The sequence below is a fragment of the Rhamphochromis sp. 'chilingali' genome, assembly GCF_963969265.1.
Source record: "Rhamphochromis sp. 'chilingali' genome assembly, chromosome: 22".
Classification (NCBI taxonomy): domain Eukaryota; kingdom Metazoa; phylum Chordata; class Actinopteri; order Cichliformes; family Cichlidae; genus Rhamphochromis; species Rhamphochromis sp. 'chilingali'.
In genome coordinates this window covers 12,663,399-12,733,767 of record NC_137950.1, presented here as the reverse complement: position 1 = coordinate 12,733,767, position 70,369 = coordinate 12,663,399, and the positions used below count along the sequence as shown (strand labels likewise).

At 40.4% G+C, this 70,369-nt stretch overlaps 5 protein-coding genes across 9 annotated transcripts in view; 4 read left to right on the top strand and 1 right to left on the bottom strand.

The window, feature by feature from the left end:
* The window catches only part of LOC308390791 (G2/M phase-specific E3 ubiquitin-protein ligase-like), a 9,167-nt gene extending 1,600 nt beyond the window's left edge, over positions 1-7,567 (top strand). Inside the window, exons 5-10 of one of the 2 annotated variants that reach the window (XM_080873074.1) lie at positions 264-359; positions 892-1,202; positions 2,330-2,511; positions 2,917-3,086; positions 3,652-3,866; positions 7,429-7,567. In XM_080873074.1, the coding sequence (XP_080729200.1) occupies positions 264-359; positions 892-1,202; positions 2,330-2,511; positions 2,917-3,086; positions 3,652-3,796 (904 nt within the window). In that variant the 3' untranslated portion in view covers positions 3,797-3,866; positions 7,429-7,567. Of the gene's footprint in view, positions 1-263; positions 360-891; positions 1,203-2,329; positions 2,512-2,916; positions 3,087-3,651; positions 3,867-4,376; positions 5,727-7,428 lie in introns of those variants that run through there. The other variant, XM_080873073.1, reaches the window with a different exon arrangement.
* A 10,704-nt stretch (positions 7,568-18,271) lies between these two features.
* Positions 18,272-25,775, top strand: LOC308390690 (glucagon receptor-like). The gene is made up of 13 exons (XM_080872932.1): positions 18,272-19,205; positions 19,491-19,593; positions 19,713-19,823; positions 20,438-20,559; positions 21,729-21,835; positions 22,133-22,289; positions 22,549-22,708; positions 23,030-23,090; positions 23,170-23,239; positions 23,359-23,450; positions 23,554-23,692; positions 24,667-24,708; positions 25,059-25,775. The coding sequence occupies exons 1-13, from the start codon at positions 19,146-19,148 to the stop codon at positions 25,128-25,130; spliced, it is 1,296 nt and encodes a 431-aa protein (XP_080729058.1). The 5' UTR covers positions 18,272-19,145; the 3' UTR covers positions 25,131-25,775.
* Positions 25,776-26,760: 985 nt separating this feature from the next.
* On the top strand, positions 26,761-45,760 carry wdr90 (WD repeat domain 90). Of its 4 annotated transcripts, none has more exons than XM_080873313.1 (43): positions 26,761-27,052; positions 27,195-27,286; positions 27,437-27,613; positions 27,717-27,855; positions 28,199-28,369; positions 28,652-28,778; positions 29,113-29,180; positions 29,442-29,515; positions 30,109-30,309; positions 30,471-30,533; positions 30,623-30,691; positions 30,782-30,892; positions 30,987-31,132; positions 31,235-31,292; positions 31,521-31,639; positions 32,174-32,335; positions 32,438-32,568; positions 32,724-32,840; positions 33,348-33,583; positions 33,680-33,816; positions 33,897-34,027; positions 34,521-34,651; positions 34,754-34,915; positions 35,168-35,296; positions 36,568-36,701; positions 36,785-36,819; positions 36,943-37,059; positions 37,312-37,446; positions 37,585-37,667; positions 37,740-37,842; positions 38,098-38,219; positions 39,031-39,184; positions 39,324-39,514; positions 39,667-39,835; positions 39,994-40,117; positions 41,183-41,354; positions 42,451-42,573; positions 42,762-42,930; positions 43,140-43,270; positions 43,952-44,095; positions 45,076-45,192; positions 45,339-45,423; positions 45,566-45,760. In XM_080873313.1, the coding sequence occupies exons 1-43, from the start codon at positions 27,040-27,042 to the stop codon at positions 45,721-45,723; spliced, it is 5,430 nt and encodes a 1,809-aa protein (XP_080729439.1). In that variant the 5' UTR covers positions 26,761-27,039; the 3' UTR covers positions 45,724-45,760. The 4 variants fall into 4 exon arrangements, with proteins under 4 accessions (XP_080729439.1, XP_080729438.1, XP_080729437.1 ...); XM_080873312.1 differs by having other exon boundaries at positions 37,312-37,479; XM_080873311.1 differs by having other exon boundaries at positions 37,312-37,506.
* A 965-nt stretch (positions 45,761-46,725) lies between these two features.
* Positions 46,726-56,663, top strand: rhot2 (ras homolog family member T2). Its single transcript, XM_080873071.1, has 19 exons — positions 46,726-46,908; positions 47,579-47,637; positions 48,533-48,614; positions 48,748-48,791; positions 49,109-49,162; positions 49,250-49,302; positions 49,651-49,759; positions 49,937-50,038; positions 50,178-50,276; positions 50,367-50,475; positions 50,592-50,712; positions 50,930-51,014; positions 51,693-51,838; positions 51,945-52,045; positions 53,387-53,517; positions 53,642-53,722; positions 53,813-53,935; positions 54,452-54,654; positions 55,315-56,663. Exons 1-19 carry the CDS (start codon positions 46,872-46,874, stop codon positions 55,430-55,432), a joined length of 1,857 nt encoding a protein of 618 aa, XP_080729197.1. The 5' UTR covers positions 46,726-46,871; the 3' UTR covers positions 55,433-56,663.
* A 1,223-nt stretch (positions 56,664-57,886) lies between these two features.
* h1-0 (H1.0 linker histone) lies at positions 57,887-59,310 on the bottom strand. Its single transcript, XM_080873072.1, has one exon. It carries the CDS (start codon positions 59,052-59,054, stop codon positions 58,461-58,463), a length of 594 nt encoding a protein of 197 aa, XP_080729198.1. The 5' UTR covers positions 59,055-59,310; the 3' UTR covers positions 57,887-58,460.
* Between the last annotated feature and the right edge of the window lie 11,059 nt (positions 59,311-70,369).

Sequence of the window (70,369 nt, the reverse complement as noted above, 5' to 3'; positions counted from 1 at the left end):
GTGATATGAGCTACTTTAGTCTTCAACATAGCTTGAACTCTCTTAACCAAGCTTTCTTGATGGTGATGTCTTCTTTTTATTGAATTTCTTTAAGCATGGTTCAGGAATAGTTTTCCAGGCTTTTTGTTCTGTTCTCTGTCAAGATGATCCCACACAACTTTAATAATGCTGAGGCCAATCTATGTATTGTGATAATGTAATTATGTCAACATCATTTATATGTAATTTAACTAAATAATTTACAAAACATTCTGGCTTTGCAGTACATATCTTGGCCTGTTTGAGGAAGAATACCTGTCAGATGACCCCGACCTCCAAGAAGCCATTTCAAGGTCTTTAGACTCAAGTGCAAGTGAAAGGTCAGTACAACACAAACTTTTACATGTCATGTTGAAAGGTCAACATATTAACCATTATTTTATGTTTGTTGCGGAAAAGGAGTCACCTACTGTCTAGTTTTGGATCAGTTTGAATAAGCAAACTACAAACTGCAACGTGCGATTTCTGTTGTCATTTGAAGATTACCAAGGCTATCAGATTACTTATATTTTACTTGATATATGTTTTGGTTTATTTTTACTTTTTTGAATGGAGGTTGGTTGTCAGTGTTGGATCTTGTTGTTTTTCTTGTTCTGCTTGTATTTATATAGTGTATTTATACTATTTATAAATACTAGTGTATTTATGACAAGATAAAAATGTAAACTTAATTTAACTTAAACTTAATCTTTTTTCCATTATCACAAACATTCTTGATTTGTATCTCTTTTTTTGTTAAATATCAATTACAGTCTTAAGGATGGTACATCATTATTCTGTTGGTGGGTTATTGCCATTGAGACTAGTATATTTCTTTACTGTTTTTTTTTTTTGTGTGTGTGTATGTTTCAGTGACGTCCAGAGCTTAGAGAGAATCTTGGAGCAGATTGTTACTAGAGTAAATAATGACAGCACTGTACGCTTCAACATCATAAGGCGAAATGTGTGGGATGGAGCATCCAGAGCCATGGGCAGATCCAATTTTTCACCAGAGAAAAAAATAGATGTGAAGTTTACTGATGACTATGGAATATCTGAGGGTGCTGTTGACAATGGAGGACCTACTCGGGAGTTCTTCCGACTTTGCCTCTGTGAAGTCAAGGACAAACTTGGCATCTTTGAAGGTCCACCCAATGCTAAAGTTCTTACGTGCAATTCTAAAGGTACTTATGATTTAATTAATTGTTGCCATTTGATTTATTTTACATCAATACATTACACATCAATTGGTTTGTGATTACATGTACGAGTTTAGTATCTCATACAGTTAACTAAACACATTTTTTTGGCAATGACAGAATTTTTGTACCACCACAGAGGATTTAAAAAAATTAAACCTAGATTGACTGAAGGGAAGATTGTCTGCTTTAGTTGAAAGGTTTGAAACAGTACTACATATTTAGAAATTCTGGACATTTTTATACATGCTCTCTCATTTCTCAAAAGTAATTATTCAAATGACTGATATGGTGTAATTCAACAATCAAGAGATGCACTTATGAATGGAAACACAGATGTTTTACAACAAGGTGCAATAGTAAATAACTGGAAGGACTTTGCCAGAAAACATCTAAAAGAACTATGCTATACTACTATGAAGATATGGACAGATGACACCAAGATTAACCAAAATGATGGAAGGAGAAAAGCATAGTAAAGAAAAGAATAGCTTAAGTCACACATAGTGGAAGCAGTGTTATGACACGAGCATGAGTAGCTGCCATAGAACCAAGCCACTACTGTTGTCAATGATATCACCGGTGATTTGTGAAGTGTAAAGGGCAATCTGTTCAGATTCAGCCAAATGCAAATGCTAAATTGATTGGACAGTGTAAATTGATAATAACCCAAAGCATAACAAGCCAGCTCAGTTACCTGATCTGACTGTAAGGCTGTAAAGAATTGTAAAGAATTTTAATCCTTGTATTAAAAATAATACATAAAATGGTGTTAGCTTTCAATCACTTGTCTAAAGCAACCATCTTTAAAGATGGTGGATAATGTATAAAATTGACTGTAATTCCTAATCAGCTGGTGCCATTTTTTAATAAAATACCTCGAAGGAATTGCACTTTAGTATCATCTTGATTGTTTGGTATTAAAATCCAAGGTGGTGGTGCACAGCAAAATTAAGATGATTTTGTCATTATCCAAACTATTATGGGTACAACTGTATGGGCAATATTTTTTTCAGAAATAACATTTGGTAACTTGTACTATAAAAAATGCCACAGTAACAAAAATAATGATGCAAGCTTTTGAGATGATGTTTTATTTTATTTGTTAACAGCAATGAAAGATAATGGATACTACTATGCTGGCCAGATCATGGCAATGTCAATTGCCCACGGGGGACAGAGTCCATGTTTCTTGTCTGAACTCTTGTATGAGTGTCTTCAAAAGGGTCCAGACAATGTAAAAGTCAGCACTGATCATATTACTGATGAGGAAACAAGGTCACAAGTGCAGTCGGTGAGCATATTTTCCTTTGGTTCTTTCAATTTCATTGTACCGGTAGGTCTTTTTTTGCTTGTCCAACATTTTTACTAACACTTTCCTAATTTTTCTTGCCCGAGTCCTGCACCTTTCTAGTAAAAGATCGAACATTTTAATGGCTACAAGAAGGAAGAACTAAAAATGTGTGTGGCAGGTTATGGTTCTGTTGGTTACTGCCCAAGAAACTCCAAGTTTCAGTTTTCAGAATTGAATGATTGGACTTGTTTTCCAGCTTAATAACTTATACCTCAGCCTCCTGATCGGTTATGGGGTTTCATAGGGTTAATGTACTAATTAAACACTGAAGCTATTAGTTTTGTATGTTCTACTAAATAGTAGAGTCAAATAATTCATTTTATAATTTCCTCATATTGTTTTTAGATCATACAGGCCGAGAATGATCTACAGCTGCAAGATGCAGTTGCACAGGCAGCCAGCTTGATCAGTCTTGCTGGTCACAATGTTTGCATAACACTTCAAAACAAACAAGAAACTGCTTTGGATCTGGCTCACTGGTATGTCCTTCAACGGACCTGTGCACCTTTTGAAAGGTATGTCTAAACACATACTGTAATGGTAAAAAATTAAGCCTGTCAAACTAAAGTCACTGTGTTGTGAAACAATGGTATTACCCTATTTGGGTGGTACAGGTCTGTAGCGCTCCATTCTAGTACAGTTCATAACAAAACAGATATCTTTCATTCATGAAATTAAAATTCACATAAAACGTTGTATCTGTGCCGATGTAGGCATGTGTTTAAATATGTAAATAAAAATAGATTCAAATTGAGTAGCATTTGGGTTGACTGTAGACTGACAGAAATTTGTCACTTTTACTCCAATTAATGACAGGTCCCTGTGTATCATATTTCAGCTCAGTTGTTCCATGTATAGGCATTCTTTATCTGTGTCTAAGACAGTCTGGCCCTGTAAGGGGAAAAATGTTCTTCACCTCTGATACAGCAGTCCACAGGAAAGTAAAATGTAATTAGTTCAGAAATGTCTCTTGATAAAACCTCAAAACCTCTTGTTATGATACAGGTTCCAAATCCCATCAAATACAAATATAATAATAGTAATATAAAATACAATTTGATTTTGTTTTATTTTGGCTAGGTTCAGAGATGGCTTGAGGTCTCTAGGTGTCCTAGATGCTCTACAGACATACCCTCTTCAGATGAAGTGCCTTTTCGTGAAAGCTGGAATGACTCTCAGAGCAACTGATATGGAGAATCTATTCCAGATCATTCACTCCGAATGAGGGAGTAATGCATTTCAAGATGAGTGCCGGACCCTGGCTTTCTGGCAAGACTATCTTCAGGAGGCAGAATGTGAGTTTACTACTTGGCACATTGTTTGACCATAAATCAAAATTCTCACTTTTGTGCAGCAGCATCATGAAATTACAGACATAGATGCCATAACAAAAAAGGTAGATAGATAGTACTGATGCAAGTGCTGGGTTTACAAAGAACATTGTATCCAAATGTGATTTCAGTTTGACTTCAGTGTATTAACAGGATAAATAAATAACAGGATAAATAGGAGGATAACTAAATAAATAAATTATTACCAATCCTGTATACTGAGTACAAATAACAGGCTATTGCTGCATCCACGTACATTTAATATGTTGTGGTCTCCACTAACTTATTTTTTTGACATTGTGGTTTCATTGTATAGCCTAAATAAGCTTCATGTGTGTCTTTCAAATTACAGCTTACTTTTAAAAAAATATACATGTTTCACTTTTGATTTAATCTTTTGGTAATTTAATGTATCTGTACATCAGTAGTCTTAGTCAGAATCTCATTATCATTTTGTATTTTTCTATCTTATAGTTGAAAATGATGTCTCTTTGGAAGATATTCTTGTTTTCTGCACTGGATGTGACAGCATACCAGCCCTGGGTTTTTCTCCAAAGCCAAGCCTTGAGTTCGTCACTAACTGCAGATTTCCAGTGGCCAATACTTGTGAAAATATCCTTCGTATACCAGTTCATGCAGTCTACACTACTTTCAAATCAGACATGGATTTTGCAATACGGAATTCACCAGGATTTGGAAGAGCATGATGTGTTTTCTTAAGGATTGGTGACATGATGAGGATTTGGGTTTTTTTCTATTTTGCATATGCATTTTTTATTTTCTTGTTTTTTATTAATGTTGTTAACCCCGCATCAGAGTACACCCTGGACAGCAGTAGGACTGTATAGCCTAAATAAGCTTCATGTGTGTCTTTCAAATTACAGCTTAAATACCAGTTCATGCAGTGCACACTACTTTCAAATCAGACATGGATTTGATAAGCCGAAGAGAATGGATGGAATAATTTTGTTTCAGTTTATACATGTGAGGCATTTTTTTTGTTTTTTGATTGTAGTTAATTTGTTTTCCTGCTTATATGGCATGTTTTGTCTCTGGTATGACCCATAGTAACATTACATTATTTAGCACCCCTGCAGTGAGCAAAATAATATGCCACAATCTCATTGTTATATAGAATTAAGTTTTCTCAAATGCTTCCTGTGTTCAACTATTCCACAGATGTGAATTTTCAAATGAGATGAGTTAAGCTTTATTTCAGTGTCCCATTTGAACATTTATGCTTTACACAGAACTTTGTATTAATATCATTTAACTTTTAGCTTAACTCACAGGTTTAAAAAATGTTTTTGTTAGGTTTTGGTAAAGTTTTGAAAAGTATTACAGTAACCCTACATACTAAAAGGTAGAAAGACAGTATCTCCAACACTGGCAGCAAAGTTGTCTATAAATGTGACAGACATTGGTTAGGTCAAACCTGGTTATGTTACAGGTTGAAATATGAACATTATATCACACTATATGACGTTACAATCTTATCAAATTATTATATGTTATCAAAGTATTATAAACAATAATAATAATAATGATAATAAACATAACCTGGTTTGCAGGGAGTGTTTTAAGGATTTTGTTTGCATATTTTACTATACTACTTGATAACACAGGCCCATTGTAGATTGTTTGTTTGTTTTTTTCCTCTTTCATTTTGTTTTTTTAAGACCAGCCCTATTAGTGCAGAATATTATTTCCTTCCTATGGGTACTGGAAATACACAAATAAAGTGTTCTGTGTTTCTACTTTTTATGTAATTTGTGTCTTTAAAAAAAAAGTTTAAAGAGTTTAAAATGTATAACATTTTATTTAATGAATGAATCATAATTCCTGTTTATTAACAGATACATTAGTACATCATACAATCATATGTAACATATACTGTAACATTTTGTACTGTGACAAGTATGGTTTGTCATGAAAGAAAAGTGTAGTCTAAACACTTTATTTGTCTACTTTTATGATTTAAATGGCACAAGTGAATATGAAGATAAAACCAGTCTTTTTATCTTACCTTACTTTTACCTAAATAATAGTCTTGGACCCTTTTCAGTATCATGATATTTCACAATTTTTAGTGTCTGGCACTCAATTACATTTTTTAATTAACACAAACAAATTTACTAATAACTTAACTGAAGCATGCGGCATGCTGTCAAAAAAACTTCTATCCCATGATTTCCATCGTCACTCAAGGGGTCGATCTGCCTCAAGTCAGCCGTCAACTGCTGGTGATGGTAAGAACGACGTCTGAAGTGCACTTGACTGAGCGGTCTGTGATGCTGAGGAAGTTGCAACATTCCAACAGTCCACAGCTGCAGCGGGGAGTGATTTTCCATTGTCCTTAAGCTGTGATGGTTCCACTGATTTACAAATTCATCCACAGATCTGTTAATTCTTGGAAGATATACATGGTGAAGAGCCCTAATATGAAATGGATCAGTGCTATCTAAAATCCCAACATTTTCCATAAAGAGGAAAAGGTCTTTAAAGTATGCTGACACAACTCTGTTTAGTTCACCCCACAATCTTTCAATTCTTTGATTATGCACACTTCGTCCAACCATAAAGCTTCCTCTGTTTGGCCCTCGATGTTCAATCATAAACCGTGCAATATCAATATTCTCGCAAGTTCGATTCCTGCCTGGAGCGTCTGTATCCAGTAAGGGTCCTAAGGCTAGACCCCCTATGCTAAGCAAGCCTACCGCAGACATGAGCGAGACAGATAAATATGAAGGCATGCCGGCTCGGACGTCGCCCGGATCAACAAGGTCCGCGTCAGGTGTTGAGGAACCAGGGCACCCTGACGAAAAGTGGGCTACTGGAACAAGAAGGCATCGGTGGGCAAGGGACGAAAACAGGGCGTTGTTGGAATGCTACTACGCAAGTAACCCCGGCGGAAGGGGCTACATGAATAGGATGAGGGACCTATGGATTCTTCGATACCCAACATCCACAATGACGGCGAAACAACTAGTAGCTCAGTGTTCCAACATTCGAAAGAAGGGACTGCTCTCACAGCTAGAGATTGACGAGGTACAACACAAATGCTACGGCAAGGAGGAGTCAGGACGCCAGGTCAGGGGGGAGATATCATCACCCCCACCCGAGATTGGGTACATAGCCCCAAGTATGATAGGAGAAGGATCGTTGAGTGCGAGAGGAACTGACCTGAAAAATAGGATCATGGCCAAGCTTGAAACCTGGATCCCCCGTAGCCGGTTACCAAGATTACGTGAAGTACCCTCAGAAGGTCTGCTAATAATAATAATAATAATAATAATAATGGATACTTTATTGATCCCCATGGGGAAATTACTTGTTTTTCTCTGCATTTGACCCATTCACTCAGTGAAGCAGTGGGCAGCCCACTAAGCAGGCGCCCGGGGAGCAGTGTGTAGGGACGGTACCTTGCTCAGGGGTACCTCAGGGTAGCCGTTAAGTGGATTCGAACCGCCGACCTTCCGATCATGGGGCGACCACTTTACCTACTGAGCTATCCCTGCCCCAGCAGGGATAACATCCAACTAGATGATGTTAATGCAGCACTACGGGCAATACCTACAACCACGATTACCGACACTAACAAGCTGATCTACAATACGGCAGCAGTGATCAGTGAGATGCTTGGCTACAAGTTGAACAGCCACAAGGGGCAGTACCCTCCATGGAGAAGGAGGCTAGAGGGCAAGATCAAAGTAGCACGGAGAGAGGTTAGCCAACTAACGGAGTTGCAGAAAGGTGCGACGAATAAGGTGCCTAAGAAATACAGCAAGCTGTCCATACCTGAGGCCTTGGAAACTGCCAAGCAAAGACTCACAGCCTTGGCCAGCCGCTTGAGGAGGTACACCAGAGAGATAGAAGGCAGGAGAATAAACCAGCTGTTCTCCACAGAACCAGCAAAGGTGTACTCTCAGTGGCAAGGGAACAATAAGAGAACAGCACCACCAAGGCTGGAGACGGAGCAATACTGGAAGGGCATATGGGAGAAGGATGCAACCCATAACGGCAATGCTCAGTGGCTAGAGGATCTGAGGGCAGACCACAGCGACCTCCCTGAACAGGGTCCAGTAACCATCACAGTGGCAGATATCCAAGAAAGGGTCTCCAGTATGAAGAGTTGGACAGCACCAGGGCCCGACATGGTTCACGCCTACTGGCTGAAGAAGCTAACTGCACTCCACGAGCGTCTGGCAGCACAAATGAACCAGCTGCTAGTTAACGAGAGACACCCGGAATGGCTAACTGAAGGCCGGACGGTCCTGATCCCCAAGGACCCCAAGAAGGGACCGGTCCCCTCCAACTACCGACCAATAACCTGCCTCAGTACTACATGGAAGCTCCTGTCAGGCATCATATCGGCTAAGATGAACAGGCACATGGGTCAATACATGAGCGGGACACAGAAAGGAATTGGCAAGAATACCAGAGGCGCAAAACACCAGCTACTGGTAGACAGAACAATCAGCCGAGACTGCAAGACCAGACTGACCAACCTGTGCACTGCCTGGATTGATTACAAGAAGGCCTATGACTCAATGCCCCACAGCTGGATACTGGAATGCCTAGAATTGTACAAGATCAATGGGACCCTAAGAGCCTTCATCAGGAACTCAATGGGGATGTGGCGTACAACACTAGAGGCCAACTCCAAGCCCATAGCACAAGTCACCATCAAGTGCGGGATCTACCAAGGAGATGCTCTGTCCCCACTGCTGTTCTGCATAGGCCTGAACCCCCTCAGTGAGATCATTAACAAGACTGGCTACGGATACCGACTACGGAACGGAGCAGTTGTCAGCCACCTCCTGTACATGGATGACATCAAGCTGTATGCCAAGAGTGAACGAGACATCGATTCACTGATCCACACTACCAGGCTATACAGCAATGACATTGGAATGTCGTTCGGACTGGAGAAGTGTAGTCGGATGGTAACAAAGAGAGGGAAGGTAGTCAGAACTGAGGGGATTGAACTACCAGAAGGCAACATTGCAGACATAGAGGACAGTTACAAGTACTTGGGGATCCCGCAGGCGAATGGGAACCATGAAGAGGCCGCTAGAAAAGCTGCAACCACCAAGTACCTGCAGAGGGTCAGGCAAGTCCTGAGGAGTCAGCTGAATGGTAAGAACAAGATCCGGGCCATCAACACGTACGCCCTGCCCGTGATCAGGTACCCTGCTGGGGTAATAGGCTGGCCAAAGGAGGAGATAGAAGCCACTGACATAAAGACAAGAAAGCTCCTTACCATGCATGGAGGGTTTCACCCCAAGTCCAGCACCCTGAGGCTGTACGCTAAGTGGAAGGAAGGGGGCCGGGGACTGGTGAGTGTCAGCACCACAGTCCAGGATGAGACAACGAACATCCAAGAATACATTGGGAAGATGGCCCCAACTGACCGAGTGCTCAGTGAATACCTCAGGCAGCAGAAACCCAAGAAAGAGGAGGGAGACGAGGAACCATCATGGAAGGACAGAGCCCTGCACGGTATGTACCACCGGCAGATAGAGGAGGTGGCTGATATCCAGAAATCCTACCAGTGGCTGGACAAAGCTGGACTGAAAGACAGCACAGAGGCACTAATCATGGCAGCACAAGAACAAGCTCTGAGCACAAGATCCATAGAGGCTGGGGTCTATCACACCAGGCAAGACCCCAGGTGCAGGCTGTGTAAAGATGCCCCAGAGACAATCCAGCACATAACAGCAGGGTGCAAGATGCTAGCAGGCAAGGCATACATGGAACGCCATAACCAAGTGGCCGGCATAGTGTACAGGAACATCTGTGCCGAGTATAACCTGGAAGTCCCGAGGTCAAAATGGGAGATGCCCCCAAGGGTGGTGGAGAATGACCGAGCTAAGATCCTGTGGGACTTCCAGATACAGACGGACAAGATGGTGGTGGCTAACCAACCGGACATAGTGGTGGTAGACAAACAGAAGAAGACGGCCGTAGTGATCGATGTAGCGGTTCCGAATGACAGCAATATCAGGAAGAAGGAACACGAGAAGCTGGAGAAATACCAAGGGCTCAGAGAAGAGCTCGAGAGGATGTGGAGGGTGAAGGTAACGGTGGTCCCCGTGGTAATCGGAGCACTAGGTGCGGTGACTCCCAAGCTAGGCGAGTGGCTCCAGCAGATCCTGGGAATAACATCGGAGATCTCTGTCCAGAAGAGCGCAGTCCTGGGAACAGTTAAGATACTGCGCAGGACCCTCAAGCTCCCAGGCCTCTGGTAGAGGACCCGAGCTTGAAGGATAAACCTCCCGCAGGGGCGTGCTGGGTGTGTATATATATATATATATATATATATATATATATATATATATATATATATATATATATATATATATACACACACACATATATATATATATACATATGTTTCTGCTCCCATTCCCCATGGGATGGACGTAGAGACCTAAAATTCATTCCAGATACACAATATAACCATCCCTCCCAAACAGTGGTCACAAATCAGTCCAAATGTGTGGTAGTGGGCACATCTGCTATATTGAGATAATCCATCCCACCTCACAGGTGTGGCCACATCAGGATGCTGATCTGACATCATGAGTAGTGCACAGGTGTACCTCAGACTGCCCACAACAAAAGGCCACCCTGGAATGTGCAGTTTTTTGCACTATTGGGGGTCTGGGGACCCAGAACCGGTCAGTATCTGGTGTGACCACCATTTGCCTCATGCAGTGCAACACATCGTCGCATGGAGTCTATCAGATTGTCAATTGTGGCCTGTGGAATGTTGGTCCACTCCACTTCAATGGCTGTGCGAGGTTGTTGGATATTCGTGGGAACTGGTACACGCTGTCGTATACGCCGGTCAAGCACATCCCGAACATGCTCAATGGGTGACATGTCCGGTGAGTATGCTGGCCATGCAAGAACTGGGACATTCTCAGCTGCCATCTGCCCTGAACAATGTGAACCATGATTCATCCGTGAAGCGCACACCTCTCCAACGTGCCAGACGCCATCGAATGTGAGCATTTGCCCACACAAGTCTGTTACGGCGACGAGCTGGAGTCAGGTCAAGACCCCGATGAGGACGACGGGCATGCAGTTGAGCGTCCCTGAGACGGTTTCTGACAGTTTGTGCAGAAATTGTTTGGTTGTGCAAACCAATTGTTCCAGCAGCTGTCTGGGTGGCTGGTCTCAGACGATCTTGGAGGTGAACCTGCTGGATGTGGAGGTCCTGGGCTGGTGTGGTTACACGAGGTCTGCGGTTGTGAGGCCGGTTGGATGTGCTGCCATATTCTCTGAAACGCCTGTGGAGACGGCTTATGGTTGAGAAATGAACATTCAATGCACGGGCGACAGATCTGGTTGACATTCCTGCTGTCAGCATGCCAATTGCACGCTCCCTCATTGCTTGTGGCATCTGTGGCATTTTGCTGTGAGACAAAACTGCACATTCCAGGGTGGCCTTTTGTTGTGGGCAGTCTGAGGTACACCTGTGCACTACTCATGATGTCAGATCAGCATCCTGATGTGGCACACCTGTGAGGTGGGATGGATTATCTCAATATAGCGGATGTGCCCACTACCACACATTTGGACTGATTTGTGACCACTGTTTGGGAGGGATGGTTATATTGTGTATCTGGAATGAATTTTAGGTCTCTACGTCCACCCCATGGGGAATGGGAGCAAAAACAAAAGTGTTGCGTTTATATTTTTGTTCAGTGTATATATGTATATATATATGTGTATATATATATACACATATATATATACACACATATATATATACACACACATATATATATACATATATATATGTATATATATATATGTGTGTGTGTGTGTGTGTGTGTATATATATGTAATAGGACATGTAATTTGTACAGTTTTTGTGACATATGTGGAATGTAAATATATGGACTTAATTGAAACGGTACCTGTTAATAAATGTGTTATATACATGAAGAATAAACTTGACAGTCTGTGGTCATTTAAATGAAACAAAATACATATGTACGCCAGATTCTTATATCAACAATTGACAAACATGGGTTCCTTAGGGAGCTGCAGGTGGAGCTCTGACATCTCAGGTCTGATGTGATACTGAAGTGAGTATGTACTGTCATGGTGCCAAGATCTAAAGAGCCTTTGAAGAAAAAGCTGTGGATAGTGAATAAATGACTGTGTAGAAAAAGCAGGGGCAACAGTTTCCAACAGGAAGAAGAGTAAGAATTGACTGAAGTGTCCATTGCAGGAAAAACGGTATAACAGTGGGACAACACAACGAGTAAAAAGGCCAAAGTCTGTGTCAGTTTAAATACTGCCAAGTGTAAATGAGTGCAGATTTATCTAAACTGTGCTAGTCTCCCATTATCCAGACCTCCCACAGTGACAGGTGTGGAGTCAGTCAATACTTGAATATTTTCCAGTTACAGAAGTTGCCTTGTACACTGCAGGTGCAGTACAAAAGCATTTATCTGCACTGATCACAATTTCAAGCTGTTCGAATGTTCTTGTGAATTACACCCACTGCATCAACGGCATCCTAGTTGCAAAGCCAGCACAATGCCATCTAGCTCCATTAAAGAACTTGTTAGTCAAATTCTTGATTTTGAGTAAAGGATCAAGAGTTTTTTTAAAGGTCAGTGTTCGTCTTCTACTCAGATTATAAAGCTGAACCCCACAAGAGGCAACATTTTCCTTTTGTCGCCGGAGCTCCGCACGTGTTCGGCATTGAAAAGTGCAAAATTATTATCGGTATTCTAATTCAACAGCCTACTCTCTTTTCATCTTTCCTCAACACAGAGATAACAATTCAGACAGGCATTTCGAAATTACATCAAAAGGGGGAAAAACAGGCAGCAGAATCAAAGATATGAAAAGATGCCAAAATGCTCTCAGAGAGTTCGTGCTCAGGCAACCTTTAGTGTTGTTTATCTCTTGGGATCATATCAGTGTAATCATTTCTTCTTCTTCTTTTTAACAGAGAACAGTCATGAAAGCTCATAGCTGTCATGGTCTCATCATCGGTCTCGATAGAGTGGCTAGTTTGTTTTCTTCTTGTGCGTGTGTGGGAGTTTGTGTGCATCATGCACATTGCTATCCACCTGTGTTTCTAAAACTCTTACTTATGGCTATTTATGACTCAGTATGTGATTTAATATTTATTTTCATAATTAAAAGAGTGCATGTTTTGTACCATCATCAAAACTGTATCTTCATAACTCAGCAATACACAAGATGAGGCGTCTAAATAAGAATAAAAAAAACAAACAAAAAATCTCTCAACGCTTGTTAAGCCCAAATTTCAAAAAGACATAAACTGTAATGAATGTAGTTGTAAGGTAATGCTTTACTTTAAGGTGGACATTGGTGAGTTACACCAGTCAATCTAGCATTTCTGATCTGTTGGCACGTGGTGTTGAAGATAACATCTCCTGTAATGAAATATTCCTGCTTATGTATTCCTGCTTAATTAATCCATCCATCCATTCATTCTGGGATGACTGGATGGAGCCTATTCCAGCTGTCTTAGGGCGAGAGGCAGAGTACACCCTGGACAGGTCGGGCTGTGCCATCAATTACTGTAAATTTAAATGTTATGGTCATACAAAAGAGGGTTTATAGAGAATACTGTTAAATGTTCCATTTCTATGCCATATGTGGGAACAATTTCCAGAGTGTGATCACAGTGCTGTGTGGGCTCATTCACATTTTCAGAGAAACCAAGTGAGTCTAAAAATAGAATACATCCACTGTTAAGGCTCTTGCTTTCAGCATCTAGATGAATATTATAACTGTCCGCTGCTATTATTTTATCTAAACTGAGCACTAAACCAGATTTAAAAAAAAGACTGAGAAATCAGATGAAAACTCTGAGTAAGGGCAGGTGGATGATAGATAACAACAAACTACAACCCTTTGCCAGTGAGGGACAGGTCTAACAGTCAGGCTGTCAAATGAAGGCTTTCTATAGCTGACAATGTATTTATATAACACATAATACAATTAATATGCCCACACTTGAATGATTTGTGAAACTCATGATCTGATAAGAAAATAGAAGCCCTTATTTAAATGTTACTCTAACATTTAGAAGTACAAAGTGTAAAACTGATTATATATATTATATATAAGTTGTAAAGTTACTTACTCACTGATAAGTGACTACAGCTCAGAACACATGCTCATACAGAATTACTCATACCCTCACCAGGGATCTTACCACCCTTGGTGACCACAGAGCTTATCCATGCCTAAAAATAGCCCTGGTTCAATTTGTCAGAAACTTCAACATCTGCCAGCATTCAGAGTCCAATAAGGTACTGACCTTCACTGAAAGAGACAACCATCATGGCTACTGTGCAGCATGCTTTATGTGGGTTCAAAGTAAACTCTAAGGATAAGTATGTGTTGTTATACGGCAATAGAAAGCTTTGGTAAATTCATTATACATCCTGCACAATGATAATATAATAAGCAGTAATGTTAAAAGAACAACAAAAAGCTATAAAGTGTTAGCATTTCATTTGTCTTGTCACATTCTAGCATAGCTCTGCAAAGTATGTCAGTATTGTGATTACCAGAGCCCGCTGCCCACAGCAGGCAAGACTAATAATAAATGTCACAATAAACAATAAACCTCTCCATTGTGGCAGGGAGCACATGTCAGGCACACACACAGGTGAGGAAATTTATTATGAAACCATAGAGAAGCGTCCTGCAACAACAACATCTGTAAACGCACAAGTGTCAAGACAAACAATAACCCCAAGTACATACAGAAGACTAGAGCCTATTCAAATGCATATGCATATTTTTACCAGGTTTAAAAAAAACAAATTCACACAGCATTCAACAGTCAAGTACTGTTTTGTAGCAAAGATAGCACTGTGAAAGTTCTGCTTAATAATAATGTTAAACCGCTCAGCAGCAGCTCACAAAGGCCTGAAGGGTTACATTCATCTGGGTGCACAAATATAATACCCCAAATGTGACTCTGTGTTCAGAGGTTTAGGTAATAAATCAGTTCTCAATGAACGAGGTGCACTCAAAGTGCTCAAAATGTCTGTGAAGGTATTCATTAGAGGAAGATTTGTAAGTCTCTTCTGCTGGACTAAAACCATGTTTTTAATTACAAGGTTGAAACTAAACAATCTGATGAGGCTAACAAAGGGAAAATTATAACAGATTTTAGGGGGATGAAACTTATTAATACTAAGCAAACTGGTGGTTAACAAAGTAATGCTTTTTTACTATTGTGATAGTTAATCACATTAGCTAATAGCTCATTTTGAAAAAAAGCACCATTTATTTAAGTATTGGTTACTACTATGTAATGTGATTTGGCTTGTGTTAGAATTTAATTAAGTAACTAAAGCTTTTAAATAAATGGTTTGGCAAAAGCTCAATATTTGTTTGCAAAAATAAAGCAGAAAGCAGCATAACATGGCAATATTTCAACATTTCAAAATAAATAAAAAAAATCAAAATTTATTTATACAGCACATATTAAAACAACAGTGTTGACCGTAGTGCTTCACAGTCAGTAAAAGCATGAGACAATTAAAACAAACAATAGGTAACAACACAACAAGCTAGAACAGCCAACTAGTTAGAATCAAAAGCCAAAGTAAAAAGATAAGTTTTAAGACGTGATTTAAAAGACTGGATAGACTCGGCAGTACGAATATGAACAGGGAGGTTATTCCAGCGTCTAAGTGCCACGGTTGCAAAGGCCCGGTCACCTCTCGACTTCATTCGAGACCTAGGTTGTGCTAGGAGCCTGTGATTGGATCATCTAAGTGCTCTGTTGGGATTGTATAAGTGGAGTAGTTCAGAAAGATAGCTGGGCGCTAAATTATTCAGAATTTATAAGTGAACAAAAGAACATTTGTCCATCCAGTCCGAGACACGGTCAGTGACACCCTCAGCAGTTGTGAGTCACTATGGAAAAAATGTTTATTTTCTGACATCAACCAGTTGGAAAAAAATAAATCTCAGATTCTGGTTTGCTGGTGAGGGGCGGTATTGTACAAGTAGGGGAGGCATCATTGGGGCCACTGCCACCCCTGCCACTACTCTTGACACACCCCTGCTCCATGCTTCGATCTTAATCATCGAGCAAAATATGGACACAGAAATGTAATTACGTATGACTAAGACAATATACTACTCAAAAAGATTTGATAGTGTCACTTAATGTACATTTAATCAATGGATGCTTTGACAGCAAGAAAAGTAAAAAATTTCAAACAATTTGAGAAAAATAACATAGAGCTATATTCTAAAAATAACACCAAAGGAGAAATCGGTATTCAAAGGCAGATGGTGGGCAGGGCATCACGGATTACTCCGTGGAGCTTCAACTTGCAGTTTCTTCCACACACGCTCAGGACCAAACATCTCCACAGCCCACAGCGCATCTGAGAGCAGCGCAGTTCATTTCCAAAGGACGTAAAAGCTGTAAGTAAATACATGTTTTCTTTGTTTTCCATAACCTGTTAGAGCTGTTCCACAGATGTCCCCAAATACTGTTGTTATTTCTTTATATAAAAGGAAAGTGTTAGCACTCTGCAAAAATATGCTGCAGGACTCAATTAATTTATTTACTAACGTAGCGTCGCATTTTTAAGGGAATTTCCGAGGTTGAAAAATCGACAGATTTAAAAGAAAAAAAGAGAAAAAAACTAAAAAGTTAATTTTGCTTCAGTTTGCCTTGCCCTTTGTTTGTACCTTTTTTTCCAGCCATATTAAACGGCTCGCTTTTTGTTAACATTCAAGTTTTGTTCCCTGTTCCTTGGAGTCTGCATTTTGGGTCCTTTTTCAATTCATACAGTCTGCCCTCGCCAGACTGTGACACATTGTCTTTGCAAGTACAAAAAGTGTGATGTGCTTAAGACTTCACACCTTCATTCTCTTCTTGTTAAAATGCTTTGAGTTTCTTGCTCTTATAGTTTTATTCTATGTTAAAATGCATTAATCTTAATGGGAAGACCCCACAGCTACTGTGCATCCCTTCACAGCAGTCCTTTCAGTGAAACCACACAATATTAGAAGGTTAGTTTTCATCTGGTTTAATGAGCAGTTTAGGATAAACTTATTTTGGATTGGGGTTTAAAAAGCTGGAACAAGCATGTAGAGATCCCACACTTGGAAAGAAACATTTGTGAGGGAAATGCTGTGCAGTGTTTATCTTTGCAGTGCTGGAAGCAGACAGGTTTTTTTTAAAATAGTGGAGTCTGTCAGAGATGATTGCTGATATCAGGGCAGCGAGGATAGCTATGTCCCCTGAATGTTTTTTTTCTCCCTCCACTGTTTAGTTCAAATATTTTATTTTCTGTTAATCTTCTCAGATGCTCAGTTTGCCTAAGTTATACTTGATAAATAGCCAGCACATCTCACAGGATTATTACAGTTAAACTGCCATGCGTGGGAACAAACACCACTGAAAGATATTTTAACTAACCAAAGAAAGAAAGAAATACAACACTGCTATTTTACTACACATGACCCCAGTTCAATGAGTATGTGCCTTCACCACTGGTTGAGTGGGGTGGGGTGGGGGGGGGTGGGGGTGGGGGGGGGGGGGGGGCAAAGAGGTGTCGTGAGTCAAGCCTGAGGTAACCATGGCCACACTTAGCAAGTCCCTGGCTCCAGTTGTTTACAAGAATCGCATTTCTGTCTTTGGATTTTTTTTTTTATCACTACTTGAGTGACAGGCCAGAGGAAGCTCCACATGGGGCAGGTTAGAAAGAAACCAAGCCCCATGTGATGCTTCACGCTGCTGCAGGGAATGATTCAGAAATGCCGCCTGCCAGGAGACAGAAATCAGTGTTTTGGCAGCTTATTGGTACACAGTGGCAGGCTGCACTCAGCCTAAGGTGGACCTCCCACAGATGGTTGGGACATGGAGCCCCTGAGAGGCTTTTGCTAATAGTGGAGTTCCTGTGCAGTAGCACCAGTGGGTTAACCTTTAGCCATGTCACACAGCACAGAGGTAGAGAGGCGGGTATACTCTGGACAGGTCGCCAGTCAGCATTATTTTATTTAAGAAAGTCAAAAGAGGAAAAGCATTTTTTCCAAATTTTATTGTACAATTTAAACTGCTGTCTGGTCAAAGACTGATAATGAGATTTAAAAACAAAACAAAAAATACATACAGTATAAAAGTATATATATAAGTCTGATTTTAAATGACTATGTGCACGGTGTTAACAATGAAGTAATCTTGTGATTGAGATTTTTTTTCATTTTTATTACCTGCTAAAATGTTTGTTAGAGCTCTGATCTCTCTTAGTTTCAGCATTTTTCAGACTACCAGAACACATCTGCTCGACACATCTGTGAACAAGTATTTGTATTGGGAACAAAACCTCATTCTGCTGTAGGCAACTTCCGAGGACAAAAGTATTGACTGCTTTGAACTTCTGAGGTAGCTTCATTTCCCGGTGAAAAGGCCAAAATTAACTATCAAAGAACTACAACAAGATTGTTGAGCACTGATCCACAAACTATGAATCATGAGCTGACTGAGCTGCGAAAGGCCCTTAAAGCGAAACAGGCTGAGAATTTTCAGTTAAGCAGGACGCGTAAAGAGCTAAGCAAACCTTGCAAAGGCTGCTAGGTGAAAGAGCAAATATGTGCATCAACCTAGACAAGAACAAGGTGACAATCGGGAAACTCAGCAAGGTCTGAGGTCCCGAAAAGGAGGAACTCGATGAGCTGAGTGCAAAAAGGATGCGAATTATGCAAAAACACTTGAAATGAGCAAAATAGGAATTCATTAGACAAAGATGGAAATGTAAAAAATACAAAGAAGAAATTGTTGGAAGTCCAGAAAACACTTGAACACGAGAAGATCGAAGTGATGGAAGAGTGGGAGAGAGTGGAGATCTTGTTAGACCTCCCATGTGCAGCCCCATTTTTGTATTTTAGTACCATCAGAAACGATTAAACTTAAGAAAAATTGGTTGAATTAAACTGAATGAATTGAAAATGTCCAGGACTGCAGGACAAAGTCTGTGCTTTTAGAGCTGTAATAGCTCAGATCCATTTTGAGGTTACTGGAGAGCTTTAGAAAAGATATGGCCATTGAAGTTCAATTCATGAAAAATCACTCTCTCAAATGTTTTTACTCTGTGATCTTAACCACTTTCTAACAACTTCTAACAACTTCCATCCGTCACATATACTGTACTTCACTGCCTCCTCTCAATTTTGCAGATAAAGAAGAACAAGTCTGCAGCGATGGACCTTACTCACAACTTTATAGTGCTGACCTGCCTGCTGTTCCTCCACCCACTTAAGGTTAGCCAGTGAAAATAGACAAAGAGGATATCTACGGCTGTTTTTTTTATTATCTAACTTTGATACATCTCTTCAATTAATCCTCTTCATGAAACAAGCCGGTTTAGCTCTTCTGGTTTTAAGGTTATCCCCTGTTTTAGTAGTTTTCGTTCTGATTGGCTGCCCTTCATAAACAAAAGGTTTAAAGTGAAGGTCTGAGCCTGAGAGCGAGTAAATCATGATAGAGCCAGAGCTCTTCTTTGACATCATGTTCTGAATAGTGTTTTTATATGTATCTCATTATAGGTTGAAAAGGTGAGTGCTAAAGTTCTGGAGGAGACTTATCGAAAGTGGGTTCAGTACAAAGAAGACTGTTTCAACACGATAAGAAATGAGTCACTGCCTCAAAGTAAGCAACTGCGTGGTAGAGGAAATATGGCAATATGTGATGGAATAGCAAAGGAGTTATTGAAATGTTAAATCAAACCTGGGGTTTTCTCCTAAGTTTCTTTTTGTTTGGCCTTCCAGCGGGCTTGTTCTGTAACCGGACGTTTGACAGGTATGCCTGCTGGCCAGATACTCCTGCTGGTGTTATGATCAACATCTCATGCCCTTTCTACCTGCCCTGGTATGACAAAGGTAACAACAAAAAACTGTCTGTGTCTGTCAGTTTGTCCTTTTCCCCTTTCAGTAGCTGCCAGTCTCTTCTTATTACTGGTCAGTGAGATTTTGCTGTGGATAACCAATCTTACATTTAATTGTACATTTTGATCCTCACTGCTGACACTAAAATGAAAGTAAAGCATACACTAAGTGTTGGCAGTGAGAGCTTAACTAGAAAACAGGAGATGGTGCACATTCTGTCAGAGCTAAGCCAACTGCAAATAGAAGTTATGCTGATCATCTACAAACCAAATGTTTGGATGCTCTGTAAATAGTAAATATTTATGAGATATGCAAAATGATTTATATATCTCTGGATCATGTTCATATCTGGGTTCTTCTTCTTCTTCTTCTCCTTCTTCTTCTTCTTTCTGGAAGAGTTGCAGTGACTTCCAGGACAGAATGAACTATGGGTTTTTATATAGTAGCTTTAAGTCAGTTTTTTTTCCTGTGTTCATCAATCATGAACATTATGCATCTTTATGTCCTGTGAGCAGTGATTTAGCTTGCCTCTGCATGCTTGAGCCCCCAGTTTCCCTTAACTTGTACTAGGCAGGTGGTGACTGAAGGACTAACTGTGTTTTGTCCAGTGTCCCAGGGTGTTGTGCGTAGGCGATGTGGATACGATGGCCACTGGGAGAGAGAGGACAATGGACAGGTGTGGAGGGATATGACACAATGTGAGGAGGAAAAAGAGGTTGCGTCTCAGGAGGTATGGCTACAAAGTAGTTTTTTTTTTCTTTTGTTTTCCTCTGTGGGGAAACATAGTTTCTTTTGTTTAGTGCTCAGTGTGTGTTAAAACTGTGGTCCTTTCTTATCACACACAGGTCTCCATGAGTAAACAACTCAACTCATTCCTGACAATTTGCCTTGTGGAACAATAAAGTATCTATTTGTATGGCACTAAATCACAGCAACAGTCACCTCGAGGCTTGTTTTTATTAATAATATTAATAATAACACAGTTGTGTACAAGAGCGTAAGGGGTTACACAAGTTCTTTGTACAAACAAGAATACACCAAAGTCATAAATACCTTTACAAAATGCACATTAGCCACTGAAAAAACAGGAATATAAAAAAAAACATTCAGTGCTGGAAAAAACTAAAATGTGAAAAAACTGCATCTAAAAATTTTGTTTTTAAAACTTGGGTAAATGCAACCTATGACGACCTGCTAAACATGACACACTGCAACGTATCCTTTTCACAGTTTTGCCAAAAACTCAGTGAATTGGACCAATTTTGTAGACGGGCCGATAAAGTCAGACAGGAAACAAATACTTGAACTTATTGCTCCTAAAGGTGGTTCTACAAGCTACTCAATCACTCTGTGTACTTCATTTTTCACACATTGCTTCATTTTGGGTTAACGTTTGTGTAATAAATAAACACACAGTGTAAAATATCAGTGCTGCAGTCAACAAGTTTCAAAGGGCGAAACGTTTACTTTTTACGGTCTCCATTTCCATTTTATTTTGTACTTTTGAAAGTTTCTATAAAGCTTGAAGAGTAGCTGCTTGTACAAAAGTCCTTCACTCCCATTCAAACTACAACTTCAGCCACATTTCTTTTACCCTGCAAGAGTGTGAGTCACTGTGAAAGCTTCCCATGGCTCAAAAATAACCGGCAAATCATTCATTCAAAATAGCTCCATTAAGAAAATTATAAGCCTGCGGTGAAAAGAAGCCAGGACGGCTTGCTTCCAAGAGCACTGGTGTATTCAACTCGTCCTGATATGGTGAATGACAATCATCTGATAATGCCAAAAGTTTTTATCTGAAAACAAAGCAGAGGCCCTTCCTGATTTGGCTTTTGTTCACTCTTCACTTTAAGTAATTTTAGTTTTTTAGTTAATAAAAGTGAAAATTTGTCTTTACAGCTGTGGTTCAAACAGTTAATGGTGAGCTTCAGGATGCTGTACACCGTTGGCTATTCCTTGTCCCTCTTCACGCTTATAACAGCTCTCATCATTCTTCTAAGCTTTAGGTAAGCTCTGTGATAGATGTGGAAATCTTGTTTTTCACTATACTGTCAAACAAAACTCCACAAAACATAAAAAGTTTGTAAAAAGTCTGATCATCAGATCATCACATAACATGCTGAAACTTTTATTTCCTTACTCAGTGACCGCTGCTAAGATCCGTAATCCAAGATTCTAAAAGCACAATAGTTGTAAATTATGTTCCTTGGTGAATCAGATCATTTTTTTAAAAGCGCCAGAATCCACAGCATGTTTTTAAATCCAGGCAATTTGAAATTGTATTACTCTGTGTTCCTTGGCAGGAAACTGCATTGCACCAGAAACTACATTCACGCTAACCTCTTCCTGTCCTTCATCCTGCGAGCTGTAGCGGTCATTGTTAAAGACACAATGTTGGAACATCACTGGGGAAGAGAAATCATGAAGCCGACTGATGTGAGTGAGATGCTCAGTCATCAGGTACGTCTCGAAATTTACTGCTAATTATTTGCTTAGATTATTTGGCAATAGATCAGTGTGTAGGACGTACTGCTTTGATGCTAGTGCATTCAGGTAATTACGTAAAGCATGTTTAAAGACCACTCCCATGGAAATGGGTGGCTAATTTGCAAACTATTTTATGAAAAATAGCAAGTTTTAGAAATTTTACAAGTGCCATGCAAAGACCTTTGATATGCAATTTGTATTTTTTATGGGGTTTTTTTCCAATTTCTTTTAGGCTGCTGTTGGTTGCAGGATAGCACAGGTGATCATGCAGTACTGTGTCCTGGCCAATCATTATTGGTTCTTCGGAGAGGCTATTTATCTGTACTCAGTGCTTATTGCTTCAGTCTTCATTGACAGCAACAAATACCTACTTTACATCTATCTCGGTTGGGGTGAGTTCCATCTCTTCGTAAAAAAAAGAATCATACATTCAAGGGGTTAAATCTGCTTTTTGTCAAAGAACACTTTATCTTGACAGTACTTTAAGCTGACATGTTGCAGAACAATAGAAATGTGTCACCACGACGCCTCTGCTCCTCTTTAGCGCTGCCTTTACTCTAGCACTCAAAGGACAAAGCACGCTCTGCATCAGCAGGAGAGCTTTTATAATATGGATACCATGGAACAATACACACAGCATGCTATTTGATTCTTAAACTTATTCTTGAAACCTGCAGTACTGAACCCGGTGATCTCTGATGCTTTCACATTAGGAACTCCACTGTTGTTCGTTGTTCCCTGGGTGGTGGCGAAGATGTTGAAAGAAAACAAAGAGTAAGTGTGCAGACGTGTCCTCATGTGACAGATCATTGTGGAGAAGGGGTGGTGACATCTATCTACCTTTTTTTCTTAGGTGTTGGGCTGTCAATGAGAACATGAACTACTGGTGGATTATTCGTTTCCCGGTTCTTTTAGCTTCACTTGTAAGATGATTTCTGCAAATAGTCCCAAAAGTCTGCATTTATATTGCATGGCTCATAATACTTTGCATGATATACATCTGAATAAATAACAATGCATATTATGATTTTCTGATCAACAGATAAATTTTCTGATTTTCATGAAGATCCTGAAGGTCATATTTTCCAAATTGCGAGCCAGCAACCCAACTCATTACACCGATTACAAACTTCGGCAAGTTTTCTCAGCATTTGTTTAGTGAGCTGGATCAGAGATAGACAGATCATAGTTCTGCAGTGGGACAAGTTACCTATCTGTTTTATTTGCATTTTTTTAGGCTCGCCAAGGCAACTCTTACCCTCATTCCTCTGTTTGGAATTCATGAGGTGATTTTCGTCTTTGCTACAGATGAGCAGACGACAGGCGTTCTGCGCTACATCAAAGTGTTCTTCACACTTTTTATCAGTTCCTTTCAGGTAGGCAAGAACTTGTGAGTAACCGCTGGTTTTGCAGGCACACTGATCAGATATGACGTTAAAACCAAGTGCGTGATACTTCCTCCTCTGATGATCAGGCTTCCCTAGATGCTTGAGTGGAGTTTTTTTATGGTGTGACAGGACGCTTTGTTCACCTCAGAAAGGCGCCTCCGTGTCGTGGTCCTGAGTCTTTGGCCCAGGTTTTTGAGTTTGTTTGGACTTTTGAGATGGTTATGTTTAGTTGTTATGTTTGTTGATGTTCTTTGAGTTTTAGTTATCTTCTACTTTTGGCTACTGCTCTATTTCATGTATGTTCCCTTTTTCATGTCCAGTCTGTGTTTTGTCTCCCAGGTCTGTCATGTATTTCCATGTCTGTTTATCCCCTGTCCTAATGTCAAGCTCACATCCTTGTGAGTCTTACTGTGTATGTCACTTCCTGTTTTACTTTGACTGTTCCTCGTCTGATGTGCATTATGTTCAGTTTTGCTTCCTGTTTAATTAGTTGGATTCCAGCTGTCTTTCCACCTGTTGCCCATCCTCTTGTTATTCTGTGTATTTAAGCCCTCAGTCTCCCTTGCTTTCTTGTCATGTTGACATCGTACTTCTTCTCATGTTGTGTGTGAGTCAGTCAGTCAGTCAGACAGGAGCATTAGTGGTTCAGTTAGTTTACTCCAGCTGTGCTCTGTGTTAAAGCTGAGTTTTGAGTTAAGCCTGCATTTTGAGTCCTCTCTCTGCCACACAGCATTACATGAGAAGTCAGGGAGTACACTGGTGCTGAGGGGCCAAAGCTGTGACAACGTGATCATTGTAATTCTGAACACATGTCAGAGACTTCAACGTTGTGGCTGATCAATTTATGTGTGTCACTGGGGGGAGAAAAGAAAAGCTGCCTAGATGTGATCTAATTGATTCATTGAGCAAAGAACATCTTGCTCAAACTAAACTGGACTATTTTTATGAACTGGTGTCTCCAGGGATTTCTGGTGGCTGTGCTCTACTGCTTTGGCAATAAAGAGGTTTGTTGTTTCATTTCTTTCTCAGAAGGTGCTAATAACTATTAGCTATAAGTGATTTTGTAAATAACAGACAAAATACTTAAACCATAAGTTTAAAAGTGTATATTTTTAATGTTGAGACGTTGTTCTTAGGGCTGATGGGACAACATCACAATTAAAAAACAGGCATTATTGTTTCTGTATTCTTTTATTTTTTTACTCTAAATGTTCTGTTGCAGGATTTGCATCCTTAACAGTCTAATTTTAATGACATCACAACAAATGGGCTTTAAGTTTACGTCTAAACTGCCGGAAGCTTTATGAAAAAGAACATTAATTCTTAAATAAGTTATCATCCTCTTTGGGTGCAGGTGCAGGCAGAGCTAAAGAGGAAGGTGGGCAGGTGGAGAATGGCGACAGAGACTGTATGCTGTGGACAGTGACTAGCTGTGCTGGATCGCATTTTGAGGCGTCAGCAGCCACCAACCTCTCCACAACCACATGCTTCTTTACAGCACTTTCCATCAGAGTTAGAGAAAGACAACATCCAAAGCCATGTGGATCAGGATGCGATTGGATTGGACAAGTCACAGGGAATGCAGGTGTCCTTCCTCATTCATCTTAAAGACCCTGTGGAGCTACTCCCACATGTTGTGAATACAGATTCAGACTGAATACAGCCTTGCGTTCATTGTACATTTCATTTTCGGTGAATAGTAAATGAACTGGTACTTATATAACACTTGAACAGTAAATATTACAAGCTTCATTCACCCACTCACTGACACATTCATACAGCACGTTCTAAATATCACTTGGATGGCGGCATCAGGAGCAATGTGGGGTTCGGTATTTTGCCCAAGGACACTTTGTGCACTTAAGGAGCCAGTGATTGAACCACCTACTGTTAGATAATCCACTAAACCTCCTGAGTCCCAGCTGGACACTACTTAGTGTAGTTTGTATGTTTAAAACTGTGAATATGAGGATGCACTTTGTAAAAACCGGTGACAGTGATGAGTTAAAACATGAGATATCACATGAGAAATGAGTGTTATAAGCAGGATAAGGATTACATGGATATTTGTTTTTACTGACACTTTTAATGTGTGAATAAAGCGGCTCTACTAAAAAGTTTATACATCAGCCAAGCAAATAGATTTGTTTATGGGTTGATGAGACCTTTCTTCTTCTTTTGGTTGCTTTAGTTGTCGCCATAGCAGATCATCAGCCTTCATCTCACCCTGTCCCTACCATCCTCCTCTGTCACACCAACCTTCTACATGTCCTCCTTCACTCCATCTATAACCTTGTCTGTGGTCTTCATCTTCATCTCCATCTTCAGCATCCTTTGTGCATGTCCAGACCATCTCAGCCTTGCCTCTCTAATTTTGTCTCACATCTTTTTGAAAGTACCACCATCTTCAAATCATATATCATAGCTTTCACTCAGGTCTCATTACCATCTTGCAAATCTTCCCTTTGACTCTTTACACTTGTGACACTCATCTCCACCTGCTTTCCCCTGCCTGCACTCTCTTCATCACCTCTCTACTTCACTTCTTCATGTTTGCTTTGGATGGCTGACCCCAGGTATTTATAGTAAAATATGACCGATGAGTAAACTAAACTGTTGTGAAGTAAAGAATAGAACAGTTCGATCAAGTCAAGTCACAAACTAGATCGCAAACTTAAAAGAAAAAGCAGTTATACACGGAAATTCGATGTAGAGTCATCTTTGCGAGATGTCCTGTAATATAGTTTGCTTTTTTCATTATTAATTTTCTTCTATAAACGTTATCACCCAGGAGTACAGGGATTTAAAACCCCCGCTTTGCTTTATGGGAAGAAGGCAAATGTGCTAAATTTGTTGCAGTAATTGTTCAAAAATTAATGCGATCGATAGATATCGAAAAGACTCATAGAACATACAGTATATTTACTTTGGATATAGATTGTGCATTGCTGGACACAACTCTGTACCGAAAGGGGGATCACATGTGCATACTGCCATGTGAAACCGGGGGAAGAAGAAGAAGAAGGAAGCAACCCGCTAGTAAGCGTCATGACGTCATGGCCGTCGTGCTGTCGTTGGCAACGGCGGAGGCTGGAGCGGGAAGCAAATAACAGCTTTGATATGTATCAAATGTTGAACGAGCTGCTGTTTACACGGTACCGGGAAAACTGGAAAACCCCGCATCTTATGATGTGAACAATAAAAGGTTATGTTTGGCTTTGAGCTCCGGAGAAGGCAGAAGGAACTTTCCCGGTTATTTAGTTAACTGTCTGCTTGCTAGCTAACTTCCAGACTGGGATATCAACAGGTGGATTTTCTGTTTGCTGCATTTATCAATGGCCTACAAAGGTAAAGTGCACTTTAAAGGTTTGAATGAAATCCATATAAAATACAACAACGAAGACCGAGAGACAGAAACCCTGATTTTAAACGAGAGTCAAACGTTGTTAATAACTAGTTAAACCTAACTCCAGCTTTTCTAATTGTGCAGATTGGCAGCATCCCTACGTTAACATATTCAAATATGTCCGAGTAGAAGAGTGGAAGAGGTCGGCAAAAGAGGGGGATGTGTCAGCATACACGGTAACTTTGTACACACTACACTTGCCTGAATTACCCTTATGAAATCAGTAAAGACTAGTTTGTCTCCTCACACAGGTTGAGGATTAGTTTTTCTAAAGATAAATAGAATTTTAATTGTTTGAATGTTTTGTCCAACATTGCGTCTCTCAGGATAAGACACTGAAGTGTCCGGTGTTCAGGATCAGGGGCCCTGTTCCTGCCAACAGCTTCATCCTGCTTCCCAAAAACAGCAGCCAGTCCCTGGGGCTGACAGGACGCTTCTTCTACCTCCTCTTCAGGCCGACCCCCGGCAAATACTTTGTGGTCCACCTAGATGTCGCTGCAGGGGTATCATCCCTTATTTGGCTGCATGATCCATTGTGCATATCATTCATTTTTGCTCAGAGAAATCAAGACTGCGTTCCCTCTTTCTCTGTGCTGTGTTTTATAGGAGGGTCAGGTTGTCCGTATCTCCTTTTCCAACACGTTCAAAGAGTTCAAGTCCACAGCTACATGGCTTCAGTTTCCTTTCCTGTGTGGAGCTGCAAAGGATTCAGTTTATGAAAACACAGCTAAATCTGCAAGACGGGGTAAAAACTATTCACACTCACGCTGCCTGGTATACTTAAGCCATTTCCAGTAATTGCACAGATTGTATAAGAAGGATCTAAAAAGTGAAGCTAATGCAGAAATGCCTAAAATCAGCATTATTTCTAAGGGCTGACTTAGAGGAGTGTCAGTTTGGTTTCATAAAGAAGCCCCATCTCTGCTTTTGTATTGAAGTCTATGAGAAAACAACCCTACTGCTTACTTGAGCTATGCCCTCAGACGCTTTTTTAATGAGCTTGTGGACTCTTAGAAATCCTATAAAAGTATTATTTAATACAGAGGGACTGTTACTTTGTAAAAATCACACATTTTTATTTGATATAGGTTTGGTGGGTCCAGCTCCTACATCAGTGCGCTGGACGTGTCTGATGCTGGACCTGCAGCTCACGCTTTCTGACTACCTCAGCCGCTCCTACAGTCACCTGAAGAATATCAAGTTATGTGCCAACATGACAGTGAAAAACATGTTTACCAGTGACTTACTGCTAGACCCAGGTGAGGGCAAAACTTTCAAACAATGGACGTCTTACTGTACATGTATATATTTTATATGTGCAGTTAATTGTTTAACTGCTGTTTTTCGTTTAAAATGGCCAGATCAAGTTATGAAAAAGAAAACTGGACAGTGTTTTTCTGTGTCTCTGAACAGAAAACTGCAAAACCAGTCAATTCAACGAGCAAAGATGATGAAATACAGCTGCACACAGACACACATGTTGAAGCTTTTAAAATCTTTAACCCAGTCATTGCTTATTCATTGTTATTATCTTTTAACAGGAGTTTCCTTCAGTCAAGCTAAGTTAATGGGTCTGACCTCGTCTCAGGGAACAGGTGCCATACCCAGAGAGATGTCATTTCCTGTGTCCAAGGGAGGCTCCTGGCATGATCTGTATGATTACATCAGGTACAGCTATAGATATTCAGTTTAAAGCAAAGTCCAGAAAAAACACTTTTCTTGATACAAAAACTGAAATTTTGGTGCAAAGTGGTAAAGATTAGTCTCATAGCCACGCTGAATATTTGTAATCCATATCAACAACTTCTTTGTTTGCAAAGTCATTTAGGCTCTCAATATGTGGACATGTACTTGAATACTGTCTTAAGGGTGGATTTTTCCTTTTGTGATGATTTTAGAAATATTTACACCTATCTGCAGCCTAAATTGTTATTGATTTAATACAGATGTTATCTGCCTTTACCACTGCTACAAAGTCATTCAACTTTTCCTAACCCAACAGGTTTCCCTCTGAAGGTACAAAGTTACCGTTTGACTCCATTCAGAATGGCAGTCCACAGTCAGAGCATCGTAAGTAATGAAAAGGACACTCGTCACCAAATATACTGAAGAAAGAGCTCGCCTCACCTCAAAACACAATTATGCTTAAATCGGTTCTTTCTTTCTGGTGTTAAATTAAGTCTTAACTCAAAGAAAATGAAACTACTGGCTCAATATTACATGCCTGATTCATGGGATGTGGAATCTGAGGTGCTTGTGTTCATCAAGGTAATAATACCAGTAGTAATGTATCGTAGATGACTGGTTTCCATTTTCCATTGTATTCTCCAGGGTCTACTCCCAGCCTCAGCAAACCAGTTCAAGATCGTGTGTCCCTCATCCACCAGATCACCAACCCAAAATTAGTAAGACTGATAACATTTAGCACATTTTTCCTTCCATGGTGAATAGTACGGTATAGATACTTTTACCTGGATAAATAAAGGAATATGTATCTTTGAGATTAAGAATCCTTTTTTAAAGAGAGACCAGGCCAGGAGAACGGCATAAATTACAATAAATATTACATTGAACATGTGAAGAAAAGAGATACAGCTGACATTCAGTACAGGCAAACATCTGAATCATGTGCAGTAACAGGTCACTACATGAGCAACATCAAAACCAGTCACTCTGACCAAATGAACTGTTTTCTCACCCTTTAAAACAGATTTAAACTCCTGCATTGTAACCAGATGTAACCAGACCACTTTTAAAAGCCCCTTTTTCCTCATTTCTCACTTTAGACGGTCATTAGTAAAAATACTTTGAGAGCGTTTGCTGTACTGGTTGTCATTTTTACACATACAGTATAGACACACAAATAAGAAGAAATTGGTCCAAGCAGAGAGAACTTTCAATTGGACCAGTTTTCACTCCAAGTATATAATTAGGTGGAGGCTTATGATTTTTTTTTTTTTAAGCGTACATCTTTCTATATATGTTATTTTCTTCTTAGCTATCAAGAAATAACACCCCTGTGGTGGCCAGCATACCTGAGCTGGGTGTAGTCTCCACTCACCAGAATGATCTGTTGGCATCCTCCGGTTCACACAAACTCGCGTCCAGGCCGCCTTCTGAGGCTGATGATGGTGGAGTTCATGTGTATGTGCACGCTGAGGAAGGCCTGAGCAAACGTGGGGAAGAAAGTGAAGATGAGGTGATGCTTCAGTCCTCCTATTAAAATAAATGTCCAAGCTTAGGATGCCCTGTTATATAGCACATTCTATTCTTTGTACATTCTGCTGTATTTGTCCTTCAGTGCTCTTTGTACAGTTGTGTGTGAGCTTGAGAAAACCTGTCGACCTTGTTATGTTACAGTTTGTGTGCACTCCTGTTCCACGGCCTATGCGTCTGTCACTGTCCAGAGAAGCCAAACAGCAGGTAAAAGGGTGGAGATTGAAACGAAAACAGCCGCCAGGACGTGGTTTGTTTCTAAAATCTTAGCATTTTTTTTCTGCTCTTTCTTTTAGAAGCTGCTCCCAGATCCGATTCTCAGGCTCAATCGAATCATCGGCTTTGGAGGAGCTACTTTTAAATGTGTATGGTTCTCTGGAATTAAACCCCTAAATAAAACGCATAACCATCAATCCTGAAAAAAATTTTAATAACTGCACTTCATTGCACCGTAGGCCCTGTGGTCCAAATCTGGCGATGAAGTGGTGTATCCGTGCCATGCAATTATCGTCTCTATGAAGATATCCTCTAACCAGCAGAGATTCTTCATCGGCCACACCGATAAAGTAAATGAGATCCGGTGTCCTGCTCCAACTCAGCAATGTGAAACATCCAAAATAAGATACTTAAAATTCAATATTACACTTGGTGTCTTTGTAGGTGTCTGCACTGGCTTTTAATGGTAACACAACCCTCCTGGCCTCAGCGCAAACTGGCAACAACAGTGTAGTTCGGGTGTGGAACTATCACAAAGCAAACTGTGTGGCCATGTTCAGGACTCATGCACATTCGTTATCCTGTCTTAGGTAACCGACTGCAATCACACAGAACAATAACGTGTAAGTTTGTTAAAAACCTTGTTTTGTTAAATTAGATTTTTCTTCTATTCATCTCTTCCTATTTTGAAGCTTCTCCTACGGCGGTGGCATTCTCTGTGGAGTTGGTAAAGATAAGCACAATAAAACAGTGAGTTCCATTCATTCAAATCTTATGAAAATCCATGTATGAAAAGAATTATCTCTAGATGTAGAGTCACAGAGGTCGTTAGATCAAGATGAAACAATTCTAAGAAGCTTTTAATAATATTAACCCAAACTGACCCACTTTATTTTTATCAGGCTATAAATGGCTCTTCTTGTTGGAGTCTGATTCTGCAAAGCTGTCGGGTGATTGCGTCTGTGTGTTATTTCACAGATGGTTGTGGTGTGGAACACTCTGAATGTTAGCAAAGGTGGAGAGGTGTCCATCTTGGCCAAAACGCACACAGATGTGGACATTCACACCATGAAGGTCGCCTTCTTTGACGATACAAGGTACCTCCGTACTGCATATGTGTGTTTTACCATTTGCACTTGTGTAAATGTTAAATCACACATTCTACCATACTGTATAGCATCATGTTATTAGTCTTCAACGAATGGATTGTCACTCTCTCAGCTGTTGGAAGCTTTGAGGACACTGTCCTCTGAAGGTTGATCAGTTTGATCTCTAGTGCTGACATCATGTGGATCTTGTGAAGCTCTTCATAAACTGCAAACAGGTGAAGGTTTATCAGATTTAAATGCAGGCATGCAAAGAGTCACACTGCAAACAGTGTTGTGGGGATTGTGAGGAAGAGCCCAAGAATGAAGACTTCATTGTGGAGTGAGATATTCCGCAAAGACAGTTTCAACCAATCGACTCATCATTTATAACAATTCAACCTCAGATGAACAACAGTACACTCTGCCATTAATTATTTATTAAAAACAAATAAAAATGCAGAAGCAATGTGTGAAAAATTAAGTGTATCGCACTGTAGTTGAGAATGGAGACAATGGGAAAATCTGCATGTGTGCTGCTTTTAGGATGGTGTCATGCGGTCGGGGAAATATTCGTCTGTGGCGAGTGCGGAATGGCACACTGCGTTCCTGTCCAGTCAACCTGGATGAATACCAAACACTGGATTTCACAGATGTGGCCTTTGAGGAGGGAAACTCTGATGAGCAGCATCTTGATGATCGAACACTGTGAGCGAGCAAATCAGCACGCGGGTTTTCTTAACTTCAGGAGAAGTGTGAAACGAATCTGACTCCACTGAACATGTTCGCTCTGTAACTTCTTCCCCATAGATACGCCAGCACTCGGAGTGGGCATATCTTTGAAATAGACTACAGCAGCGTTGTTATTAAAAACGTGAGGAGGCTGTTACCTGCACAGACGCAACATGCTGACCGCAGAGAGAAATGGACTTTTAATACAGGTGGGTTGTTAGAATTCACAGTCGTGATTCTCTTCAGGTGACATTATCTAAACTTAACTTGTCTTCAATTTAACATTTGATAATTTACATGATTAACCCCCACCTGAAAAAATAAGTCAAACGACCATAATGTGACTGTGTTCGTCCCATCCCAGGTCCAGGCATTGCTATCAACAGCATCAGTGTGTCCTCATCATTCTGCGCCACAGGCTCTGAAGATGGCTTCCTGCGGCTCTGGCCCTTTGATTTTTCTACAGTCTTCCTGGAAGCTGGTAGGCGCAGTCATGAGATGGCCTAACATTCACCTGTAGCTAACAGTTACCAGAGGCAGTGATTTAATCTTTAGGTGATGAATATTTAGAGCTTTGATGGGTAAGATTTATTTATGTTTTTGTTTCTCAGACCTTTCTGATTTAACTAATGTTATAGACACACATTAGATAACTGAATTAAAACATTCTCACTACTTTGATGACATTGTAGATGGATGGATGAGGTTGAGCTAAGCTTTAAGTGTACTCTCTGTTTTAGTGGTGTTTAAATTAAGAGTATGAGCAGTATTTGCCTGATATGAGAAATCTGTGAACTCGATACACTCACTTTCCGTCTTCAGGAGTTTCGGTGTATGAGCGGATTTGAATTTGAAGCAGCCACCTCTACAGGCTCTCCATCAAGGAGTACAGCAGCTATGGCATTTTCTGCTGTTAGTGTGGCTAACTGTTGGTGATCCTGGGCTGTTTAAAAATAGCTGGCTATGTACATTATTTGTATTTTTCCAGAGCACGAGGGACCTGTGAGCACGGCGCTAATCTCATTTGATAGCCTTCGCGTCCTAGCTGCCACCTCTACTGGTAACCTGGGCTTCCTTGATGTGAGCAGCCGTGGTTACAACACACTGATGAGGTCACATACAGACACTGTGCTCGGCTTCAGCGTCGACGGCATTCATCGGCATCTCACAACAGCTTCTTCTGATGGCACAGTGCGAATCTGGAATATGGATTCCCTCCACCAGGTCTAACTAAAAAAGAAAACAAGTATACAGAAACTGTCCCCATTACCAGTAGCACATTTATTGATCAGAGCGATGTTTCTCTTGTCTTGTGTTCAGCTGTATGATTTTGTATCTGAAGACAGCCCCTGCTCAGTAGCCTTCCATCCGGGGGAGCAGATCTTCTCCTGTGGTTTCAGCTCTGGCATGGTCAGAGTCTTTGCAATCTCCAGTGCCAAGCTGCTGGCGGATCATAAGTACGTTTTAACTAGCCCGGAGTCGGCACCGGTGGCAGTGAAGAAGCTTTTTCCATTTATATGTATTTATTTTTACACAGGCAGCACAGAGGTGAAGTGGTGGGTCTTGCCTTTTCTCCAGACGGCGAGTTCATGTACAGCGCCGACTCACAGGGGTCTCTGGCACTTTATAATTCCTCTGAGGAAGAGCACAGTGTCATCAAAGTTGTGTGTATGTATACAAACAACCACTTCAAGTTATTCTTAGTACACCATATGTTACCCATAAGTAGAACTTTTCTGCAGACACAGCATCAAATGGGAATAACTCACTGTGCCATAACATGTACTGTTTAATTTTAAAAGCCTATAAGATAACACGTAAACCAGACTTTTAGTTTGGTTATTAGTTTTAGAAAAAGTGTAGTTAAACTGGACTCTTATGTCTATCTACCCTCTGCTGCAGGCTGCTGCAGAGCCACATGTTGGATTTATCTGCCCACAAAGCTTAAAAGCTGTTATTCTTTTCTTTTCCTTTGGATTAGTTTTTTCTCCAACGTTTGTTTTATTGCAACAAAAGTGCTGATTTTCATTCATTGCACTTCTACTAGGAACAACTGTGTTATGTAGATAATGTTTTTTATTTGGTTGAACATGGTCAATTACTTACACTATTTTAAATTACAAATATAAGCTGGCTTGACACTCTATACCTTTTCGGTTAGGTAATGTGGTGGCTCGAGGCACTGAGCGCGCTCCAGACGCGCTCACAGTAAGCAGCGACAGTCGCTGCCTGGCTTTTGTCGGTCCCTCAGAGTACACTGTCACCGTTGCTGACGCACGGACTCTTGATGAGGTCAACTCTCACACCGTACAATCTGCACTTTTCACTTTGAGCATTAGAGTCTGGGTTCTTCTGTCTTACCCTGTCCACACTGACACATAACTTCTTTTGTAGCTGCTACATGTAGATGTGAGTATTTTGGATGTAGAGAGTCCCCGTCTGGATTCTGCCCTGAAGGTCTGCTTCCCTCCGGCCTCCACCAAACACTTGTTGGTTGCCACATCTGGTAACAAGATCCTCTGGGTTTGCACCAAGACAGGCCGCCTCCTCCGAGAGGTAACTGTTCACAACAGCTTTGTTGTAAAATCCATGAATTACTTGTTGAGTGGTTCCAAGACTGAGTATTTGCTTAAGACAGAAACATGGGAGATGCCTGGGGTTGGTTTTCTCTTTAGAGATATATGGTGCTACAAGACAAGAAGCTTAGAAGTTTGTCATAATATAGTAACTAAGATATTATTGTATCGTTTTATGAACACAGTTTGTATCTCTTTGTTTCTGAGTGTTGTTTTTCGGTTTTTCTGACAGCTGTCTAAAGTGCACAAACACTACTGCTCGTCCCTGGCTGTGAGTGACGATGGTCGTTTCCTGCTGACAGCCGGACACAACGCTGTGAAAGTGTGGGATTATAACATGCAGCTTGATATTAACTCACAGGTAGTCAACAAAAGAGTAACTTAGACTCTTTAGAACAAATATTATCAACTAAAGTACTTGGTAAAACTTTACAATACAGCTCATGACAAAGGGTGTAATTTTAATATGATTATATATAATAATGATGAATACAATTGCATGGAATTTAAATGTATTTTATTTCAAATTACATTATAATTTTTACCTAAAAAGTGCTTAAAGGTAGACACACCAGAATTAGAGGATAACAAGCCAGGTTTTTATAGAAAGCAAGAAAATAATTAGAATGTAGGTGCATTTTAAATTGTATACACACCATACTTTTGTGTGTGTCACATCAAGGAGTGGATTACTTGTGCCTTTATTTCACCAATATAAATGTGATAAGGACTGTTCTCACTTAGAAATGGAAAGAAAGAAAATAATAGCATCAACATTTGCATCACCGTGTGACCTTATAGTGATGGAGCCAAGTCTGACTTATTTATTTTCTTTCACAATCACTGTTCAAATGTAAATTTCAAAAGTAAAACACCTTGAAATTAGGAAAGTTTAAACCCCGCCATCATATGGCCCGCGCCCTGAAAAGTACACTGTTGTACTTGTAAAACTGTAAAATATGGGTTTTTTTTCTAAAATTATCAAGAAATTATGTAGTGCTTAAAGTTGCTTACAGCATAACTTGTTTGGCCTTTTTTGAAATTACTTACAGTAATTTTGTTTTTCTTGTGTGTGTGTGTGTGTGTGTGTGTGTGTGTGTGTGTGTGTGTGTGTGTGTGTGTGTGTGTGTGTGTGTGTGTGTGTGTGTGTGTGTGTGTGTGTGTGTGTGTAAAAACCTGACTTGTTATTCCCTTATTCTCGTGTATCTATCTTTAAGTGTATGCTGTACTTTCAAACTAAGGTACATTGATTTACCATTTGATAAAAAGGAAATGATCCCTTAGACATGGACTGTATTATAAAGTATTACTAAATGTTTGATAAAGTCGTGCTTGCTGCCTTATTTTACAAGTACGGGTGACATAATCATACATGTTGAAAAAGTCTAAAGAAGGCTTATTATGTCAGTGTTTTAATGGATTCTAAAAGATTTTATTGTAATGGATCATATTATTTCATACAATTGTCTGATTGTAGTTATAGTTTTGCAAGTATTGAGTGGCTACAGGTCACATTGCACTAATTTTGATGAGGATTGTAGAAATTATGTCAGCTGTAGAGAACAGACAGTAGTAGGAGGCTGATGTTTTAGGAGTTAATGTTGTGAAGTTAAATGTGTTCATTTCTACCAGATGTTCATAGGCCACAGTCATCCTATTCGGCAGCTTAGCTTCACCCCTGACCAACTGGGAGTGATCTCAGTCGGGGATGCCATTTTTCTTTGGGACTTCCTGGCAAATCCTGTAAACTCTACAGCTCACAGTTGGTAATAATCACTCTTGAGTCTTCTTAACAAATGTTTATAACCTATATTGGTTCATATTTATTTGTCTCTGTCTTCACTCACAGCTCACCTTTCAAAATAAGCTACGCTCCGAAACCAGGTGACATATTTAGTTTGCTCCAGTTCAGTCTTGCTTTAATGATGCAAAATGCATCTCATTCTTTTGCTTTTACCAATTTGAAATAAATAGTTGGTCTTGCAATTTTATATAACAACTTAACAGACACTGAAGTTGATGATATACAATTGTCCAACGGTATGCCTCGAAAGACAGCGCCGCTCCCCTCCTCACCACCACCACGACTGGACATCAGCAGCATTGACCGGGTTGGACACCGAGGTAAATTTGTGTTTTGTTCGTCTGCTTCCGCTTGTAGTTCCTGTCTGTGGTGGACTGTATGATTAGCTGATCAGTCTGGGACTTTGTGCACAGTCTTATACTGATGGTTTGCTCTGAGAAACTGATAATCAATCTGCTTGTAGATTTTAAGTTGTTAGAGTTATTGCCATTGATAATTTTTGTCATATAATCTGTAAATTTAATACAGTCAAGTTTGCTTTTAAAGCAACAGTTTTTTTCTGTCTCACTCAGATTTGGGGTCCTTGTTTTCTTGTGACACCCCAGCAAAGACAATCCCAACTGCATCAGCACCAGAGACTGGTTCAGGTCTTTCCTCTGATCCCAGACCTGCTGTCTCCTTCCTCAAAGTGACAGATCTGATCAACGGTTCTCCCCTAAATAGCAGTTATATGGACACTTGTAAATGCAATGTTTTGGGGGGTTTTGGTATTATATTGCTGTTGTTTAGCTTTCTCATTTTTTTGTTTGTTTTGTTTTTTAAATTGGTGCCATTTTGCCTTTCAGCTGAGTTGAAACAAAAGAAGCCAGTACGTCCAGACTGTTACAAGCACTTTATCCCACGTTTCAAGACATCATCACTTGATCAGGTAAACAGACACTGCAGCCACAATATGCTTCTTTAGATTTGCTGTCCTGTCTTATTTTCTTCTCTCTTCTAGTCTGTTGTAGCTCCAGAAGCACAAGAAGAAGGCATAAGGCTCAAAGCAGTGATTGGCTACAATGGCAATGGGCGTGGCAACATGGTGTGGAGCCCCGACCAAGGTTAAGATGATATTCTGAAAGAAAAACATAAAAGTAAAACTGAAAATATTGTGTGACATCAGAGTTATGGTATGAACTTAAGCTTGATCAAACAAATAAAAGTAACCTAAAGCACACTGGCTACTACTATTGAAACTTGAGTAAAAATCCAACTTTCAAATCAAATGCACGAAACACTTTTCTACTCATAGCAGCTTTTAAAACGAGCCACCTAGTATAGCATTGCTTAAACCCAGCAGTTATTTTCCGTTGCAGGTTTATTTGCATACTCTTGCGGATGTGTGGTGGTCGTGGAGGATCTTCATACAGGAAGTCAGAGACACTTGCAGGGCCACAGAGAAGAGATCTCGTGCCTTGCGGTTACAAATGATGCACAGGTAAAAAAAAATTTAGTTCGAAACTCAGTACTCAAACTCTACAGGTATGTTATCTGAAATATTATCTGATATGAAATGACTGGTGGAGCATCAGGTGTGGTCTGCTATGATCAAGGTACAAAATAACCACATTTTTTAGTTGTGTGCTGAAACCAAACACTCCTGGTCATTATGAAAAGGCTTCTCTAATAAAATCAAAGAGAAACGAGAGGGAAAGTGACCACAGCCAAATAGTGATTGATAATTATATTTAATTAAAATGAATGCACATATAGGGAACTAGAGTTGTATTATATGAAAAGTTTCTAGAAGATTACACTTCTTTGCTTTGTATCCAAGAAGGCAACTGTTGTTTGGCCTGACAAAAGCAAGAGGAACCTGGGAACCCTGCAGTCATTGAGTCGACCATGAACTCCTCTATTTATCAAAGTATTCTAGGGTAAAATGTGGGGACAGCAGCTACAGCCTGGCTGAAATGATCCCAAGCACAGCAGCAAATCTACGACAGAATGACTGAAAAAGAAAGCAATCAGAGCGTCACAATAGCACAGTCAAAGTCCAGACCTCAACCTGACCTCAAGCAAGACCGTTTGGAGAGCTGTGCACAAACAAATGCCCACAAACCTCAATCAACTGAAGCAATGTTGTAAAGTAAAGTAGGTCAAAATTCCTCCACAACAATGTGACAGTCATTTTTTGTTGTGTTTTTCCGAGAGTGTAATACTTTCATCACAGAGAGCTATATGATGTAACTGTCAGCAATATGAATCAACTGTGTATTGGGTTGTTTGTGTCTTTATTTCATTCTCAGACTATAGCATCAGCTGGTGGCACTAACTCCAGCAGGAGCCTTATCTCCATTTGGGACGTCCAGAGTGGAACATGTCGTCGCAGTGTCTCCTACCACAGCGGCGCCGTCCAGTGTCTTGCGTTTTCCAGGGATGATTGTTTCTTTCTCTCTGTTGGTCAGTGTCGTATCCGATTGCAGTTGAACTTTTCTTTTCTTTGTGTTTGTTCCGTATTATAAAGTAGCTGACAGCAATCGTCTCATCTGCTGCAAATCGTATAACTGCTACTGGCTTGTGACTCTTCACCATTACACAGGAGACTTCTCTGACCCGGAAGTGGCTCTGTGGAGCAGTAGGAACTTCCAGATGCTGTCAAGTGTAAGGGTGTCAGGACCAGTCCACGATGCTGCTTTCAGCCCATCAGCAGCCAGTCAGATGGCCTGCGTGGGCACCGATGGGGTATACTTCTGCTTTCTCCACACACAGGGCCAGGATGCAGACCTCAAGGTTAACGACCACAAAAAATCCATAAACACACACAATAAGATTTTCTTACCTGATCAGGAGTTTTGGGCCACATAATGTAGCCATCATTGAAATGTAAAAGAAATGATTTTACTTTACTTACATGAAGATTGACTTTTCCTTTACCCATATAGGTCCAGAGGGTGAAAACACCAGCAGAGGTGGGTGATGTGGAGCTGACGGCTCTCTGCTACCACATGGATGACTTCCTGTTCACCGGCACAAACCGAGGACATGTTTGCACCTGGGATGTTAGAACGCAGCGCTGCTTAATGACCTGGGAAGCCGACGAAGGAGAAATTGGTACAAATAGGCAAAATCCTCCATGTGTTCATGATAGCGTGACATTTCACCACACAGGAAAAAAACACAACAGCATCACTAGTGCAGCTTAGATAGAGATATCTTGGATATACAGCTTCTGCCACTTGAAACTGAATTGATGTGTTTTCTTGGTGTAGGTGTGCTGCTGTGTCGAGGGAACCGCCTCCTCACAGGCAGCAACACCCGCTGGCTGCGACTGTGGGAGGTAGAAGCGGTTCAGAGCTTGAAGGCTGAGGAAAAGGGCAGAGGTGTGGAAGACAGGTCTGTTGCTCAATTTTGAATGATCCCTCCTGTCTCATTATATCATCTCATTAATACAAATATACAATCCTCAGTCAGTTTACTAACGAGAATACAGGGCAAAAGGTAAATAATGTTTAACTGTTTTACTGCTTTCATCCATTGCACTGTCTGGGTGTATGTTGCAGGAGCAATAACATAATCATAGCATAGATTTACAGGTAATTCTGTATTTTTATATTTTTATATTACTGACTTGTAAATAATGGGTAGAAGAGCATAAGTCTGTGTCTGTGGTCGACTTGAGCTCTAGAAAAGAAGAGAAATGGTCTTTCATCTCTCATCCCAGAGGTCTCTTTAATTCTAGAAGAGGGGGAAAGCGTTAGGAAGAAAAGATGTTTGTCAAGTGTGTGCAAAACAACCAAGTAAAAGGTAAAAAGTTCACAGGTTATGGACAGATTTTGCCGGTTTTCCTCTGATTCAGTATTGTAAGTCAAGAGAAGAATTCTGAAGGTGTGAGCATGGTAAAATAACTCATGTGGAAATGTGCAAGTAAGAGAAACCTTGTAAATTAACCATGTTTAAAATTTAGTGTTCTTCAAGTTGCCTGACATTCGAGTTGTTTTGCACATACTTGCCATTCTCTCAGCCAGTTTGTTGTCATCATCGGATAGTCTTGAAATATTTTCCACATTTGCAGAACATTTCATGACTACTTCTCCTTCACTGTGGGCCAACTCATTCCCCCCTTTTCACTTTAGGTCTGTTTTCTATCCTTTGTCTTCATAAAAATAAGTTATCTGGGCAGTTGTCTTAAAATGTGCTTAATAAAATGGTTGTCATTGGCTGTCTGTCTCTAACAGTGAGCAGTGTTATTTGTGTTATGAATAAGAACAAAAAATGAGAAACAGTATTTATGCAGATTTCTTTTTCACTTCGTGGTTCACTTATAAGCTGACCTCTTTCTCTGCATAATGCTCTGTCGTGTTTTTTGAAACATTAAGAACCAGGTAAAGAATAAAACAGAGACCTGTCTCTACTTTAATGGTGGATCAGTGCTTATGAGCACCTCTGTCTGTGCTTCAGTGGGACAGCAGTGGTGTTGGCGCAAGAGATAATGCTGGATGGGGCAACAGTGAGTGCATCGTTCGATAACACAATGGACATGGGGATTGTTGGAACCACGGCAGGAACCCTCTGGTACATCAACTGGTCAGATAACAGCAACATCCGACTGGTCAGCGGCCACAAAACTAAGGTACCAGTGTGACATTTAGGAATCATTAGCTCGTGACACAGAAATAATAATGTTCTTGTGGGCTGATTGCATGTTATACCTTAAATGTGTATTAATGAATGTGACTGTTAAAATATACAACTGCACATAGCATCATTATAAAAACTGATTTGTTATAGAGCTGATGTGTCCTGTGTTGTTTACAGAAGGCTCTCTGTAATGTCGACTTGACACTCTTTTCCTTTTTCATTTAGAAAATGTTTCTTTATATTTGTATAGCTGCAGGTATAATCAATCCAAGCTGCTGATTTTACCCCTCACAGATCCAGTCCATGTATGATAAGGATCGAAAGTGCTTCAAGCTCAGATGTTGAAGACTATTAATCATTTCCTCTTCATTTCAAATAAATTAGCCCACCATTATCTCTTTTATACTCAGCAGAAAACCTTTCTGCCTCTCCTGCTAATAGATAGAGTCCATAATCCTGTTTGAACAGGGAAAAATTATAAAGAAATAACAGACCTCAACAAAATTAACACTTAAATGATTATAAAGCATTAGAGACTTGGAGATTCTGGTAGTTCTAAGACAAAAGCATAAAAATGACTCCCTGGAGTTCAGAGGAACGGAAAATATAAAATTATTAAGGGTTTAATGATTAGTTAATTGGCTTCTTTATGAAATTCAAAGGCTGCCTGTCATTAAGTAAGTGCAATCTGTCCACAGCACAAAGAGTAGACTGTGAAAAGCCTGACATTATCAGATCAGTTTTTATTAAATGCTTCTTTTTTGACATTGCTTTTGGTTATTCACGTTCAGTTTACATATTGATTTGTCTGTTTATCTGACCTCCCACAGCTGTTCTCTTGTTTATTTTTTGGTCTTTCTATAAGCCTTTTTTCTCTCTTAAGAGAGATGCACAGCAGGCATTAATCACAATAATAATCTGCGCCTGATACAACAGAATGGGCTGTTGTGAAAAAATATGCAGAACCTGTAGCAAGAAAATGCCAGAAATGTCTTAATAAGATCTCTGAGGATGCTCTGTTTGCTTGTTGAATGTTATCTTCAGGCTAGAGAAAACACTTGCGTCTCTGTGTGTTCTCTGCTCTCCAGGTGAATGACGTAGCGTTTAGCTTTGACGAGAGCCACTTTGCCACCTGCAGCGAGGACGGCAGCGTGAGGGTGTGGTCAACCTCGAGCTATGAGCTGGTGGTGCAGTTCCAGGTGCTCAACCAGGTGAGTGAGTACACTCAAAGGGGATTTTGCCACAAGAATCATGTTGGATAGTTTCTACACCAACTGAAAGCATCAAAGCAAAACTGTAATGAACACATTGGCATCGATGCTAATCTCAGTAATATCACAGAATTATTGAAGCTGAAAATTAATAAGCAGCTCATGCATTTGTTTCATGTCTTCATCAGGCTTGTGACTGTGTGTGCTGGAGCCCTTTTTCCAGTGCAGACAGCACGTACGTGGCTGGGGGATACAGTGACGGGACTGTAAGGATCTTTCGGCTCGCCTCAACAGAGATGGAGATGAAGCTGCATCCCCATCACGTGGCTATCTCTGCCATCCAGTACTCAGCTAATGGTGAGAGAGGAGAGCTGAATGTAGTGTATTTACATTTTATCTGCTTTGCAGGAATAAGAGTGTGATAATATATTTCAGCTACGTCACTTTGTTCAGTGAAAATACTCACAGGAAGGACTTGCTCTTTTGTGCATTACTGTTCTGGAAGTAAAATTTAATGTTTCATCCAGTTGTAGCTTTGGAACTTTTTTTTGTCCCCCACTGTACAGGTCATGTGATCCTTTCAGCTGGGAAGAATGGTCTGGTAGCCGTCAGCAGCCCGGTAAATGGAGCAACTATTCGAGTCATAAAGGACCACAAAGGAGCGATGATCACCACAATCCAGTGTGTGATTGAACAGGTCAGCTCTCTGAAGTCAGAACAACAGAAACCGTGGCAGATGTTGGAAACCAACCACAAGAGATTAAGCAATATATATGAAAATGATATATAAACAACCTGCAGCTGAGGTCGTTTCGATAGAACCAGTCACAGAATCAAAACAGTGTTCTGAATCATTCCTTTTTGGATATTTTCATCCTTAAGTTTAAAGTTCTGCAGAGACTCACATGTTGCTCATAGACCCCACAGCACACGTTCTCACACCTGCGCGACACTGATGTAGGTACAACGTGCAGGCAGGACACATAACCCACACACTTTCTTTAATTACCTGCACTGTTGACACCTAACTGGGCCTAACTGGACATCACATAGACTGTGCTAAAGCGAAGTCTGATTCATTTGGGTATGTGCATTGTCACTCCTCTGGGTAATGTCTGCAAATCCCACTGCATGTGTGAAAATGAAGCTGAAGATGTAAATGTGAACTGGTAATAAACTTTATGGTCAGTATTAATCAGTGAGAGAAACACTAAAATTCCTCAGTGAACCCTGCTTCTTATACACAGAAATATATTAGCTAGAGTTAATGATCCTGTGTGAAACTATTTAAAAGCAAGACGTCTAACTTTAGTGATACTTAAAACCATTTTTCTTTCATCAGTACCTTTCTGACACTGTTTTATCTTCTCGACCCCAGTGTGAAAATTTTGGGCTGGAAGGAAATGACCTGTGGTTGGCCACGAGCGCTGACAGGCGCGTCAGTGTGTGGGCTGCCGACTGGATGAAGGACAAGTGTAATCTGCTAGACTGGCTGTCATTTCCTGCTCCCGCCCATTTCACGGTACAATCGGTATTTTAAGTAACAGTGCATAGTAATGAGTTGAAATGTCACTTCAATGGCTTTTTGTTTTGTTTGGGGGTTTTTGGTTTTTTTGGGGGGGATGTCAAGTTTCTGATGCAGCTAATATATGAAGTAAATTTTTGATAAGTGCATAAATAGAAACTGCTGCTACAGCTGGACTGGCATAAACAGGGTCACACAGAACTATATAGAACTCTATATTGGCTTGCAGTGTCTGCAAAAACATTCCAACAGCATAGCGAGAGCCCTTCAACCCCAATGTAGGATTGAAGGGCTGTATTTCTTTTGCTCATCCTCATTTTATGCTTGAGCATAAATCCTACCAGCACAGGACTGAAGTACATTTAGACTTTAAATATGCACAGAGTTTTAGTGAGTAATGCACTGTAAACAAAAGATTGTGTTGCTCTGTACAGTGAAAGGGAAAAAATATTAGTTGTAACCTGTTTAAAAAAAAAAACTGCCCTCCTACAGTAACTTGCCAGATGACACAATGATGAGCTAATAATATGCTGATGATACGAGGATGTATCTGTATGTTAAAACCAAGAAGCAGGATTCTTCTGCCCCTCCACCTCCTCTTAATGAGTACATTAAACAAAGGTAATGTACATTCAGAGCGCTTTCCAGAGGTGACTGTAAAATATGCCTCAAGAAAACAAGTTTTTTGCAGTCGAGCTTCTAATTCGGTAACCAGAGAAATGTTGGGTATGTGCTTTGCGTTACATGTGTTTCTGTCTTTAATTCTGCTCACATGGCTCTGTTTTGTTGACGAATTTAATATGCTATCAACTAGCCAACGACTGCAGATGAAAATGAGTCTGTGTGGCTACATCAGGCATATTTATATGATGAGTTTAAGTTCTCTTGTTAATTAATAAACATTTTCCATTTTAAAGAAACAGGGTTTTTTTTACCCGTCTCCATCTAATATTTTTTGTTCCTTCCATATGTTGTAGGGTGACAGCCTGCCCCCCAGCATGGCTTCCTTCTGCCCAGCAGACCACAGCCTGGTGGTTTACACCGGCTACGGAGTAGAGAAAGAGCTGTCTTTTTATAGCCTCACTAAAAAACAGGTACCACTGTACATTTTCTCTTTGCTTCACTGCATTAGTGCTTCGAATTATTCTTTTTTTTTTTTTATTCTTTTTTTTTATGAACGTATACTAGCAAATGTTGCACACAGACAGTGTGTGAAGCCTGTTTTTATTCCTATTTGCAGATAATCAAGAAGATTTCCTTCCCCCACTGGGCCACATGCATTAGCCTGTCTTCTAAGAGTCATCTTGTAGCTGTGGGATCACATGGTAAATGCTGAGGTTTTTTTCTTTTTCATTTGTTTGCTTATATTTTAAATGTGTCACATGGTTCCAGTAAAAACATTAAAGCTGCATTGGTTGGCTTCTGGCCAGTGATGAATTATTCGCTGTGTATCTCGTGTCTTATCAGAGCGAGTGCTGAAGCTGATCAAGTCAACAAGTGGCAGGTTTCAGGACTTCTTGCAGCACAGCGACTCACTGCAGACGTGCCAGTTCTCTCCCTCTGGGACACTTCTTTTCTCTGTGGCTTATAATGAGATCCTGCTGTGGGAAGTGCGAGGCCTCTGACCTGATCTGTGCAGGCTCATTATTTTTCACCTAGGTTTTATTTTTTTATGTAACCGTACTGTTTCTTAGATCGTTCAATCAGTTGAATATTTTTGGTGGAACTGGTGTTGTTTGTGGAAGACTTGTTGAAAGATTTGTCACATAAGTTTATCGACTGAATCATTTTTTATATGTATGTTTTTGAAATATAATGTTTTTTAAATTCAAGATCTTTTGTGTGTGTCTAGTTATTTCTATATATAGAGATGTATATATTGAGAGTTTTCATACAGAGTGTATGAATGTGTGTTAGTGTAAATGAGTGATAAACAGCTCTTGGCATTTACTATTTTTCCATTGGTGTGAAAATAAAAGGCAAGTGTAAAATTACAACATGTTTTTACTAAGGCTGTGGACCAGAATGACAGGTGGACAGGTGCCCTCCTCAGAATATGTTGTACTCATTGTCCCCGCGTTCCTTCTATAAAAGGACACACACAAGTGATATTCTGTGACAAAGTCTTGAAGTCTGGCTTCCCAGTCAATGACAGTCTCACTAATTACCAATACTAGTCACCACTTCTGTCAGGGGCTTTTCAACAGTTTTTTCTGGAAAAAAAAAAAATCCAATCATCTATACACCCAAATTATTCTGTTTACAAAAATAAGATTCTAATTAATGAAAAGCAAACTCTCTAATTATAGTATTGACTGGCAATAAATGGGACAAATGTTAAAATATAGACCCCGATGATGTGCTCCATGTATTTATATTTGCGAGGATGAAATGTGATTTTAAAAATGCTAAACTGGGAGTGATGAACACAGATTGATGTGAAACCACATATCATGTTTGATATTATTTTTTTCTTGTTTGCACTTGTTGTGTATTCCCTGTGATTTCAGTGTGTAGTTGAGCAAACAAACCCTGATCCAGTGCAGTAAATCCAAAGACAACAGTGCAGTGAGTAACGCCTGGCCTGTGCCCAGCAGAGGGCGTGGTTTCACAGTCTCCTCTGTGAACCGGAAAGATATGATTTCACCTTGGCTGCATATCGCTGTGGAGTGGCACACGTTTGTTTTAAGCTAGAAATTTGACATTCAAATGAATGGTGGATGTCACTTTAGTGCCGCGACGTGTCTGACTGTTCTCCAGAGAGAGAGGAAACATGAAGCAAGACGTCAGGATACTTTTACTGGGGGAACGTAAGTCATTCACACTGACAGCCGAGCACAAGCTAAGCAACTAGCAGCCATTAGCTGCCGTAGCTAACTAACTTTTTGACTTCTAGTTGAATATGTTCTGGGTTACTGCTGATGCCAAGAGGCGATAAGTGTCTTTAAAAGGAAAGAAGTTACTCATATAAAAATATATGTTTTATGCTGGTACAATATACTCCTGTCTGTCGTTTATATTTCGCTAGCTTAAAATATTTGACTGGAAAGTTACAGTTAATAATGCGCTGCTGGATTCTAGCGCGGAGTAATCGCAATAACGTTATCATTTTATGTATTTTTATCTTATTGACTGAACAGTTTTAAGCCATACTGTGCAAAACATAAGTATATTTCATTGATCGTTTATTGTTAGTTTGGAAAGTTTGCTTTGAGTTAGGTAAGCTAACACATCAGTACTCTCTAACGGTCGATACAGTCATCAAGGAGCCATATAAACTAACTAAAGGTAAACAGAGTAACAGTTAGCTGCCAAACAATAGTATGTCTTTTATATAATCATGCTTTCTTCTGAGTGAACACGTTTCAATTAAGTGGGCTATGAAGCGGTCACTCCGCATAATAACTACTTTATAACTAGGTGCTATCAAAATACGAGCTAGATTAGCGCCTTTCATCCTCTCATTTTCTTCTCTGACAGCCAAAGTGGGGAAGACATCTCTCATCATGTCTCTGGTTGGAGAGGAGTTTCCTGAACAGGTAACTGTAAGCACAGCTCACCACTGCTGTGCCTTTCTAAGCATCTAAACATTTGCCTTTTCTTGCTATGTACACTCCTTCACTTTTTTGGGTGCACCTTTTGAACTGCCTACTAACACAAATATCTAAGCAGCCAATCAAATGGCAGCAACTCAGTGCAGTTAGGCACGTAGACATGTTCTAGATGACAAGCTGAAGTTCAAACCGAGCATCACAATTGCCAAAAGACGTGATTAAAGTGACTTTGAACGTGGCATTATGGTTGGTGCCAGACAGGCTGGTCTGAGTACTTCAGAAACCACTGATCTGATCTTCCCATGCAAGCATCTCTGGGAGTTGGTCTGAAAACCAAAAAATATCCACTGAGCAGCAGTTCTCAGGTTAGGCATCCTGTTCATGCAAGAGTTCAGAATAGCTAGATGGGTTCAAGCTGATAGAAAAGCAACAGTTACCTTGATAGTAAAAAGAGGTTATTGGAGTATGCAGAAAATTAAAGCTAAAAGCACATTATGTACAACACTAAAGTAGATACCATCCTGTCAGCTGTCAAAATGAAGTTATAGTTAGCACAGACTAACAACAATTGGATAATCGCAATTTTTTGAGTGACGACTTCTGCTGTGACATTTGGATGGCAGTCGCATTTTTGTGTAAGCAACATGAAAGCATGTAACCAGCCTGCCCTGTATCAACAGCTCAGGTTAGCAGTGGTGTAATGATGTGGGGGATATTTTACTGACGTACTGCTTGACACAAATTGAGCATGGGTTAAACACCACAGCCTACTTATTGTTGCTGACCATATCTGTCTTTTTATGACCAGAGTCTTATTATGACTGCATCCAACAGTAGTTTGTGATTATTAATTCAGTTAATGATGTTTAATTTCTAACAGGTTCCCCCCAGAGCTGAAGAGATAACCATCCCTGCTGATGTGACTCCAGAGAAGGTTCCCACACACATAGTGGACTATTCAGGTAGCACATCATTATTACACCATTGATTTGTTCTTGTTGTACACTGTGTGTGCAGTTTGTCGAAGTTGCAAATTGTGCACATGTGTCTGAATGGCATGAGTTTGAGATTAATGTTTATCTTCAACTTTAACAGAAAAAGAGCAGAGTGACGAGGTCCTTAGAGATGAGATCATCAAGGTAAATGCAGCAAGCAGCAAGAGAACATAATAAATGTTATTATTTCCAGCTGGAGTGCACCTTTGCATACTTGTAAATAAAAATATGAAAGCTGGGGCCATAAAACTTCAGACTGATCCTTTTCCTTTCTCTGACTCCAGTTACATATATGCACTCTTGCGAAATGTAATCAGTACTTAAAGTTCTTTTATTGTTCTAGTTTTTGTTTTGTTTGTCTTTGAAATGAGTGTAAAGTAGCAATCATTTAAACCGTTTAAACTGAGTCTGCTCTCAGTTTTTAGGATTAAGATCCAACTTTCTTTTTACACCCCTTACAGGCTAATGTGGTGTGTGTAGTGTATGATGTCACCAATGAGGACACAATAGACAAGGTAGTAAACTACTGTTTGTCTTATATTGTGTCATACTGTACAGTGATCCCACGCACATGTGTTACATGCCGCCTTTTCTTTTTTCAGATTAAAACCAAATGGATACCTTTAGTCAACGGAGATGCAGAGAAGGGAAACAAGTATGTATTAGAGTCTGTGTGTGTGTGTGTGTGTGTGTGTGTGTGTGTGTGTGTGTGTGTGTGTGTGTGTGTGTGTGCGGCTAGGTGTCCTCTAATCTGTTGAACTTTGCACTCTTTTACAGTGTTTGTTTGCATATGATGTTGGCAAACATTGTAATCTGGGAACTAGAGCTTCTTGTGACATTTTATAAAGTGGACCTTAGCGCATCAGTGAAATTCTCAAAATGTGGAACGAGTATTAGTATTTGAATCCCACAAGTGACCAGGAGCTTAGGTTGTGATGTATGTGTTTAATAAGTCCTGATGGTGTTGTGCTGAAAGTTCTTCTGTCTCCGTTTGCTACATCAGGGTTCCCATCATCCTCGTGGGAAACAAATCTGATCTGCGCTGTGGGAGTTCCATGGAAACCATTCTACCCATCATGAACCAGTTCTCTGAGATTGAGACATGTGTTGAGGTGAAACTTAACTCACACACACACATCTAATCTCTCCTGTCTGTACACACCTGCTTATTTTACCTGGACTCGCCTGGATTCATAAAAATATTTACACATGAACACCTTATCTGCCTTTGGGATTTCTGTGACAATGATATCTGAACCATTCTTTGCACTTTGTCTCTTTTTTCCAAGTGCTCTGCAAAGAACCTAAAAAACATTTCAGAGCTGTTCTATTATGCACAGAAGGCAGTGCTACACCCCACTGCTCCTCTTTATGACCCTGAGGACAAACAGGTCAGCCATTATTTTTTATTTATTTATTTATTTATTTTGGAGCTGCATGCCAGGTGTGGTTCTTCCTGTCTGAAACACTTCACTTGTATACAAGCATACATTCAAATTAATTAATTTTATATCTAATGTTTATCTCTAGCTAAAACCGTCGTGTGTCCGAGCCCTCACCCGAATATTCTACATTTCCGACCAGGACAACGATCGCATCCTCAGTGATGCTGAACTCAACAGCTTTCAGGTGCTCATTTTAAACAAATCAAATGTTTTCTCAGCTTTTACTTCAGACAAACATCTGATTTGTTTACTAAAAACACATGTCTTCATGTAGAAATCCTGTTTTGGGAATCCTCTGGCACCACAAGCCTTAGAAGATGTAAAGACTGTAGTTTGGAAGAACACCAGCGATGGAGTCCAGGACAATGGCCTGACCCTAAATGGTTAAAAAATAATTAAATACAAAGTTATGAATGTCAGCGTGTAACCTTAAACCAGGTTGTTTGAGGGCCATATTCAACTAATGGTGTCACGTTTCTTTTTCTTCTTCTTTTTTCAGGTTTCTTGTTCCTTAATACATTATTTATTCAGAGGGGTCGACATGAAACCACGTGGACTATCCTCAGAAAGTTTGGCTACGATGACAACCTTGAGCTGACTGATGATTACCTTTACCCTGAGTATGTGTAGTGCCTGCATCCTGTCTCAGTCCAAAAACATAACATTGCTGAAGGCCACAGTAAACCAGTGGGGCATATAATTACACTGAAAACGTCATTGCTCCTGTACAGTTACAGTAATCTGTCATCCTGTTCATCCAGGTGGTTTTGACTTTGTTTGGTTTTTCTGCATTAGTCAGAGAAATATTGAAATATCTAAATGTTCTTCTGTTGTCAGACTCAGAGTTCCTGTTGGCTGCACCACAGAGCTCAATCATCAGGGTTACCAGTTCATCCAGCAGTTGTTTGACAAGTACGATGAAGTAAGTAGCAAGTTCAGTTGTTTGAGTCATGAGCTCTATTTAAAAAGTTTCCTTGACCTTGATGCTGGAAGGTACCTCAGTACTTGTGCAATTTTGTCTATTATGCACAAGATTTGATGTATGTAGTCAAGGAAAGTGTCCGTACACACTTAGGTTTAGTAAACTGAATGTTTATATGCCTCTGACAACAAAAAGTGCACAAACTGGCTCTTGTTCTCTCTGCTTGTAATTTTATGTGTGCTGTTAATGTGACAGTATGAATTCAGTTCTGTGTTAAAGGAGGTACATAGATTTTTTTAATGACTGCTGTCTCAGCTTTGTTATGAAAAATAAACAGGGTGCCGCTAACACATAAAGCCAGATCGATTAATAGAATGCAGTGAGTGTTTGAAAGGGTCTCGTGTCATGCTGCACAGTAAAATTAGTGTAAACATGATCTCCCTGTTAAATGGTAGCTCATACCATGTTGAGTCTATCCATCCATTCATCCACAATTCACAGGATTCACTACTCCTACGGTATTGATAAGAATTTAATCAAAGTTACACACAGTGATCATCTATAGGGTCTCACAACATTTGTCATAATAAACAGTGAACTGCGATGGATTGTGAGCCAGATGAGCAGTTACATTACTGACATTCTGGTTTTGAAGAAGTGCATTGCTTTCCCTCTTAGGATAAGGACTCCGCCTTGTCACCGAAAGAGCTTAGAAACCTGTTTTGCGTATGTCCTTACATGCCATGGGGTCCTGAAGTCTACATGACTGTCCCAACCACAAATAAGGGCTACATCTCAAATCACGGCTACCTCTGTCAGTGGACGTAAGTTTCTTTGTAAATTATTGACATTATGTGTTAAGTAAGCTCTGGGTTTACACTTTAATGCACGTCCAGGAGTTTATTGTCTGCACACGTATGACCTTCACAGGCTTTCTGCATACCTTGACATCCACCGTTGCCTGGAGCACCTAGGATATCTAGGCTACCCTATTCTCACTGAACAGGACTCACAGACTGCTGGAGTCACAGGTGTGTGTGTGTGTGTGTGTGTGTGTGTGTGTGTGTTTGTGTGTGTGTTTAACATGGATGGCGAATAAAAGGCATTATTACTGTGACACATAGGAGATATCAGTACTTCTTAAATGTAATTCTCATATGTTAAGCTCTATATTGGAAGATTAGTCTTAATGCTGTTGAATAAGTTTAGCTTGTGCACGGTGATCTGATCTAATAGTTCCCCTTGAAATGGAAGTTTATAAATTGCATGTGTTTCAATACATTTATGGATGCATGCGTTGAAGCACAGTGCACTCTCTGCATGGCAAAGTAACTGGGTATTAACTCAATGAGTGATGAAGTTTGTATTTTGTGATTGACAGTATATGACAGGATGTGACTTAAAGATATCTGCAGACACATTGTGGGCAGTTTGAGAACAGTTTTGTAAGGATGTGTGATGTAATGTTACACATTTGTCAGGAAAACATCAAAAGTCTTTCATTTTTTCAAAGAGACTTTTTGTGCATGTGCGTGCTGGTTTTAGTTTTCTTTTAGGTAGTTTGATGTCCATTGGTGAGTCAGCCTTTTTTGTGCAAGAAAACCTGATCTTACTTTGATTTTCTTTTAAATAAATAAATGAACCTCTTTGTGTATACTTTGGTTTTAGCCATGTTAGCAGAATCATTCAGGGAAAGTCTGCTTAATAACTGCCTGTCATCAGGGGTTTTTGTACTGTGCGCAGGATAAAACCTCCTCATTTTAGTGTCATTGAGAACTACATTCAGGCTAAAGATTGCACTTAAGTAACATCAGTGAGTAGAAGCCAGTGTTTTGCTCTTCTTTTTATCTTTTCTGATAGATTTATTTTAAAGTTTAAATTCTTAGCTCTATTTCTATTGGTTGCTTTGAGCACAAACTTTAAACTTTACACTTCATTTAAAACTAATGCAGTGTTTATGTGTACGGGTATTGACAACCACTAGAGGTCACTTTACTCAAGGTTTATGTTCACCAGCAACTTTCATGTCAAATGTGAAATACGGCAAAACATTTTAAGATAACTAAAGTGGCTTATTAGATGGGGCAGTAGCAAATACATGTGTTGACCAGTTTATCTTTGGGTAATTTCTACACTGTTTTTACAGGCTGATCTTTTGGCATCTTATGTTTTGGTGTTTTATGTTTTTTTCCAGAATTTTAACATCTGAAATGTTTAACGTTTTTCTTTTGATGAGCATCGGTGGTGCTCTTACAGCTAAGCTAGTTGAAGTCTAACCAGCTTCATAGGAAAAAAATAGCATATCAGTGTTTTTGCCCGTTTTGTGATTTATTTGTTTGTTTGTTTGTTTGTTTAAATGTTCATATGTGAAGTGACACGAGAGAAAAAGGTGGACCTAGAAAAGCGACAGACCCAGAGATCAGTATTTCTCTGCAAAGTGATTGGACCAAGAGGGACAGGCAAGTCGGCCTTCCTCCAGGCCTTTTTGGATCGCCACACTGTGGTATGTCCCCATCACCTAGTCCGGAGCTGAATGTCATATGTTGCATTCTTAGGTAGTGATAGACAAATACCACTCTTTACTATTAACTCTGATCATGCTAAAGTGTCTTTTTTTGCTTTAATAGAATAAAGGCGATTCCAGCAGTGCCTTCTGCCCTTATGTCATAAATACTGTACAAGTCAGTAACCAGGAAAAGTACCTTATCGTAAGTAGCTCCCATGGGGATTTTTTTTAAATCACCGTCTCTCTCTATCTGACCCTGACTATAACCTGAGCAACCTTCTCTTCTCTGCAGCTTAACGAGGTAGACGTGGAGACAGAGTTCTTGAAGAAGTCAGACGCCTCCTGTGATGTTGCTTGTCTCATGTACGACATCAGTGACCCCCATTCCTTCAACTATTGTGCCAGCATATACAAGGTCAGTTGCAGGACCATTTGAAGGACAAAGTGTCAATTTCTATTTATTTTTTAATTTTGAGATCAGTTCTACTTTTACTGTGTGTTTTGCTGCTGTTTGCCCACAGTTACCCTATCTGATAATCCAGCACAGCTCACTTTGCAGCCTCTCCAAGTCTTTACCGTTCGTATATGTAATTACAGAAAGATAAGTTTGGAGAGCTGAAGATTGCAGAGGTTAGACGGTCCAACATATTAAATAGACTTGAGACAGACATCCTTCCAGCATCATTATTAGTTTTTTAATATTTGTTTGACTAAAGAAAGATTCAGTTACAATTACTCTGCAGTTACTAAGCAACACATAAACATAAACTGTGATTTAATTTGCTTGTATTTGGACCCACTGGCTGTAATTAGTTGACAACCCCATAGTTATGTGTTATCTGAATTACATTAGGACACCCTTTTATATAAATTTGCTCCTCTCTCAACTCAGCTTTTCACTGTTTGAACTTGTTAATTTTTTTTAATTTAGCAACATTACATGGAAAGCAACATCCCATGCGTGCTGGTCGCCTGCAAGGTGGACCTTCCTGAAGTGAAGCAGTTCCACGGGATGACCCCAGCAGAGTTCTGTTATAAGCACAGACTGCCTCCACCGATGCCCTTCTCCACGCTGTCCCTTGACTCCACCAGCAAGAACATCTACACAAGACTTGCCTGGGCAGCCATGTACCCGTATGTTTCAGTTAGACAGCCTGCTGCACTCAGTCACCACCTCCTGTTTTCAGTCACCATTTAGGTTCTTTGGTACAGGGAGAACATCCCAGGTTGAGCCCATGTTAGATTTATTAATAGAGAAGTATATGTGAGGTAAATGTCTCTATATATTATATATATCCACCTATAGGAACCGTATATTGTTTTAGGTAAACTGCGCACAGATTAAAAATATCCTAAGTGCTGTCAGACATTAGATAACACTGTTACCTGTAACTGTATAGTACCAATGACAGTTTCATAAACATCATACACACAGATTCTGACAGTCACTTTGGTTTGCACGTGCAGAGGGAGATGATGGCAGGCAGGCAGCAGAAAGCCGAGGCAGGGGTTAATTGCATATTTATGGCTCTGCACATACTAAATAAAGTGTAGAGTTATATCTACCACATTTTATTATCATTAAAAATCATTTTGATATACAGAGTTTCTAGGGGTGTATTCAGGAGAAAGTTTCATTAAAACTGTAGAAACTATAAAGCTGAATGAATAAAAGGTGCTAGGTGAAGGTGTAAAGTAAGCTAGATGTTTGTAATATTAATGCTTGTTCATGGTTTTTTTTTTTTTTTTATTGCTGACCCTCTGTGATTGCTCTTTTTCCCTTTCAATCTCCAGGCACCTGAATGGTTCAGACATGAGCAACACAACATTCTGGCTGAGAGTGGCTTTGGGCTCGGCTGTGGTTGCAGTTCTGGGTTTTGCTATCTACAGAGCTGTTGCCAGACTGAAATAACTGACAAGCTGGAAAGGCTTTCCCCCCCCCAGCCTGATGCTCCATCCATCAAGACCAAACCTCTGTGACCAGATGCAGAACCGCCACAGCTTGAACTAGACAAAGTCCATGTCATCTTACTTTTTTTTTTAATACCCTGAAGGCTTCCAGGACACTTTCCATATCTCTGCCATTTCCATCATCTGATCTCTTCTCCACTTTGAAGTCAGTTGATCACATCACACCAGCAGCAAGCTGATGATCGTATTATTCCCCATGCTGCTGGGCCCAGCTTTTTCCGCCTTACATTGTTCGTCCAGGCTAAGTAGTGGGTAGCCTTTCTGTGCTTGACACTCCAAGAACTGCTACTGTTAATATCCAAAAAGGTGCTTTATCAGAGGGGAGGAAATGCAGGAAGAAAGCAGTGTCAAGCCCACTGCTTTCCCCCTCAGTGTCAATATAGTGCTAATGATGAGAGATTTTTATATACGTGCATAAAGCAAAATATGCCAAATTGAAACACGAACCAAAGGGCAGCATGTGAAGCATTTTGGCAAAGACTACTTGCTGATTGGCTGCTGCTGAAACCCACACATGAGAATCGCTGTTTCTTCTGACTGAGATACCGGAGATACAAATTAATCGTATACGATTTGCCAAATTAATCCAGTGGCAGTGGGTAGTTGTAGCATGCTACTTTCCTCTTAGGCATGCTGTTTGGACTGATGAAGTATTGTTTTTCTTTTCTTTTTTAGTAGCAAAGTGTTAATGGGGAATGCTGTGGCAGGGAGAGATTTCTCTTTGTGCAGAAAGAAACTTTCCTTTCATGTGGAAGATGGTGGTTTTGCATTTGCCGGAATGTAGGAAATATTTTCTGCTCTAAAAGGAGACCAGGCACACCTACAAAATTTTACATTTTTAATGAAAAATGTGGTCATTTATCTTTGCTTCTGCTAGGTTTGTCAATTTCACTTTGAAGTTAAATTAATTTTAATCGATTTTAACTGTTTGATTTGTGCTTTTTTTTTTTTTTTTCTCCCCCCTAACACCCTTCCAATGATTTTCCTGTGTCACAGAGTCCACCATTGTATTGTTTTCCCACTATGACTCTTTGATTATTATACCTGTTTTGTTGACTGATTTAGCTCTGAACCCACTGTTTTCCCCGGACGTTTCTTTGACTTTTAAAACAGTTTTCTTACTGATTTTAGTTGCTTAATAAAAGACCAGACCAGACTGGGTGGAGACGTCATGACTGTTGAAAGAGATGTTGTGAAACTGTAATTATTATTGATGTTTAATAGTTGGCACTTTTATCTTTGGACCAAGTTTCTGTCGTTACTGAAGTTTTTTGTTTTTAGCGCTCAAGCGAGAGCAGATGTTTTTAATATCTGGCATCCGAGTGTATATGAGTCACAGGAGGAATGGATTCTCTGTAAACTTAATCACAAAACCTTATTTATTTATTTATTTATTTATTTATATGCGTAAAGAGTTAAAATACTGAAAATTAGATTACTCCTCATTGATGCGGTTTCAACAGTGGCATGCTTTGGTTGGTCTGCCCGCTGCACATTGATTGCTCAGCAGGGAGCTTTTAAACAAGGTTAGTGCAGCAATCTTACATCCCTATATAAAGATAACAAGAGGGGAGTTATTTACATGTAATCCTGATTCCTGACTCTCATCATCAGTTGGGAATCCAGTCTGCTGCCGCCTTTGTGCCGACTGCAGTGAAGAGGAGCCCGTTTGTTCCTTCAGGACGCCACAAGATGGCAGAGTTGCTCCTCAGGTAAGGAGGAGGACGGCAAACGATGGGTGTGTCTGCAAAGGCACCTCCTCGGGGATCTGCAGCCCCTCTACATGATAGATGTTGAGTTTGATGTGCGAATGATTGTTACAGGTTAACCTGTATGTCCTCTATGTAGGAGCGTTTGAATTGTGGGTTTCACTAAAAAGCGTTAACCCCCAGTTATTTAATGCCCCTGCCATTGTATACAACTGCATTTTCATTGTATTAAAGTGCTTTATTCCTGTGCACATTTCCCGCTCTGTTGTGTGCAGGCTTCGTGCTTTATGTCACTCGGATTATAAATCAAACCTATTGTCTGCACCCACGGAGAGCAGGTTGCACTTGATAAGTTGAAGTATTGCTTCATAGTGTAAATTGCCACGTTATAACTTGAAGTCATCTCAAGTTTCACTATATTTAATCAGCTCTTATGCGATTAAAATATGTCATTAAGGCTTCCGTAGGTGGGCTTTGTTAAATCCCAGCGCATAACTAATACTATGGAAAAGAGGGTTTATATGTCATCCCAAATATCCACACATCCAAAATTGAGAACACTGTGTTCTTTGTCCTTGCAGCCAAATAAATGACATATAAGCCTTTAGAGTTTTGCTGTGCACAGTATTTTATCCATCCGCTTCACGGAGCGAATTACGCACATGCGCGCAATAAGTTGAAAACACTTTTTTGTTTTTTAGAAGATGACAAAGGTTTATTGGGTCGCAGTGTAAGCAGTCTTTAAAAGTGACTGAATACAGAGTGGTGCTTGTACATCATGAGTCGTCTGAACATGGAAAAAAAAATATACAGGATGGAGTCTGAATGACCACTATAGAGGCTTTAGGAAATTCTTGCTGACGCTCGCCTCCCATGGTCTGTACATTGTGAAGGCTCAACAATGCTCAACATTGAAACATTTGTATTTTCAGCATGACCTCGTGCACTAACAACAACTATTCATGACTTCCACTGTATATACAAGTTTTCCTTATCAGCAAGATCTCACTCTAGCCCATAAGTAACCGAGGATCAGACGGGAATTAACAGTATTATTAATATTATTATTAACGCAATAATTAAAAAAACAAAAAAACAATGCTCACAATTATTTCTACAGCTTTTTTAGGCTATAGTGCAAATGGAGAGAAAACTACTGGTAAAAACAGTATAAGTTTGCATGACACCTTACAAAAATAATACATATACGAAAACATTTCCTTAAGTATTTACAGTGATTTTGCCTCCGCTATTGTCCATTCACTTCTTTTTTGATGTCTTGGCTGCCTTTTTGGGTGTCTTTGCCTTGGGCTTGGCTGCTTTCTTTGCTGGTTTTGCTTTGGGCTTGGCTGCCTTGGGTTTTTTCGCCGGTGCCTTTTTGGCTTTTACTGGCGTCGCCTTCTTCGCGACCTTCTTCACTTTCTTCGCAGCTGCTTTCTTGGGTTTCTCCGGTGTCTTGGCCACCTTCTTGGGCTTGGCCACCTTCTTGGGTTTGGCGGGCTTAGCCGCTTTCTTTGGCTTGGCGGCCGTCACCGCTACCGCCTTGGTGGACTTTTTGGAGTCCTCCGGTTTGGTGAGCCTGAAGGATCCGGACGCGCCGATTCCCTTGGTGTGTCGCAGCGTCCCAGCCGCCACCAGTCTCTTCAAGGCCATTTTAATCTGGACATCGGCGTTGTCGCCCACCTTGTAGTTTTTCCTCACGTACTTCTGGATGGACTGACGGGACGCTCCGCTCCGGCTCGCGTCGTGAACAATAGCCGCTTTAATCATGTCCGAGTACTTGGGATGAGAAGCGAGCTTCTTGGGCTTGGATGCCTTCTTGGCTTTGGCTGGAGCCGTGGATGTCTCCGTCATGATGACTTTTTTGTTCTTCTTTGTTTTGAGTAAGTTAACCAGCAAGTCCTGGAAGGTGTAAGTGTCACCCTGCTCTGTGCACAGGAACGTCGAGAAGAGCGAAATAAACGCGCAGTCAGAAATGAAGCTTTTCCTCTAAGTCCAGGTTATCGGACAATGCGCTACTTTATTTCTGCTTATAAATAATAAAAAATCTCATCCACACAAAGTCACGCTTTAATACCCGGGATCAGTTTAAGTGTCTTATTCCACAGGCGCGTTAGTGAGCCTATGAAGCCTATCTGCGGACGTGATTGAGAACACCAACTGCCAGCAGCTGATCTAGCGGACTCCATGGAACTGGCGCCGTCCCGTTTGTGTTTCTTCATCCTCCAACTCCTGACAAATATAAAAACTCCCGATGAATACTACCGAGCGGAACATCACGGGCTGATAGCAGAGACATTGGGCTTCACGCCGGCACACTCGTTGTCCTCCATCCGCGCCGGCCAACAACTTTTATTCCAGGAAAACCCGCTGGAAGTAACGCGTGCCGTGAACAATTTTGCACAATTCGCATTAAATTGACCCAAACACGCGGAACCTGGGACAAAATCACCCAACGCACATCGAAACTGCATCTATGCTCGTGCTGATGCACGCTGTTCGTGCAATGCAGGAGTCCGTTTTTCCTTTTAATACATGGATACATTTTCACAACTAACACAGTCCGGCCATTGACTTTGAGTGACGTGGTCGAGATTATTTACTGTTAAACCACGTATAAATTAAATGTCACGGTATCCAAGTTGCAGGTGACACTCGGGACGGTAATGTGGGTTTATTCGGATCGTGACACGCTTCGTGGGTTCCCCGTGTTTGCTCATATTGAGGCAGAATTGGTTATAACTGTCACTATGGCAGTCTCCACTCGAGCTTCATTGTCAGGAAAGTTGCCAACACCTTCAAAGATTAGGGATTCTGATAGCGGGTCTTAAAATTGATCACACCGTTTCTGACAGGGGTCACGGATGAGTGGTCGCTGTATGACCAGGTGTGAGTCCAGCTGCACACGGGGGACCGCAGCCGAAACCAAAGTCCTTCAGTATAGGGCGCAGTGATGGCTTTCTTTTGTTCAGGAACTGGCGCATCAGACCACAGTCAATAACAGGTTGGACGTGTGGTTTTGCTCATGATAGTGAGGGTCTGGGGTGCCGATGCAAAGCAGCAAAAAATAGATCCCAGATAATGAACTTTGCAACAATTCTGCTACATTATTTCTCATTTTAATATCAGGTTTACTGTCCCTCCCTGCAACGCCATTTTGATTCCTATATGAAACTCACAGCCACAGGAGTAGTGCTCTCACTCGACTTTTGTGACGTGCTTATCCAAGTTATTGGGGACTAATTTTTGGATGGATACCAGTTTCTGTCCTCCTGCGCATCACACTAAATCTTGCACACATACACACACAAAAACCACGCCGACAACTAGGCAGCTTTTCACAGAGGAGGTCCTCCACTGTAGGCTACTACAGGATTCTGCCCATTTTGGAGTACCCACTAAAGTACCCACTATTATAAAATTACATTTAGCTAGATTGCAATAATATCTCGCGTGCCTGTTTCTATATAAATATATATGAATGACATATAAATTATTTCTCTCCCTTGTTTATCCACCTGTGTGTTTATAGTGAGTTTAAGGACTGAGTGGGTTTTGTTTTGGGGGGCTTCTGGCGTGTGTGTTTCTCTGTTAACCACAGTCTGGGTGAGTTAGTGGGTTAGTGAGTGAGGAGGGATTGAATGGGTGAAAACGATCAGAGAGGGGAGGGGGCGTAGAGTGAATGAATGTGTGTGTGTGTGTGTGTGTTTTTCCCCCCCTTTCATGTGGTACACATGGAGCTTAAGAGGGACGGAAAAGATGAAAGGATGAGTTATGAATGGATGAGTGTGTGTGTGTGTAGGAGGGTCCATATGAAATAGTATTTATACTCATATAGCACAAGTGCACGGGTGGCGTTGGTGGTGTAGGTAGGTGAAGGAGTGAATAATTGAGCTCAGGCGAGCTGGAGGGAACAAAAATATGAATGTGGTGTAAGTGAATGGAGGAGAATAATTGGGCTGTGCGTTGCGCGTGTACGCGTTTGACTGTATAAATACTCACTGTTGGTTTTATGATAATATGGACAACATCTCTATTGTTTGTGGCTCCTTTTCGGGGTCAGGAGTAACAAGAACAGCGTTCGCGTTTCGGCTTGTTTGATTGGAGTGGAGGGCTGACTCCGGGGCCGTTGTTTTTGTCACCGGTTGCTCGCAGTGACGCGTCATTGTTTTTGGCCGCTTGTGCCCCGTTTAGGAAGCGGTGCTGAAAAACAGCAGCCAAACACGGAGTTGTAGTCCAGTTAGACCACTCCCTGCGTTCACCGGCAGAGGGATGTCCTTCACACAGGCTGGACCTCCCGAGCCCCGCTCAGCGCGCAGCATCGAAGTAATTATCGGGGTAATGATATGTAACTTGACGAACGTGGCACTTTTATTAGGACCGTCGCGGAGGCGTTTCTGTTTCACAGGCGACTCATAATTAACAATTATCCGCTGATTGTCTGAATCCCTGCCACAATTATAGCCTGCTGTGGCCCCTTCCCCCCACCCCTCCCCTCAAGCATTAGAGTCTCAGTGGTGTGGGACAAGTGATTAAGTCGATTAATCAATTAGTTGCTCGAAAGGAAATAATTTTTGATTGATTAGTATTTTATGCAAACATGGGTTGGTTCCCCGGTATCTGCTTCTTTTTGTGTTTCACATTACAATAAACTAAACAAAAGAAGCTGTTGAGGTGGCTTTGGACTCTGTCGCTTAATTACTTCTCAGTTTTGTAATAGTTGCAGCCTTATGTAGGCGGCGCTGAGATGGTAGAGCGGGTTGTACACTAATCAGAAGGTTGGTGGTTTGATTCCTGGATCCTCTACATCACAGTATTATTGGCAAGATGCTTCAATGTATTTATTAGAGTGTGAGTATGTGTACATTAGGTTAAAAAAGAGAGATATGTTAGTGTTTAGAGTGTTCAAATAGAGTAAAGAGAAAAAAAACAGTCCATACATGCTGCCTGTGACCTTAAAAGATCCTGATGCCACTTTGGTGTTGACTGTGCATTTATGGGTCATGTGTGTCTGAGATTCGCCTTACGTAATGTTTGACCCAGTGCTGGTGTAGTTGTCTAAAGTTGGAGAGAGTGGAGTCGGAGTTATGTTACATATGTATTTACAGAAGACAGCTACACCATCGCGTCACGTGTGTTAGCGTTCCCACTCTAAATTTATCTGATGCCAGTTTGTAATTTTAGCTGAAGTAAACGATCTCAAGTCTCGTCCTGTCGCTGGTCCAAAGCATTCTGGGTAACATCAGCCACCATTTTGCTTCTGAAGGCCTCATTGTGCTGCCTATCAGAGAAGTTGATCGGATGTCAGAGGGTCCAGAACTGCCCAGCAGACAATTACACTGTGTTACGTTTAAAAGAGCACTGCTTTAAATTCAGTATTTGTAAAACTGGTTTTATTACGGTCTCGTAAATACACCACACAAACAATTTCCCTCATTGTTTGAGCAGCATTGAGCATTGTTTGAGTAATTTGTCATATTTTACCTCATGTCTATCTAGTGAGATTATCCTATGTGGAAGAGTTTCCAGTCAGTTACAGTAAAAGGACTGTTTTAAACTAAAATGTGTGACGGGAACATCTCTCTATGAATACATTTTGGAAGCGAGAGGGATGTAAAAGGCTCCAAATTTGTTTAGCTGCCAACAGTTAGTCTCAGAATCCATATCTACAACTATGATAATAAAACGGATGACTACACCACCTCTTAAACGGGAAGGTGGGAATCGCCAGACATCCCATGATACAAAATATCACAACACTCATCATATGATACGGCAGTTTTTAACATTTTGCAATAATTAGAAACGAGTATTGCAACAATTATAAAAATAATATTGCAAATTATTATCAGTCAGTATATGTCTTATCCAATAAAATCAATTTCTCTCAATTCAGTTATCACTTATTTATTTTAGCAAAATGAGATTGTTAAGTAAATCAACATTGTCATTAAAATTGGCCGTAAATGTTGCCATAAGACTGAGTCAGTCTATTAGTCTTTGCATGAATGCGGTCAAGTTGGAAATGACATGCAATCGGTTTCTGATAATACAGTAGTTAACTGTGTTAAATCGTCAAAATCACACATCTGTTGTTGTCCACACAGACTGAAATTTACATTTAACTGTTCCATTTGTGCTCAGCGGTCTTCCTGTACCACAGGAATATAACCAGTTGGTTGCCTCTAAAACTCTGGTTACAATTTCTTAACAAGAATGATTAGAATGAAGAGGCTAGGACCTCAAGATGGTGCGCTTATGAGCTTGATTTTTTTTTACTTAATAAGGTAGATGCAAGTTATGAAAACTGGGCAGGACAGGGCTTAACAGTATACTGTATGTTTTATGATAAGGGAACTGGGTTTGGGATGAACTCTTGTTTGGTTGTTTATACTCAGTAAACGTGGATAAAGTGACCAAGCTATTATGTGGCATTTTGAGTCTGGCTCCCTATTAAAAAAATGTATATTTTTGGTAAATTCTAAATAATGATAATTTTTTTTAAAAAAGGAACATAACCAGAATATGCCAGAATCAGCTGGCAGCCTGTCCCCTCTAGTTGTGCTCATTGACGGGGACTCATTCAGACTAATGCCAACATGTCGGCAATTTGTCTGCATTTATAAATTAGACAAATTATTTATTATTTGCAAACCTTTGACAGTCTCTCTCTGAGTGATTGCAGTCAGTCCAAGTCAGACTAGTGCAGAAAGCTCCCCTCCCATCGGGCAGTATGAGCTGACTTGGTTGTATTTTAATATATTTAATAAAATATTGATATTTGGTGTCCTTGTATCGATATAGTACTGACAAACAAAATTTCAAAAGTTTTGTGAATATTTTTTCCCCATTCCTGCTAAACACTGAACAAAAACCAGAGCTGTTACCTGTCAAGATCATCTTTTCCACACAGTATGTCAATTGATGGTCTGTACCATGATCTGCATGTGAGCTAGTGTAACATTGCTTCCAGAATAACCTAAATATTAAACACAGATCCTTGTACACTGTATAATTTATCCATGCTAGAAAAGGGCAAATCGAGGCTGATACGAAATGAAGCGTGTTAATCTTTTAACACTTGCACCTTCCAATAAATCCACTTTACTTAAAATCTGCTGTTTTGCATTGCTTTATGATAGACTTGAATGCAGGCCAGCCATTTAACCAGCAGCACCCAGCAGCACATTTTTGTTCTTCTGCAGGCTTTGTGCTTCAGCTTCTTTAAAAGTTCACCAGTTAAATCTTTCAAACTGCCAAGTCTGGGCTTTAGTCTGGCTGGTTTTATTTGAAAGAACCATTTGTGCCATGTTTCAGCACATAGTGGCAATATGGCAAGTCTCCAGAAGTAATCGGACACTTGGCTGACAAATGTGCGTTTGGTTCGCTGTGTGTCATTTCTGTGTTGGTTCACGCTGCTGTGGATCACAACTGCTGTACTGATTATCAGATCCTCTGTGGATCTATAAAATGTAAGCCCCTGGTAAGCCTTAGAAGCAAAAAAAACTGAGCGTAAATCACAAACATCCACAAAGAAATGAGAAGAGTTCATATGAAGCTGTTCTGTCAAACATGGTGGTGCTTCTTTCCTGGGTTGGGTTAATAAAGCTGACAATAGAAGTGGCCCAGTGGCATCTGCCTGCGATTTCACAGCTGATGGAAGCAACAAGATGAATTCTTAGATTAATCTAAACTCCCCCACTCACAGCCAAAGCAACCAAAGAGGTTTTTAGGATGAAATTGTGAAATATTTGGTCATTTTTGCTTAATCTGGTTACATCAGGAAGTCTATCCGGAGCAAAAATCTGCCAAATCAAACATGCAGATCGACCTTCAGTTTGTGCTGAGAGTCAAATCTCTCAGGTTGATTTGAATTGTGATGCAGTAGAGGGCCCGAAGAGTGACAAAAATGTGCAACTGCCCAAATTGTTACTGTCTGGACTGTATATCATCATTTTATCCCTGTTCAGGCTCAAAATGCCAGTTATGGATCTGAGGTGGACATTGTTTAGTTCAACTGTCATTTACGCTGTCACAGCTTTCTGTGAGATTAGACCTTTACCACGGTGACGCTAGGCCTTGCTGAGAAAGTGAGAACAGCTTTTTGACACTGCAGTGGTTTTAATATTGTTGTCTTCAGGCCAGCTGGGTGTGTGTGCTCTCCGTCGAAGTCTAAGTGTGTGTTCTGGTTTTGACAGCTGTGTCATCGCTTCGATGTCGGAGCAGGTGTCAACGGCCAAGTGCTGCACTGACTGCTGCGCATCCGAATCAACAGAGGCCGTCAGTTCGCATCGCACCAAGAGGTTCTTTGTGAGCGTCTCTTCAAAAACGCCCTCTGTCATTTTGGTATGTAGAGTAGTTAACTATTTCCACAATGTCAGCTGTCAAACCACCTCTCGTATAACAGGCTGCTCACTGGACACAGTGTGTCAGAGCACCTGCGCGCTGTCAGTCACACCAGCAGAAGCTTTGGTGAGGGATTGTCAGCTGACAGTTGAAAGATTGTTTTGGGGTTTTTTAACTGAAGTGCTGAGTCATGATGTCAAGCAGCCATCTGGAGTTCTTTCAATAAACTAAAGTTATCGTATTAAGGTGAGATGGCACAGGCAAAATCCTGTCCCATGCTACCTGAAAGAAATAGTTCCAATAATAAGTTTAAGTCTTTATCTGCAGTGAATGGGTCGTTTGGGCACTTTGCAAATTTGCAGTTGTATCAACAGTTCAGGCTGGTGGTGCTGTAATGGTGTGGGGGATATTTTCGTGCCCCTTACAACAAGCTGAGCATCATTTAAACATCACAGCACCTTGTTCAAACTACACCATGAAGAATTAAAGCAGTTCTATAGGTACAATCAGGTACTAGCAAGGTGTACTTAATAAAGTGGCCCACGAGTGTACACAGACTTTGTCAAATATACAAATGCAGCATTGGCAACTTGCATTTAAAAATCTAATTTCTGGCTGTGAATGTTTTACAGTCGGGTTTGTTTTTATGTCACCCAGAGCTCGACTAACAGAACTTTTTTCCCCTTAAAAATGGCAAAAATGTGCTTTTTCTGACTTTTCCCATTTGTGGAAATCTGAAACAAGAATTTTGAGCAGTTGCTAATTTGCAACAAAACATTCAAAGAACTTACAATATAACAGGAAATGATTCTTAACTGGGGAAGAGCCAAAGTGATAACTGTTATTAAAAATGTAATTCGTCTGCAGTGTCTCTCTCTCTCTTTCTCAGTAGCAATAAAACTAAACCAGAGCAGCATTTAGTTTGTAATCAAACACTTATAGTGATATTTTGGTTATATGCTGTCACATCTGATTGACACTGGCACTCGTAAAGAATGCTGAATTTAGCTCTAATCCTGACTTTAGCCTTTGCCCCTTTAATACACTGGGACTTACAGTAGGTAGAGAACATGAGCAAAACAAGCTGCAGCAGCAGTCAGACACTAACTCTGAGCTGTGTAATGTGTGCCAGCTTCATTTTAATTGAACCTTTCTTTGGTTCGTCTGGGGTTGTTTTTGTTTTTGCGTTTTGGTCTTTCCCCCATTAGTTTCATGGTTTTATTTTAACATCTCCTATAAAAACTAAAATTTGATTGATTGTTTTTCGCTTTTCCCGTGCTACCAAAATATTTTGCAAACTGTTTTTCAAAAAATCTGGGAGAATACTTTTGCACATAGTGCAGTTCTGGTGTCTTGCGGTGCTGAGTTTTACCAACAGAGGGCAGCAGCATTTTAAACACAGGTTAGAAATTGTGTTATTTGGCATCTATCAACATAATCACTGACTTGAGGGGAATTCAAATTACAAAAACCGTGTCAGAAATTTCTGCTTGTGTCAGATGATGATGATGAAAGTAAATGGTTGAAAAAGAAAAAATAAATGCAGGCAGTAGAGACACTTGGGTTGTTTTGTTCATTTGCAGTTCTGCCCAGATGTTTTGTTTTATACCACCAATAATAATCAGTATTTAGTCTGATCACTGGTGGTTACGGTTACGGAGGATACGGCTTTGTGGGGCATCTTTATGACCCCCCTCTTCTTCTTGTTCGCTGAAGACGGCTCTTTATGACTGATGGTCAGAGCGGTGCAGCACATTGAATAGAAATATTTACATCTGTAGGGCCTAAAACTTTAATCGCTGTACTTCATGTGTAAAACACATGAAAGCACGTGGAGGACAAGCTTGGATTCAGATGATGCAACTGCAGCCTTAAACAGCAGAGGTCTCTCCATGACTCCCAATCCTATCAATGAGAAGATCCTCGGAAAATCTGATTTTTACACCACATTTGTAGCACTGAAAACAAAATTTGGGTCTAATCTGCACTTCATGTTTTCGTGTGTGTGTGTGGGAGAGAGAGAAAGAGAATATTGTGAAGCTTAGAGTTGGCAGAGATCATAGAATATATAATACAGTCCTCTTTTTAGTAATTTTCCCCTCTGCTTTTCCTTCCCCCCTCCTCATTTCCCTCCAATTTCTGCCTCCTTCCTCTGACTCTCTCCTTCCTCTTCCCCTCCTCTTCTGTTTTATGTCCCCAAGAAATCTTCTAAGTAGAGCAGTTTGGATTAAAACTGTGTCATTCAATGACCTGATTCATTTTTCTGCCATTTTTCTTTATTTTTTTTATCATGTGGGTGATTCCCTCTATTGCACAATACCTGCTGCTTGATATTCAGTGGCTTGAGTGTGAAGCCCCTCATCTATTTTAATCCTTGTGATTAGCGGAGGCTAACGGGTTATTAGAAAACCCCCTCCTGGAACAAGCCGTGTCCTTAATTTACAGAAGATTAGATTAGAAAACAATAGAGCAACACTTAAATGCTGAGATCAAGCACATTGGCAGCATGCTGAGCGTTCATTATATTGTGCAGACTGGATTATATTTGCACTCCAAAACAACTTTCAGACCAGCCACTCTCCCTGAGTTTATTGTCTCTTTTCTCTCAGTGAATTCACAAACTTTCTCTTCCCCCTGGTTGTTTTCCAGCAATGTTTCCCAGCGCGCACCAGACAGCGCTCCAGCTGAGCGTCCACACAGAAACATCCTCAGGTGTCGATGTGTCTCCTTCCCACTACTCCCCTTTCAACAAACCAGACAAATAAGATTTCACGAGGTAATTTCTTGTTATTGCTTTCTGCAGCGCGGTTTATACTCTTCATAGACGGGGCCAGGAATCGATGAGTCTGGCTGAGATGTTTTACTTTACTGAATATGAGGTACAGCGAGGTAAACAAAGGCTCAAGAGGTATAGTGTATCATCTTGAAGCAGTATGCAATATCGGGGCATTCACGGGGCTTTTGATTGACTGGAGTGTTTAAGCGTTTTGTGTGAAATGGTATACTAGGCATGACACATGACACATCATAACAAACATCTCCACAAAGGGAACAAAACAAAAGGCAAAACGGATTTTTCTGCCTCTTTTGTTTAACGGACGTCTTTCAAACACTGAGATGGCAAGTTGTTTGTTTTGGGGGGTTTAAGTGTTATTTTGTGAAATAGTGGCTCCTTAGAGTAATGAAACAAATACAAAAACATCATGACTGCGTGTACTCCAGCTTTTAACACAGTGTGTTTACAGGGTGAAGTGTAACTTTCAAACTGGTTGTAGATTCCTTACATATGAAGTTAAATTTAAACCTAAGGATCTGATCTCCAATAACTTCGTCTTCAGTTATGAAAACTCTAGATTTAGCCAATCAAACCTTGCTCGGTTGTGTTGTAAAAGAATTTACTCCACAGCAGACATGTGACAGCTGCCTCTTCCCAGATGCTGTGTTATTAAAGCCAAGTGCTTTAAAAAATATATATAAAATCTGTGTAGAACCTCACATTGCTGCAACAATCAAAACTGCATCGTTAACAGAGCCTTATTTTCAGTCCAGACTGAGCAGCAGGTCTGAATATCAATTAGATTTAATAAAGATTGGAACAAAAGAATTAACAAAAGTCTTTTAAAGATTGTTTAAGATAAACAATGATTTTTTCCCCCACCCTGTTTAAAATGAATCCATAGTTTGGAGTCTCTGCTTTGTAAACAGACGTATCCAACTCTCGTGCTAATAATGCTAGTGCAGGCTGTGTACAATTAAGCACACTGAATTCAGACCTTTTAAGGCATTCATTTATAGCTTCATCTTACCGCACTTTCAGTGAAGGACAGCTATTCTCACAAACACCTGCCTTATGGACCTGCAGGTCGTTAAGCTGGTGAGGAAGAGTGTAGACTGGTGGTCTAATTAACGTGCATTTCTGCACTCCCTGAACGGCCTTGTTATTCTCTCCCCATTCTCACGCAGAGGCTACACCAGTGTTTTGTCTGCAGCTCTCAGGGCTTGTTAAAGAGGAGCAGGTCTGCCTGGGCTCATCCTGCCGTCTGCATCCATCCACCAGAGGTGAAGGGTTTAGTCGGGCTCGTTCAGTTGGCGATGCTTCAGGCAGCCGAAGACTGGACTTTCTTTGGGTCGACTAATGTCACTTGGTTTCGGTTTAATGGCAACAATGATGCTTGTTTGACCTTTGGTGGGGCCGTGAGCTTTGTTGGCATGTTATTTACACCGCTGAAAATGCTGTTTACTTGCATCAAGTGCCATTTTGTTCCATAGAGGGCATTTGACTTGACGTAGTGTGGCTCAATAGAGCGGTATGTGTTTAATTTTGGATTTCTATGCTAAGAAATCTCATGAAGACTACATTAAATTCATCTTTTGTGTTCAGTTTTCCAAAGTCTGGGCGTTTCTCTTAGGAGGGTTCTCTGCTGTTTTTCTTACCGCACCGGATATGTATTTTTTTACTTGTCTATCATTGTTTGATGGAAGTCCTTTGAGGTTACCAAGGCAACAGTTGAATCCAGGTTCACTTTGGCAGCTTTTTCAATCTGTCTCGCTCATTGCAGTTTGCAGATCCTCCAGCAGTGACCTCGTAATTAGCTCGGTCGTATTCAGGCTCACAACTACCGAGTATTGGAGACAAATTAATTCTTAACATTGATTAGTAGTCGAACAAAGAACGTCATGGCGTGACTTCAGTCTTTCCACGCAGGGAGGAAAAAAATGGAATCCTGTCATCTCCAAAGACTTGGAGGGTAATTATTAAGGTTTTGTTCAAACAGGAGTGTCAGACTGGCATAATGGGAGGTGACAAAGGGAAGGTCTGGGAG

Excerpts from the sequence above, each read along its gene's own strand:
- LOC308390690 (XM_080872932.1), top strand. The coding sequence starts at position 19,146 with ATGGACCTTACTCACAACTTTATAGTGCTGACCTGCCTGCTGTTCCTC. Across the intron at positions 19,594-19,712 it reads AAATGAGTCACTGCCTCAAA|CGGGCTTGTTCTGTAACCGG; the intron begins GTAAGCAACTGC and ends TTGGCCTTCCAG. Across the intron at positions 20,560-21,728 it reads AAGAGGTTGCGTCTCAGGAG|CTGTGGTTCAAACAGTTAAT; the intron begins GTATGGCTACAA and ends TTGTCTTTACAG.
- wdr90 (XM_080873310.1), top strand. Across the intron at positions 30,310-30,470 it reads GGGAAGAAAGTGAAGATGAG|TTTGTGTGCACTCCTGTTCC; the intron begins GTGATGCTTCAG and ends GTTATGTTACAG. Across the intron at positions 36,702-36,784 it reads AACTCTACAGCTCACAGTTG|CTCACCTTTCAAAATAAGCT; the intron begins GTAATAATCACT and ends CTTCACTCACAG.
- rhot2 (XM_080873071.1), top strand. The coding sequence starts at position 46,872 with ATGAAGCAAGACGTCAGGATACTTTTACTGGGGGAAC. Across the intron at positions 50,039-50,177 it reads ATGACCCTGAGGACAAACAG|CTAAAACCGTCGTGTGTCCG; the intron begins GTCAGCCATTAT and ends GTTTATCTCTAG. Across the intron at positions 54,655-55,314 it reads GCCTGGGCAGCCATGTACCC|GCACCTGAATGGTTCAGACA; the intron begins GTATGTTTCAGT and ends TTCAATCTCCAG.
- h1-0 (XM_080873072.1), bottom strand. The coding sequence starts at position 59,054 with ATGACGGAGACATCCACGGCTCCAGCCAAAGCCAAGAAGGCATCCAAG.